The sequence below is a fragment of the Jaculus jaculus genome, chromosome 1 (genome assembly GCF_020740685.1).
Source record: "Jaculus jaculus isolate mJacJac1 chromosome 1, mJacJac1.mat.Y.cur, whole genome shotgun sequence".
NCBI classification, from domain to species: domain Eukaryota; kingdom Metazoa; phylum Chordata; class Mammalia; order Rodentia; family Dipodidae; genus Jaculus; species Jaculus jaculus.
In genome coordinates, this window is record NC_059102.1 from 169,935,836 (window position 1) to 170,007,924 (window position 72,089).

The 72,089-nt window shown below is 40.3% G+C and overlaps 1 protein-coding gene and 1 non-coding gene across 3 annotated transcripts; one reads left to right on the forward strand and one right to left on the reverse strand.

The window, feature by feature from the left end:
• Positions 1 to 13,503: 13,503 nt before the first annotated feature.
• On the reverse strand, positions 13,504 to 13,610 carry LOC123458139. Its single transcript, XR_006635437.1, has one exon. It is a non-coding gene; the product is annotated as a U6 spliceosomal RNA (small nuclear RNA).
• Positions 13,611 to 29,346: 15,736 nt separating this feature from the next.
• On the forward strand, positions 29,347 to 55,301 carry LOC101617355 (glycine N-acyltransferase-like protein Keg1). Of its 2 annotated transcripts, XR_006635131.1 has the most exons (7): positions 29,347 to 29,514; positions 35,605 to 35,694; positions 40,696 to 40,803; positions 44,126 to 44,252; positions 47,064 to 47,241; positions 53,079 to 53,565; positions 55,283 to 55,301. XR_006635131.1 is itself a non-coding variant. In XM_045142206.1 (6 exons), the coding sequence occupies exons 2-6, from the start codon at positions 35,617 to 35,619 to the stop codon at positions 53,479 to 53,481; spliced, it is 894 nt and encodes a 297-aa protein (XP_044998141.1). In that variant the 5' UTR covers positions 29,347 to 29,514; positions 35,605 to 35,616; the 3' UTR covers positions 53,482 to 53,922. The 2 variants fall into 2 exon arrangements, 1 of the variants encoding a protein (XP_044998141.1); XM_045142206.1 differs by lacking the exon at positions 55,283 to 55,301 and having other exon boundaries at positions 53,079 to 53,922.
• Positions 55,302 to 72,089: the final 16,788 nt, after the last annotated feature.

Here is a 72,089-nt window from a genome sequence, read left to right on the forward strand (position 1 = left end):
CCTATATATGATTGGTGTGAACACAAACAAACGGAAGTAGAAAATTATCCAGAGGTAAATGAAACAGTACTAATGTTGAATTAAAATAAGTTAAATAAATAACTAGAGTATTAGAATATCAATTCATGACGATTAGGTTTTCTTTAGTCAAATAACTTCTAAATGATATAGTATTAGATACATATTCTCAGATTCTTGGTGTATGTTATTGAGAGATATAGAGGTAAAGTATCATAAATGAATTAAGTTTTCTATCTTGATCAAGTCATTTTATAGAAATTTTATTTTTTGACACTGTGCATTTCAAAAGAATAAGCAGGCAGAGTATCATAAAAGGCATGGAAATAAAAACATTTTAATTTATTAATAAATGACTGCCAATATTCAATTATATTAAAAGTGTCTGATATTTGATAATGTTCTGTTTCTCTCTGTGATGGCTAATGTTGCTCATTCACTATTAATTTGGCCACAGCCTGTCTTGTTACTCCCACAGTCTTTCATCTTACTTCATTTGCACTGACCTCCTTAGTGTTTCCTCACAACTCCAATATGCCTCCATATCCAGGCACTTGGGCTCCCTGTTGCCTCTGTGTGGAAATTTCCTTCACTACAGCCAGAAGCAGATGTTTACACAAATGTTAACTGATCAAGAAAACTTTCCCTGGCCACCTTGTTAAATAGTCGCTTTCCCTTTAGCGGTATTCACCTTGCCCTTCAATCTGCCCTATTCTTCACAGTGCTTACCAGCACCCCATAGAAACAGCGGCTCTTTCTGTTTTGTTTACACGATCCTGCTGTGTATGGAAATAGAAGTTTGTTCTATTGGAGACACTTAATAATTAGTTGTTAAATGAAAAAATAAAATAATTAAGTTTTGAGCCAACTGAATCAATATGATAAATCTTTGGAACATTGTTGATACAGTGATCTTCCATAATATAAATATTCACGAAAGATTTTCATACATTCCAAGAGGCCAAGCACATTTTCTGAATTGCTGAAACATTTTTTGTTTGCATCTCACTCTGCAATTTTAGACTCCTTGAATTGCTTTAAAAAAAATCCCATTTCAAGTGGATCATCTTATCATTTTTCTTTTGTTTGTTTGCTTTTTTTGGCTTATTTTAGTATATTTATTTGAAAGAGATAGAAAGAAGGAAAGAGAGAGAATGGGCTCACCAGGGCTTTCAGCCACTGTAAATGAATTCCAGATGCATGTGCCACCTTATACATCTGGCTTACATGGGTCCTGGGGAATCGAACCTGGCTTGGCAGGCAAATGCCCTAATCACTAAGCCATCTCTCCAACTCCTCATTTTTCATTTTGTATTTATGTGGTGCTCATGTGCATGTGTGTGTGTGTGTGTGTGTGTGTGTGTACATGCACACATGCACATATGTGTGTGTATGTGGAGGATAACTTCAGGTATCAAGCTTACTCTATTTAAAGAACATATGACTATTGCTTATCTCTACTGAATGATAAATAGTTGTTTGGTTCTGCCAATTGGCAGATGGACATCATCTTTATTTCATATGAAAGGGTTGTATAGGAAATTTTGTATATTTATGCATATATATATAGAAATAGCTATGCTTATTTATTTGTTAATATTTTATTTATTTGAGAGAGAGAATTGGTATACCAGGGCCTCTAGCCACTGCAAATAAATTCCAGATACATGTGCCACTTTATGCATCTGGCTTCATGTGGGTACTGAGGAATCAAACTTGTGTCCTTTGGCTTTTTAGGCAAGCACCTTAATCACAGCCATTTCTCCAGCAACAGCTATACTTATTTCTATATCTTAATATCATGCCATTAAACATGTTCGTTCAAGCTAATATCTCTGATTATAAACCAGTTTTTCAATGAATTACCCCTTTCTCTCTCTCTCTTTTTAGTTTTTTTTTTTTTTTTTTGCAAGTTTAAGGTCTCACTCTAGTCCAGACAGACCTGAAACTCACTCTGTAGTCCCACACTGGCCTCAAACTCATAGAAATCCTCCTACCTCTGCTTCCCAAGTGCTGGGGTTAAAGTCATGAGCCACTATGCTTGGCCTAATTACCTCGTCCTTTATTGAAAATTCCACCTCTTATTATAAACTTAGAAATTATCCCCTAATCTACAGATTTATTTATTTGATTCTAGTACAAATAAAGAGGTTCTATAGCTGTTCATCAGTGTCTTGATGATAAACTACTTTATCAATAAAAGTATTTTTATGCCAAGCTGTTTTATTTTATGTTTTAAGTTTCTGGTAACTACAGTGTTTTTCTCCCTTTAATTTATTTCTAATATACGTGGTTCATCTTATTATAGTTTATAAAAAGATGTGGCGTATTTCAATTCAATCATGGGATATTTAAAAACATTTGCATAGAAGCTTATGGGAACATATAGCATCAGTTTATATTTAGCATTTATTTATGCCTTTGCACATAAATGCACAATTGTTGCAACAGCTTGTTTAGAACATTTTATTTCAGTTCATTTGTGCCATAGAAACTCCTTGCCTCATAGTTCTGCAGGCTGTAAATTCCAAGGTTAAAAAGCCAGAATCTGGAGACAACCTTTATGCTATATCCTCCATGGCAGAAGGGCAAAGACAGGACAAGAGATATCCAATGACTTGAACACAGCTGTGTCAGACTATTGGCTTTGCTCACCCAGCAGCTTGCATAGCACATTTTGGTACAAAGAAATGTAGCTGACAGAGAAGAAGTTTACAGCCCAGCTCTAGCAGAAACCAAAATATTTTAAAAATTAAAACAATTCCAGACTTAGGGGGAAAATTTTGTTTAAGGAATTATTGAAAGGGGGAAAGGAAGGGTATTGCAATAGAGAAAGAGGAGACTATTACAATAAATTTTTCAGATTTTTCAGACCATATTATCTACAAACACTTGAAAAACTGGGAATAAAAAGAGGAGTAGACAAGTTCAAGCTTTTCATTGTGGAAAGGAGCCTTTTTCTGTGTGTCAGTGTTGGCTTCGGCTGAGTGAGTCAAAGTTCAGCTGGATTTGTTTGGTCAAGTTAGTTAACAAAAGCCTTTCTTTGATCACTGAAGTTGGACCATACAGTTAATCATTCATGAGGGGTGTAATGGAAGTACGAACAGTACATTACACGAATCTTTACCTGAACTTTAGCCTGTTCTTGGAAGATAAAGAGATGTGACATGCTGAGTCATCCTGAGTGGAAAGAAAATTGAGCAAATACTTGTTAATAAGCATTTTCATCTTATGCATCATTGAGAATTGCCAGTTGATTTTGTTGTTTATGTGTTCTGTCTTGCCCTTGCTAAGCACAAAGTCACTGGAGGGATATCTAAATTACATGAGGGTAGGTTGACCCTTGCAATAGGCAATTTCCAGAGCACAGAAGTGGGTGAAAGATTTATTTAACTATAAAATTTTGCTGAATCATAGTTTCTGGGTATAGGTCAACATTGTCATGTCTTGAACTATACTTTTGCCATCCTTAAGAATTTAAGCTGAGAAATCCTGCTGGAACTGAGCTGATAACCTCCTCCATGTAGACCAGCTGACAGAAAGCTGGAAGAAGCCATTCTACATGTAGTTCAATGGGAGAGATACCACCAGTGAAGATACTCAAAAGTGGACACTGCAAGCCTTATAATTGGCCAGCCACCCCAAATGAGCCAACGGGTACAATAGTGGCATGTCTGTCATGGTGGAAACCAACTGCCCTCCAATTAGACTGGAGGCCTGCTCCATGGGGGGAAATACATCCCTGATACTGAAAACTTAAAACAGGGGTAGTCATGAGCTCTGGGGGTGTAACATCTGCTGATGTCTGGAAAAAATGTATATACTATGCTTATCAAACTGCTCAGTAAGCACTTCTTTTAATATTTATATCCTTATATTAATGCTACTCTCACTTTGGGTAGAGAATATTCTCTTTTCAGATGGCAGTGACCTTGGGATGACTCAGAAGGTATCATAATGCTGGAAAGAAGTGACTGGAGTACTGAGTAACATCTTGATCACACCTTCCAAGGCTCAGGGTCTAATGCGGAAGAGGTGGCAGAAAGAATGTAAATGCCAAAGGAAGGGTGGGACTCCATACAACGTGCTCTCTCCAGACATAAAATGGCCTGGATATCCATGACCTCATAGTGCCTGACACTACCTACACAAGACCATCATAAGAAGAGGAAAAGACCATGACATCAAAATAAAAGAGAGACTGATTGAGATGTGGAGGGGATATGATGGAGAATGTAGTTTCAAAGGGGAAAGGGGGAGAAGGAAGGGTATTACCATAGGATACATTTTATAATCATGGAAAATGTTAATAAAAATTGAGAAAAAATAAAATGAAAAAAGAATTTAAGCTAATTCTTATGCATCTTCATGCATACTGATTTAAAGAGTACTATTGAGGATTGTGTCTATAGTATCAATGATTCCTGAGTATGAGCAGATAGGAAAATCATCTGCACCTGGGTTGAAGATAAGGTAGAACAAACGGGGCTCATACATTGCAATGTGGATGTAAAATGAGCAGTTGGCAAGAAGTTAGTTTCTTATCAACAACGCTGGGAAATGTAAACCCAAAGAAAATGAAAACACATCCCCACACAGACTTGCATTTCACTGCTAGTAGCAACTTTATTCATAATCATTTAAATCTATAAACAACCCAAGTGTCCAGCAATAGTAATAAAGAGAGTCAAATATCCATGCACCGAAATTCTAGTCAACAATAAAAAGAATGCACTATGCTTACACAATCTGTATTTGCTTGTGTGACTTTTCCTAGGGAGATGTAAACATCTAGTTACACCAGGTAGGGCACTGATGACAGAGGACAGAAATTATTCCACCCAGTCCCAGTTACTGAAGCAGCTACATTTTGAGGCTGCTTACAGGAGTATGGATTAGGTATTATTTACAGGAACATGGGTGCAGTTACATCAGCCCAGCATGGGTGACTACTTATGAAAGCTGTATCCTTGGAGCTTTGTACGATTTGCAGATAGCTCAGTTTATCAGATTATCCTCTCTGCAGCAAACTAGTGTCATTCTAGCATGGCTGTGAAAGCTTTTAATCCTAATTCTAAAAACAGTGAGGCAAGTAGATCACCATGAATAGGAGGCCACTAAGGGCTTCATAGTGAGACTATTCCACAAAAAGAAAGAAGGAGCAAAAGAAAGAAAAAAAAGTCTCAAAATGTTATGTACTAAATCATTGCATTTGTGATGGAAAGAGGGCTTAGCAGTTAAGGTGCTTGCCTGCAAAGCCAAAGGACCCAGGTTCAATTTCCCCAGTACCCACATGAAGCCAGATACAAAAAGTGGCACATGCATTTGGAGTTCATTTGCTAGGGCTAAAGGCCCTGACACACACATTGTCTCTTCCTTTCTCTCACCTTCCCAAATAATTAAATAATACAATTTAATTGATTGCATTTATTTGACATTTGTCATAAGAAAATTATAGAGCCAGACATCAAAATAGTGGTTGCTTGGAGCTGGGAGTCTGAAGGAAGTAAGATGGGAAATGAATACAAGGAAACCTTTTCTTTTGATTTATTTTTATTTTTATTTTTATTTTTATTTTTTTATTTATTCATTTTAGTTTTCTATTCAGCAATTACCAGCAGTTTGGTATCATTATTAGGCTCATCCATGACCAACCCCCTCCCCATTGGCTCCTCCTTGTTGAGGTATATGGGTCATGCTTTGTGGAGTTAGCCCACAGTTATTGGTACGATAAATGTTTCTGCATATCCCGACCCAACATGTGTCTCTGACATTCTTTCCATCCCCTCTTCTGCAAAATTTCCCTGAGCCATTTGGGGTTCATTTTTGGTCTGCCTCAGTGATGAGGCGGGGTCTTACTCGAGCCCAGGCTGACCTGGAATTCACTATGTAGTCTCAGGGTGGCCTCAAACTCATGGTGATCCACCTACCTCTGCCTCCCAAATGCTGGGATTAAAGGCGTACACCACCACACCCAGCTTAGGGAAACTTTTTGAAAGTGTAGGAAATGGCCCACATCATTGTTATGATACTGATTATACAAATATATGCTCATCAATATAAAATTTTTTTTACTTATGTTAATTACTATGAGATGGCTTAACAATATCCTCTTGTATGCTTCCAAGAACTGGGATATATTAAACTGTAAGCTAACTGCCCACTACAAGATGTGGCACCACTACCACATTTGCCAGGGCCCTAGAGAAACTGCAGAGGAAGCAGCAGTAAGAATACTACTCTTACTGCTGTCCTGACAACCTGCTCCAGGGTGATGATGGTGACAGATAAGGTAGCCAATCAAAACCCACCAAAGCAGAAATCCAGAGGCTAAAATGAATGCAACACTAAGTCAGATTACCAACAGGACTGCCATGGCTCAGAAAACATTGTGTAAGAGGGGGTGGAAAGATTGTAAGAGCCAAAGAGTGGGTAGGAATACATTGAGGCATGGTCCCCTTGTTACCACACAGGGATTGACTGAGGACTTCACGACTCCACAGCGAATACCTTAACCCCACTTAGGAGGGTCCTTAGGGCAATGGGAGTGGGGCAAGGGGTAAAAGAGTATAACCTGCCCCCCCCATATATATATATATATATATATATATATATATATATATGGATGGATGTATACACACACATATGTATATGTGTGTATATGTTATATATGTTTATATACATTAAATATAATAAAATCATATATGACTATGTTTAGCAGTATTGAACTCATGTTATTCATTCTGTGACAAGCATAGATTTCTAAAGATCACTGAGGAGGAATATACAACTCAAGCTGTCCTCTATCCATTAGAGGAAATGATTTTGAAATTTAAAACTTTTCAACTAAGAAAATTCACCCAGATGTTTCCAGTGGCTATTTATACAACGTATACAAGGAAGAAATACTACTAACTGTACACAGATTAATTTATTAGACCAAATTTACACTGACTGCAAAACCAAAATAGATTTTATAAGAAAACTGTAGGAATGTATCTGACATTAACAAAGATACATACATAGAAACTCAACAAAATATCCTTAAGTCAAAAATACATCAAAATCAAGAGCTTTTTATCTTGAGTACTCGAGACAGATTATTGTTCAGGTATCAGTCAGTGTAATTGCGCTCCTACAACTGTACTTGTTGTAGTTACTGAAATAGTACTAGGAAAGAACACCCAACCAGAAGCAGCTGGGTGAAGGAAGGGGTTTATTTTGACTTAAATCTGTAGAGGAATCTCAGTGACAGGAGGAAGAATCATAGCACGAGCAGAGGGTAGGCATCACCTCGCCCCCAGCAGGCAGAGAACAGCAGCAGGAGACTGTGACGAACACTTGCACAGGGAACGGGCTATAACACTCCTAAGGTCAACCCAACAACACACCTCCCTCATCAAGGCTCCACCTCCCAAACTGCCATCAGCTGGGGACCACAAATTTAGAATATCTGAGTTTATGGTGAAATCTACAATATTCTGACCCTGGCTCCCATAAACTCACCACCATCCATGATGTAAAATCCAATGCTTTCAGTCCAAATTAAAAAGCCCCCATAGTTTTTGTCAATCCCAGCATTGTTCAAAACATCCCCATAGTCCAAGGTTTCTTAACTGTGAGCCTATGAAACAAAAAACACATAATGGAACAGAGTAAACAGTCACACTGCAAAAGATGGCAATGGGTATAAGGAAAGACTGAACTAATACAAGATCTTAAATAAACAGAGCAATCATCAAATCCTATGGCTCCAAGTCTGGGATCTGTAACCAGTGACAAATTCTCTGCAGTTCCAAATTGGTCTCTCTAGCTGGGCTGCTTACAGCATGAGGAAAAATCCATCCCAAGCCAACAGCTCTCGTTGGCAGCTGTCCCACAGTCCTGGTTTTGTACAAATTCCTGGGGTCTCTACTGCAATCCATGGCTCATCCTCATGGCTCCATTGGGTCTCCACACTGGAACTCCAACAACCCTACCTCATATTTCCCAGTGGCCATTTCTAAAATAAAACTGCATTGTAAATCCAATGACCCTTCTTTCCTGCATGTGTTATACCCCCATAGTACCAAGTAGGCTACAAATTTGTTAGCAAAGTGGGGAATAAGACCAACTTTGAACAGCATAGAACTCCCTCAACATTCAGGGCCCCTACTTTCAAAAGAGTCAGCATTCTTAGCTGGGCATGGTATCGCATGCCTTTAATCCCAGCACTTGGGAGGCAGAGGTATGAGGATCACCATGAGTTTGAGGCCACCTTGAGACTATATAGTGAATTCCAGGTCGCTTGAGCTAGAGTGAGACCCTACCTTGAACCACCACCCCCCAAAATAATAATAATAAATAAATAAAAAGAGTCAGCATTATTTCTACTGTTCCAATGCAGAACAGCTGGCCCATCCTCAGTGGTGGTGATCTCTCAATGCAGAACAGGCTGCTGTCTTATCCAAAACTTTCATTTTTTTTCTGTGCCATATCATTCTACTCATATCAGTCCATTTCTTTTAAATTCAACCCTGTTCAAGTTCTCAGGGCCCAGGATAAGCAAACAAGTCCCTCATACAAACTTTTTCTAGCACAGTCTAGACATAGTTCTTTGTTCCCCTCATAAGACAAGTTTCACAGTCCACAGGTTGTTTTTGTTTTTTGCATTTAGGTCTTTTAACTCTGACTCCACTCCACTGGTATCAGTTTTGTGTTGTAGTTACCTTCTCATTTCTTGGACAAACACCCTCACTGAAAGCATCTTTCAGGAGGAAAGGGATTATTTCTGTCTTAACCTTCCCAGGGGACGCTTTATTCTGGTGCAACAGAGAGAACAATAAGCACCACTGACTCTGAACACACACAGGCAGGGCTGCACTTCACCCCGAGGTTCACACTGAGGACAACTTCCTTCAGCAGGGCTCCACCCCCCACAGACTACTACGTAAGGTCACAACCACCTGAGACTATGGAAACATTTCATATTCAACCCACCTTTCTAAATAGGTGCTGAAAGTGCAGATAGAATATGTAAGGTTAGCAAGTAGAGTCACTAGGTTGTGATAGTTAATCTTCATTTTTCACTTGGCTAGAATTGTAATCTTCTAGAAGGCACACTTCTAGACAGACTTAGAGGTGTATTTTTAGAGAAGGTTTTCTGATACACCATTCATGAGCTAGGGTCCAGACTGAATAAAGAGGAAGAACAAGAAGAACCCAGAAGAACACCAGAATTCTGTGTTCTTTGCTTCCTGTATTTTCAGATGCAAGAAGATCCAGGCCCATATGAACTGCCCCATGCCTTCCCTTCATGATAGCATGCACCTTTTTAAGATGTAAGCCAAAATAAACTCATCTTCTCTCCCTCCCTCCCTTACTCCTTTCCTTCCCTTCTTCCTTCCTTACTTCCTTAAGTTGTTTTGGTCAGGCATTTCCAGTGCAATAAGAAAAGTAACTAATACAGAAAATTGGTACCAAGGAGTGGGAATGTTGCTATATATTAAAACTGATCATGGAGTTCATAGGTCTTTTGAACTGGATAGCAGGAAAAATGTGGAAGGGTTTGAAGCTTATGGCTATTGAAGCCCTAGAAGGCTATAAATTATTTGGATAGGCATGAGGAAGTCCAGAATTTTGAGAAAAAATGTAGACATTAGAGATCCAACTCATTAGCTTTTGCCCCGGCCAGTGGGGAGTTGAACAAGGAAACGAGGGGAAAATTAACCTGAATGAAAGAAGGCAAACAGACACAAGAAGGAGACCATGCTAGATGTTTGTCAAGGCCTCAAGAGTTTATTCTTACATGTAGGTTTACATAGGCTTGTAGGGGGAAGGGGACATGGTCAGGGCAAGGAGTTGTAGGGGGAAGGGGACGTGGCCAGGGCAAGGAGCTGTCAGGAAACCTAGAGGGGATGTAATTAGGTGTTCATCTAATCTTGCCTCACTGGCTTAACATCCTGACTGCACCAGGCTTCATATTCATAAACTGGCCTTTTGCAAAAGATAAGATTCTGTAAGCAGTCTGCTGACCGGTTCCAGAAGTACCTAATAGAAAGCTGGATGGACCAGCTTTCTGAGTAATGAGTCAGCTTATGAGCAGGCCCAGGCAAAATGGAGAGGCTTTTGCTCTATGGCTCCTGACAAGCTTTCAGAGGGGAATAAGGACTCTACTGGAATCTGTGTTAAAGGCCATCCAACTTCCATTCTGGCAATGAATCTGGCTGCTTTCTGCTGATGTACTGAAAATCTGAGTCAAGTTGAATTCAAAATTAAGTCATTTGACCGAGGAAAACTCAAGACAGTATAACACTCAGGACATTGCTCTTATGCAGACCTATGAGGAGAGAGAACAGAATGATATGAAAAACATACAGTTGACAAGGAATGGAGTGTGAGTTTATAGATGCAGACAAATATAGCATGGATACAGCAGCTATAATAATTTATGAACATTATAGAGAAAGCTTGTGCATTATACTCAGACAATAAGGAAAGTCTGTTAATGTCAAGACCTTATCCATTGAAGGCTCCACCTGGTTAAAAAAAAAAAAAAAAAAGGAACTTGATTTGAAAGAAGAGAACCTGAGCTGTGAAAGCCTCTGAAGGAGTTCTTTCCTTGAAAACAACCACATAAGGAAGCATGTTTCTGTCTTCATGCTAAGGCACACAGAGGACACTATAGCTGTGAGAGAAGGAGACCAGACTACATTTCCTGCTGTTATCAAAAGTTGTCAGTGTCATCCACGTATTGGTGGTTTTGAAGGTATGCAAAATTCAAGGATGTGGGGAATCATAAAAATTTGTACCAAAGTTCTAGAAAGCTTCAGAGGCCTGCCACATGGCAGGATCGTATTTCTTATAAACAGGCCTTGAGAGACCACTGCATGAAACTCTCATGATGAAGCCCAAGTTTAAATGAAGACTCCAAGATGTTAAGGTAACCAGATCTATTCTTCAAGAAAAAGTGCAGGCATGGAGTGGAGCTGAGCCAAGAGCAAGCTCACATGTGCTGCAGGTGGTGGAGATCGAGAAGCAAAACTATTTAAGGCTGTTGTAGCTCAGATTGCACCACAAGCTCCAGATGCTGGACATGGAGTTGCATGATTTTCTGCTTGACTTTCGAGATTTTTATCTTTTTTTGTTTGTTTTTTTTTTTTGTTTTTTTGAGGTAGGGTCTCACTCTAGCCCAAGCTGACCTGGAATTCACTATGGAGTCTCAGGGTGGCCTTGAACTCACGGCGATCCTTCTACCTCCGCCTCCTGAGTGCTGGGATTAAAGGCGTGCGCCACCACACCCGGCTGAGATTTTTATCTTGCTTGGATTTGCTCTTTCCTTCTTAGGCCCCCATTCTTCCTTTTTGCAACAGGAATATTTATCCTGTACAATTGTATAATGGAAATATGTAAATGTATAAAAAATTGCATGTCTCACAGCTAAGAGATTGCCTGAATCTCAGGAAAGACTCTGCACTTAGACTTTTGAACAATGCTGGGACTATTGAGACTGTTGGGACTCTTACAAATAGACAAAATACATTTTGCATTATGAGATAGCCATGAGCCTTTGAGGACCAGGAGTGAAATGTAATGGTTAAAAGTGATGTGTTGGTTCCTACCAAATCAGAAAGCCAGAGACCCAGAGGCCCCCAACATCTCATCACTGAAGCAGACCAAAAATGAACCCAACATGGCTCAGGGAAATTTTGTGGAAGAGGGGGTAGAAAGAATGTCAGAGCCACATGTTGGGTCATGATATGCAGAGACATTTATCTCACCATAACTGTGGACTAACTCCACAATGCACGACCCATATACCTCAACAAGGAGGAGCCAAGGGGAGGGGGTAGGTCACGGATGAGCCTACTAATGGTACCAAACTGAGTGTGTTCGCTGAATACAAAACTAATTAATAAAAAAATATTAAAGTGGGATGTAGAGAAGTAGGAACACTCATCCATTGTTGGTGGGAATGTAGGATGGTGCAAAACCACTTTGGAAAGCAGTATGGAGACTCCTGAAAAGGCTGACTACTGACTATAGAGATACCAACAGACCCAATTATTCCCTTACTGGGCATCTACCCTAAAACTGTTAAACCACAGTCCAGAGAGGTTTTCTCAGCCATGTTTGTAGAGGCTCAATTTGTAATAGCTAAGAGATGGAATCAACCCAGATGTCCATCACTAGAAGAATAGATAACAAAGATGTGGTATATCTACACAATGGAATTTTATAGAGCAGTAAGAAAAAAAAAATGACACAATGAAATTTGAGGAAAAATGGTTGAACCTGGAACAGATCATTCTCAGTGAACTCACCCAATCACAGAAAAAAATAGCCACATAGTCTCACTCATCTACAGCACTTAACCTGAATCTACCCAAGATACCTTACATATCTAGCAAGCATCTCGTGGACTAGACACTAGGATGGATAGGGAGGGAGGGGAGAGCATCTAAGGGGTGGGAAAGACAAATCTAGACCCAAACAGCAATAGTACCATAAAATTCTACTCCCTAAAAGGCAGACCAAATGGCTAAAGCTTCACCAGGCCCTTACAGGGAACACCTGAACCACAAGACACTGGAGAGGGTAGGACCAAGGCTAACCTTAATCTTCTACATCTTCCCTCTCTCCCTCTCCCTCTCCCTTTCTCTCTCTCTCATGAGCTTTCAGAGGGGAATAAGGACTCTACTGGAATCTGTGTTAAAGGCCATCCAACTTCCATTCTGGCAAAGAATCACTAGATCCTAAGGAGAGAGCCACCTCATCACACCTCAAAAGGGCCCTGGCTGAAACTAAGAACAATTGGCGAAACAAGCAAGGGCAGCAAGGGTGCTGTTTTCCTGATGAACCCCATACCAGCACAAGGGGGAAGGAGACCAACACAGAGAAAAATCATCTCCTACCAAATCAGAGAGCCAGAGCCTCAGAGGCCCCCAACACCTTATCACTGAAGCAGACCAAAAATGAACCCAACATGGGTCATGGAAATTTTGCGGAAGAGGGAGCAGAAAGAATGTCAGAGCCACATGTTGGGTCATGATATGCAGAGACATTTATCTTACCCATAACTGTGGGCTAACTCCACAATGCACGACCCATATACCTCAACAAGGAGGGGACAATGGGGAGGGGGTAGGTCACGGATGAGCCTAATAATGGTACCAAACTAACTGTATTTGCGGAATAAAAAACTAATTAATAAAAAAAATTAAAGTGATGTGTTGGAATATCAAGTTGATAAAGGGTGGACTTTATTTTTTTTTATTTATTTGAGAGCAACAGAGAGAGAAATAGGCATACATATATATATATATATATATGGAGAGAGAGAGAGAGAGAATGGGCTCACCAGGGCCTCCAGCCACTGCAAACAAACTCCAGACGCGTGCACCCCCTTGTGCCTCTGGGGAATCGAGCCTCCAACTGGGCTCCTCAGGCTTCACAGGCAAGCGCTTAACCACTAAGCCATCTCTCCAGCCCCAAGGGTGGACTTTAAAAAAAATGGAATGCTTCATGAAGTTGCATGTCATCCTTGCGCAGGGACAATGCTAATCTTCTCTGTATTGTTCCAATTTTAGCATATGTGCTGACAAAGTGAGCACAAAGGGTGGACTTTTGATCAGTATTTTTCATTTTCAATTTGACTTGATTGGAAATCATTTAGACAGTATTCCTCTGGTCCTGACTGTGAGGGTGACACTTAAATGACAAAGGAAGAACTTGAATGCAGGTGGGACCATCCCATAGGCTTAGGTCCCATACTGAATAAAAAGGTGAAAAATAGCAATCCAGCTGGGCATTAGCACCCATACTGTCTGTGTCATAGCCTGCTTATATGTGAGTCGTGCTGCTCACATGTTCCTACCACGTCTTTCCCACCACAGGAGACTTTACTCTCCCAAGTGTGAGCCAAACAAAACCCTTCTTTTCTTTTTTTTTTTCTTTTTTTGGTTTTTCGAGGTAGGGTCTCACTGTAGCCCAGGCTGACCTGGAATTCACTATGGAGTCTCAGGGTGGCCTCGAACTCACAGTGATCCTCCTACCTCAGCCTCCTGAGTGCTGGGATTAAAGGCGTGCGCCACCCTTCTTTTCTTAAGTAACTTTTGTTAGATGTTTTGACATAGCACCAAGAACTCATAGATATGCCTCCGGGTGGGTCATGAGGGCATTTACAGGAAGGACTAACTGAGATCAGGGAAGATCCTCCACTAGAATGGGTGACACTGCCCCAAGTCAACCCAAATGTAATGAAGTCTGAGGAAAAAGCAGAACTACTCATTCCTCTGCCTTTGCTTCTTCCTGGTAAGCACATCTATTCCATTACTGTTGCTGCCACCAGTTTTCATTGGCATTAACGCCCAGCTTCTTCAGTCTTCTATTATGGACTGAATACTAGTAGCTCTTCAGGAATCTTCCAGAAATTCAGTGCCAAATTGGATGAGAAATTGAGGCCTCTAGCCTTGTGGACTAAGGAACTATCAGGTTCTCAGCCTCCGGGTGGAGACAGCATTGTTGTACTACCCAGCTGGTACCCTGTAAGCCAGTTTAGTAAATCCTCTTTTGCAATGTACATTCATTGTATCAGCTCTGTTCCTCTAGAGAACACAGACTACTATAGGTTGTGATACCAGGAGTGGTTCTGGAAAAACAGAATTTTAAGAATGAATTTCTCTAGTAGGTTTGATGGTATCTGGAGAAGCTTTCCACAATGAAACTACAGTTTACTAAAGTCACTCCTGGTAGTAAAAAAGCCACTGATAATCCACAGTGTGAAATATTTAAAGAACTATGCAAGATAAACTCATTTGGTAATTTGGATTGACCCCTTGTGAGGAGCAAGGGCTACAGTGATTCTCTGTGTAAAGCTTTTGAATATCTGTGGGAAAGCAAGGGATACAATAATGTTGGCTGATTGCTTCTAGCAACCAAGGAAAAGAATGAGCTCAGAGATTAAAATTTCCCCGATGCACAATTTAAAGATTTCCCAATGTACACCTGAACAGAATTGTCTTTCCAGTAACCATAGGGTTCAAGTTGGCAAAAACTCAAGCCCTGATCATAATATTGACTGGCAAAGCAAGTTTAAATCCTAGCTTTGAAAGGTGTCAGCAGGAGGTGTGGACTGATTATAAAAGAATAGGATCTGATAACTTGGGATGGAGATGTGTGGGAAGACTCTGGCAAGGCTGAGGGTATTAAACTCACAGATTCTGAGGGTTTACTTTGACTGTGGAATTAATCTCTCCTTATTTAGCAGCATATATATTCCCCCTCTCACTCCATATAGTATTTTTCTCTCCCCTGTTGACTCGGAAAGTTAATCCTGCATTGTCTAAAGAACAGGCAATGACTTTCCCTGAAGAAGATGCCAAGAAAGACAATTTTGATGTCTCTTAGTACCCATCTTCACCTCTAGGTCTATACCAGATCAAGGCTTAGCAGGGCCCTAGGTAAAATGTACACAACATGACTCATTGGAGTAGGTGTGCTACATCCTGGAAAAACAAAATTTCCTGGGTTTTCTAATTTATGCAAGCAGAAGTCTAGGAAACAATTGCCTGGTCCCTATGTGGGCTGTGGAAGCATGCCTTTTGCTCTGGTTTCCTCATTGACTAGCCTCTTGGTAACCAAATCCCTCTTACCCTGAGCCAGAGGGTGGGTGCACAGGGGCCAATGTAGGAGCTGGCCTCTTGCCTCTCACCATCCATGTTCCTGGATCCTATTTCCCCAACCCCTGATATATGTGTTGAAGAGTATGTGCAAGCGGGGTGAGTAGGCCAGACCTCCCAGATCCCCAGCTCCCATTTCTCCAGGTACCTTTGATGTACCTGCAGTCTCCACAATCTGCATATCTGTGGTTATAACCCCAAAATGGATAGCGTAGTTGTGGTTCATTTACAGAATGGAATTCTACTCAGCATTAAGAAAAAACAATACAATGAAATTTTTAGAAAAATGCACAAACTTGGAACAAATCATACTTAGTGAACTCACACAAGCACAGAAAGACAAATGCCACATGGTCTCACTTATCTGTGGTTCCTAACCTGGACCTGCTTGAGTTGCTGACATACCAGATAGGCAACTCAAGGCCCAAACAATAGGGATGGAAAGGTTTTGGGGGAGGGGAAGAAGAGGGAGGTGGAAAACAAACATGAAACTAAATCCAAAATGAACTGGCACCATAGAAACCTTTATCCTTGGAGATAGACTAAAAGATATAACCCTCAAAAGGAGTAAGGGGGAAGCACCTGAAAAGAAGAGGCCTGGAGAGAGCAGGATGAAGCCTAAGCTTAAAAGAAATTGTTTTTTGTCTCTAAACTTCCATTAGCAGAAATTGGTTGCTACCCACATTGAGCTGTTGATCTGAGAGAGCTATAAGGTACCCAATTCAATAAAGGTTTCTGTCAAAGTATTTGATTACCTACCTGATGCGAAAGGTAATCTTGCCTGAAGACACCATATGCTGCCGACACGGAGCATAGAGAGACCTCGATAAAATCTGGAAGAAAGCCAGTCCCCAGACAGCCCATCTAGTGCTGAAAAGTGCTAAATGAGCTACTGGGGGAAAATGGCCAACAACAGTCTGAGCAAGCAGAGGTCTAAGCAAACACTCTGATAGGATGTACATGCCGGTGCAATAGTGGCTCACATCCTTGGTGGAAAACTAATAGCTTTCTGATTGGCTAAGAGATCTGTTCAGTATAAAGAAACACATATCTGGAATTGGGAGCTGGAGCAGAATCCTACACAGACAAAGATTATGCTCTCCAGTGTCAAGCTCTCACTAGTCTTTGGCTAAAAGAAGGCTTACATATGTCACATTCTCCCTAAATTAATAATGCTTGTCCCATTTAAACTATGCTGAATTCACTCTCCACTGGAGTATCTGTTCTTTTTCAAAGGGGAGTGAGACCTGAGAAGATAAACTACCCCTTTCACTTCAGCCAACCTACAGCTGAAACCACAGAGGAATTGGGGAGACAAGAAAGAGTGCTGCTTCCATGCCAAACCTGATAATCAGCACCTACCAAAGCAGAAATCAACATCTAACAAAGTAGAAATACAGAGGCTCTAAAACTCATCCACCTCAGCTCAGAGAATTTTGTGGAAAAGAGAGCAGAAAGATTATAAGAGCCAAAGGTTGAGACATCATGCCCAGAGGTATTCCCTCCCTCCAAAATTAATTGACTGATGCTCCCACAATGCATAACCCACAACCCTATAGGGAATATGAGAGAGAGAGAGGGAATGAATGGGTGTTCCAGGGCTTCCAGCCACTGCAACCATGCCACCCTGTGCATCTGGCTTACATGGATCCTGGGGAATTGAACTGAGGTCCTTTGGCTTTGCAGGCAAGTGCTTTAACTGCTAAGTCATCTCTCCAGCCTGGAAGTTTATATCTTTAAGTGCTTATATTAAAAAACTTAAGCCAGGTGTGGTGGCATGTGCTTTTAATCCCAGCATTCAGGAGGCAGAGGTAGGAGGATTGCTGTGAGTTTAAGCATTCTTCCATGAGGAGGATGAAATCAGGGAATCATTCACATTCACAATTAATTGTCTCAAAAATAAATAAACAAATAAAGTACCTTAGAATAAACCTAACCAAGGAAGTGAAGGATCTCTACAATGAAAACTATTAGACACTCATGAAAGAAATTGCAGAAGACACTAGAAAATGGAAAGGCATCCCATGTTCTTGGATTGGAAGAATCAATATTGTGAACATGTCAATCTTACCAAAAGCAATCTATACATTTAACACAATTCTCATCAAATCTCCAATGGCATTCTACATGAAAATAGAAAAACAATCCTAAAATTCATTTGGAAGTACAAAAACCTGCAAATCCCCACATTAATTTTGAGCCACAAAAATAAGGCTGGTGGTATTACCATATTTGGCTTTAACCTATATTACAGAGCCATAGTAACAAAAACAGCATGGTACTGACACAAAAACAGACTCATAGATCAATGGAACAATATAGAGGACCCATATATAAGTCCAGGCAGCTACAGCCACCTGATTTTCCACAAAAATGCCAAAAATACCCATTGGAGAAAAGACAGCCTCTTCAAAAAATGTTGCTGGGTAAAATGGATATCTATATATTGAAGAATCCTTATCTCTCTCCATATGCAAGTATTATGTCCCAATGGATCTAAGACATTAATATCAGACCTATAACTCTGAAACCTAAAGAGAAAAAAGTAGGGGAAAACCTTCAACATATTGGCATAGGGAAAGACTTTTTAAATATAACCCCAGTTACTCAGCAAATAAAACCACTAACCAACCACTGAGACCTTATGAACTTACAAAGCTTTTGTACAGCAAAGGACACTGTGAATAAAGTAAAAAGGAAACCTACAGAATGGGAGAAAATATTTTCCAGTTATACATCCAATAGAGCATTAATATCCAGGATATACAGTGAACTCAAAAAAACTAAATAATAAGAAATCAAACAACCCAATTAAAAAGTGGGGCTATGGAACTAAATAGAGAATTCTCAAAAAAATATAGATGGCATATAAACATCTAAAAAATGTTATGCAGCCTTAGCCATCAGGGAAATGCAAACTAAAACAACTTTGAGATTCCATCTCACTCCTGTCAGAATGGCTACATTAAGAAATCAGATGATGGGCTGGAGGGATGGCTTAGCAGTTAAGGTGTTTGCCTGTAAAGCCAAAGGACACAGGTTCACTGATTCTGTGCCACCAGAACCATGCCCCCGAGTCCACAACATCTAATTGTCCCCTACCTGCCACCAACCACCAGACCACTGTATCCCATAACCCCCCACAACCCACCAATGGATTAGCATCATCCTATACCCCTGCCTTCTGATGCTGGGCTCCTCCCCAGCAGGTTGGTAGTGCTGAGGAGGGACCAGGCCTGCTGGTTCCTCCCAAGGGGTTGAGGAAGAGGGATGAACATCAGACAACTCAGAACCTCTCCTAGTCACAGGAGAAAACCACAGTGAGTTGGGAGTCTTGTCAAAGCAGGAACTCGCTTTATTGCTACAGGCAGTTGCCTATATAATATTGGGAACGAAGGCGGGGATTCTAGGATGAGGGGAGAGGTAAGGGCCAATAGTAACCCACGACCTTTGAGATGATTGGCCCCAAGCATGTGTGCACAGGAATTCCAACTCCCATGTGGAAGTAGCAGGCCAGAAGCCATTAGGCGTAGCTGGCCCAAGGCAGATCACCAAACTTTAGCTAGGCTCAGGAAGTTCCACTAGGCCTCATGCCCAGGCCTCTCCAGACCAAACATCTCCCCCTTTTGTTTTTTTTTGAGTATTAGTCACCATGGCCCCTGTCTTAGGTTGTCCCCCTCTGGGGACCTTACCCATCATTGGTCACATGGACGGAAGTGGGTCATCTGAGGAACTTAATTCTTGAGTTGCCAGCCTGTGGTAATGTATCTCAGCCTGATGGAGTTTTATTGTCTCTAGCTGCTGGTGAATGAATTGTGTAATTTTGGTAATTACACAAGACCTGACAGTGATGATAAAGAGGAGGGGAAGGAAGGGCCTAAGTAGAGGGAGGAGGTAGGGTAAGAAGCCATGTAAGCCTGTTCACAGTGGGCTTTCCTAGAGGTCTTGCCAACTCCTCTCTAAGTCTTCCTGGAGCCTCTTAATCTTGTCCTGGATGATTCCCAATTTACTGGCATAAAAGCAGCATTTTTCCTGTAAAAACAAGCATATGCCTCCATTTTTGGCCATTTGTAGGTCTAGTCCCCTCCTGTTTTGTAGGACTACCTCATCCAGGGAATCTAGCTGTTGTTGGAGATAAGTCTCCCTCCGATATAATCAAAAGAGGGCATAAGGAGGGCTTCATTTCCAGGAATGATATCTACATCTGGGATTAAGGTGGCTGGGACACAAAGGCCCATCCAATTGGTGGGCAGAAAGTCATAGGCCATCCTGCCTCCATAAACATAAACCATTTCAGAAGGCAGGCAGCATTGAGCACTGAGCTCAGTTGTGTTAAAAGTACAGAAGGAAGGATGAATATATCCCACATCTATACTGGAATTATTAGGGGAAGGCAGGGCCCAAATGCAAGTTCCAGAGGAAACATTGGGAAAAGCTAGACAGGGGTGGGGAAGGTGGCTGAGCAATTTTTTAAGGCTGTTTATCTTCTTTAGAAAAATTTAAAATATTTAGGGTAAATAATGTCTTTTTTAGTTGGTCGTGTGGGGGTAAGGATTCCCCCTTTTGTTTTTGTAATTGAGACTTGAGAATCTGATTATCCTATCTTTAAAATTTTAGTTGTACTATGGTAGTGTAAGCCTTATATATGAGGTATAGAAAGTAGACATATCTCATATTTTAAATATCTAATATTTATAAATATCTCACATTTTAAATATTTTACATTTATAAACACAGGCAGAACCTGTCACCAGTCTTGCAAACAGTACCAATTGATTTATAGACTAACTCATTTAACCTAGAAATTTTTAGCACCTGTGTTTGAAAACATCTCTGATTAGTTTAGGTACCTGTGTTGGTACAAATTACCCAGAGAACATCGGAAACAAAACCATATAGTTTAATAATTTTTTAAAACCAAAACAGCTAGCTAAATTTTGATATAACCCTTGATAAATCTTTTTGAAAGAAAAAACATTATTTGACCACCCATGATTTTGGCTTAAGCTTGATAGTTATTGATTTTATGTACCACAGAAACTTTTATTAACATAAAACAATTTTATGTTTTACTCATGACTTAAATTTGATAAAGCTTAAGCAAGCTATCCTAACATATTCCAGGAAGATGAAAGTTATCATTACTGAACTTAAATCACTTAAACCTAAGTGATTAAACCTAGCTATGACCATTCAATAGAATTAGCATAAATAAGATAGAAGCTATTTTTAAAGTTACAATGTCTTTAGGTATGAGTACTTCACCTTTGGAAAATAACCACTTTTATGTGAGCCTTTATCTTAAGAATAGTTAAAACCTTGATGAAAAGAGGAACTTAATTTACTTTACTGAGAGAGTCTTAAAGCCAGTTTTATAATCCTTAAATCATAACAAATTAGCATAGTACTTCAGGGAATTCTCCACATAGAAGAGTCAAACAACCTATCTCAAGAGTCTACAAGAAGCAGACCACAATAACCAAACTTAGAGAAGGCTCAGAAAACTACAAAGTCCAAGAAAACATCAGGCCCCATAAAGCACCACAATATGTCAGGGATTAAATCAAACCGCACAGTTATTACCCTAAACATTAATGGCTTTAATTCACCCATCAAGAGATACAAGTTAACAGGGTGAATCAGAAAAATGTACCCCTCAATCTGCTGACTTCAAGAAACCCACCTCACCACTAAAGAGAGACACCTCCTCAGGGTAAAAGGATGTAAAATGATATTCCAAGCTAATGGAAATAAGAAGCAGGCATTACTATGCTAATATTGGATAAAATAGACTCCAAACCAAAAGTAATAGAAAATGACAAAGAAGTCCACTTCTTACTCATCAAGGGAATGATCCAACAATAGAATATCATAATCATCGATCTTTATGCCCTAAACATACATGGACTACAATTCATAAAACAAAACCTACTTGACAACAAAACAGAAATAAACACAAACACCATCATAGTTGGGAACTTCAGTACTCCACTATCAGCAATAAATAGATCATCCTAACAGAAAATCAACAGGGAAGTAAGAGAGCTCAACAACACCATAGATCAACTAGACCTAATGTACATCTACAGAACATTCAACCCAAAATCTACAGGATATACAGTCTTCTCAGCAGCTCATGGAACCTTCTCCAAAATATATCATATACTAGGCCATCGAGCCTGTCTCTATATACTTAGGAAAATTAACATAACCTAACCATCATTTAAAGGCACTGGAGAAACAAGAAGAATCCAACCCAAAAAGCTCTAGACAGAAAGATTCAAGATTTCACCAGAAATTAATGAATTGGAAACTAAGAAAATAAGAAAATTAATGAAAAAGAGAGCTGGTTCTTTGAAAATAATAAACAAGGTTGATAAACCCCTGGCCAATTTGATCAAGCAAAAAAGAGAAATACTTCAAATAACAAAATTAGAAATGAAAGGAGAGATCACAACAGACATAAGTGAAATTGGAAGAATCATTAGGACTTACTTCCAAAACCTCTACTCTATAAAACTGGATAATCTGGCAGAAATGGATAAATTCCTGGACACATACTACATGCCAAAACTCATGTCAGAGCAGATTAATCTTCTAAAGAAATGTGTCACACCCATTGAGATTGAAAAGATAATCAAAAATCTCCCCCAAAAGAAGAGTCCAGGACTAGAATGCATTTCAGCAAAATTCTATCAAATCTTCATGGAAGAACTGAAATCAACTGTTCCACATAATCAGAGAATAGGGAAAGCTCCCCCACTCCTTTTATGAAGCTACTATCGCCCTAATACCAAAACCAGAGATACAAGAAAAGAAACCTATAAGTCTATATCTCTGATGAACTTATATGCAAACATCCTGAACAATATCCTTGAAAACCTTATTCAACAACAAATCAAAAGCATTATCCACCTTGATCATTAGGGTTTATCCCAGGAACATAAGGTTGGTTCAACATATGGAAATCTGTCAGTGTAATATACTGCATAAATAAGCTTACTTTCAAAAACCACATGATCATTTCAATAGATGAAGAAAAGGCTGTAGACAAAATACAACATCACTTCATGATCAAAACATTGGAAAGAATAGGCATGGACGGTTTATATCTCAACATAATAAAGGCTATATGTAAAGCACCTAAGCCCAAATAATACTTAATAGAGAAAGACTCAAGGAATTCCTGTTGACATCAGGAGCAAGACAGGGATGCTCACTCTCACCTCTGATCTTCAACATAGTTGTGCATTGATTTTGTATCCCACTATTTTGCTGAAGGAATTAATCACCTTTAAGAGTTTTGAGATGGAGGCTCTGGGGTCACTTATGTATAGAATCATGTCAATTTGACCCAGTTATTCAGAGATATTTGCTCAACCATGTTTATTACTGCTCAATTCATAATAGCTAAGAACTGGAATCAACCCAGGTGTCCATTAAGTTCGATAATTCTAACCAGCAACAAGTTTCTAGCATTCCAATTCCACCCCTTCAGCTATGCTACTCACAGTCCTAGAAAACTTCATCAGGGCCGGCAGCTCTCCTTAGCAGCCATCTTGTGGTCCCAGAATCTCCACTGTGTTTCTACTGTAATTCATGGTTCATCCTCATGGCCCCATGGGGTCTCTATGCAGGCATCCAGCAAACCCGCTTCACACTGCCCATGGCCATTTCCAAAACACAAAACTCAATGACCCTCTCTTTCCTGCATTTCTTATATTCCACAATACCAGGTAGGGTGCCAATTTGTTAATCTAGGAGAGAATAAAGCAGACTTTGAAGAACAGGACACTCCTTCAGCACTCAGACCCCTTCAGAAGCATCTAGATTCTTCTTGTTGCCCCAGTGAAGGCCTGCTGGCCCAATCTCAAAGGTTGTAATTTCTCAATTGCAGCTGAACAGGCAGAAGTTCATCCATTTTTTTTTTTTCTGCCAAATCCATCTGCTCACACCAGTTCATTTCTATGCAAAGCAACCCTGCACAACTTCTCAGGACATGGGCATAACAGCAAGCTTTTCACACAAACTGCTAGCCCAGTCCAAGCAAAGCTCTTTTTCACCCTCATGAGCCAAACTTCACAGTCCATAGGTTTTCATGCATTCATATCTTTCAACTCTGACCAGAATAGTCCATCAAGTTGTACTTATAGCTCTGCAAGGCATCTCTTAGACCAGGGTTGCAAATCCTTTCACATTCCTCTTGGAAATCAGCTCCAAAAGCCCAAAGCCACATAGTCAGGTGTCTAGCAGCAATCCCACTTCTCAGTACCACTTTACTGTTGCACTCAGGTTCACATTTCTGGTAGAGCAACCAAGAGCAGCTTGTGGGAAAAAGAGGTTTATTGTGGCTTACAGGCTTGAGGGGAAGCTCCAGGATAGCAGGGGAAAATGATGGCATGAGCAGACTGTGGGCATTACCCCCTGGCCAACATAAGGTGGACAATAGCCACAGGAGGGTGTGCCAAACATTGACAAGGGGAAACTGGCCATAACACCCATAAGCCCACCTCCAACAACACACTCCCTCCTGTAGGCATTAATTCCAAAATATCCATCAGCTGGGAACCTAGCATTCAGAACATCTAAGTTTATAGGGGACATCTGAATCAAACCATGACAACCATAAAATCCTATATCCTAAAAGACAGATTAAAAGGTTGAATCCTCATCAAGGGTAATAGTGGCACACAGCCATGTTGGATAACCAACTGCTCTTGGTTTGGCTAACAGATTCATTCCATGGAAAGGAACCCATATCTGGAACTGGGAAACAAGTCACAATCATATCCAGATAGTTTGCTTGCCAGTATCAATCTTCCACTAATCTTGGGCTACAAGAGAGCCTACACCCATTAAATTCTCTCTAAACTGATAATAGTTATCCCACTTAACCAGTGATGACTTCATTCTTCCTTGGAGAATCTACTTCTCTTTTTCAGATGGAAGTGGGACCTGAGGAGAGAAATGACCCATTGTACTTCACCAGGACCAGGGTCCCAGCCAAAACCATAAGGAATTGGGTAAATGAGGAAGAGTGCTGCTTTCTCGGTGAACCTGATGTCAACACTAGGGTGAAAGGAGATATACACTGAGGACATTCAATACCTACCAAAGCAGAGATCTGGAGACTCCTAAGAGCCAAACACTGAAGTAGACTTAAAATGAACCCAACATGGCTCAGGAATTTTGTGGAAGATGGAGCAGAAAGATTGTTAGAGCCACAAGTTGGGACATTATGTACAGAGACATTGCCTCTTCCCTATGACTGATGGCTGCCCCCACAATGCATGACCCACAATCCCCATGGGCATGACCAGCATCCCCAGTGAGAAGGGTCCCTTTTTAGGAGGAGGAGTACAGGGATAATGGAAAGGATGGCACCAACATGTGTTGTTTACATACTGAGTGTGACCATCACTATTAAAATAAATAAATGAATAATACAATAAAAGAGAGACTAAATGAGAAGGGGAAGGGATATGATGGAGATTAGAGTTGCATACAGGAAAGTTGGGGGGGCAGGGAATTACCATGGTTTAGTGTCTATAATTATGGAAATTGTCAATACAAATTTTTAAAGAAATATGTTTAACAATAATAATAATAAAAATAAAAACTAGATCAGGCTAAGTTTATCAATAAGTGCCCACTGAGCAGAGACTCTGGACTCAATGTTGCAGTTCACACAGTATAAAAACAAAAAGGTACCAAAAGCTTATTTAATTGCTGCTGCTATCAGCAGGGCAGGAACATATTTCAGGTCTCTTGACACCCAGGGTCCAAAGCAGCCTGTATCTGGTCATATTTTCCAGGTCCCACGTTAACCAAGTCCTACTGTGCTACTTAGAAAAAGAGTGACCCCATCACACGTGTCTTCATTTTTCTACCTTGGTCAAATATCATAGGTCACATATTAACGAGACCTGCTTGCCCTCAGTGCAAGACCTCCCACCTACCTATTTCCATCTAGGGACCTTGAAAAAGACACCTTGCTTCATCTGGCAGAATTGAACCTTCTTACTTTAGAACTCTGCCAGCCAGCATTAATAAAGCTCTTGCCTAAAGGAAGGTTTTACTCAGCTTCTTTCTCTCCAACCTCTGACCTTCCCTCTTCTCCTCCTGAATCCTTAAAATCTAATGCTAAATGAGTAAGAGATGATCAATATCCCTTAATTTAATGTTATTTGAAGAGATTTGAAGGCTCAGGGAAATTGGAATGTTGGAATGGATTTGCTATGTATAACCTAATCCCCCAAAATGAGAGGGTCTAGAAGACTGTGCTTCTCCCTAAGGCTAGAAGAAAGGGCTGGAGAGATGGCTTAGCCATTAAGGCACTTGCTGGCACAGCCAAAGGACCCAAATTTGATTTCCCAGTACCCATGTAAAACCAGAAGATGCACAAGGTGGCACATGTGTCTGGAGTTCATTTGCAGTGGTTGGAGGCCCTGGCATGTACATTCTTTCTCTCACTGCATCTCCCTCTCCCTCTCTCAAGTACATAAATTTTTTTTTTTTTTAAATAATGACTAGAAGAAATGGTGTTGTTAAAGAAGCACCCACACATTTGAAGAGCTCTTTCATTGTTTTCCTCTGTGTGTCAGTCAGGTATTAGTATGGGAGTTGTGGCTGCTCACTTGGATAATTTAATTGGATCCTTTCACAGTGGCAGTACAAAATGAGGTGAGCACTCTTACTACAAAGGACAGCATAACAAAGCAGCATTCACAGTGGTCTGCTTTATAAATGAATGAAAGCCTTCCTTGAATCACAGTAACAGAGTCACAACTGCTCAACCAATTTCCATTTGAGCCAAAACTGTGAGTTATGGACCCAGAATGCTTTGAGTGAAGGAGAGGTCAGGTCCACTTGAGGAAGGACCCTGCTACAGTTGAAAAAAAATGTTTTTCTATTAATCTTTCTCCCAGGTGTCCCCAAAGGGATCCATAGCTTTTACGAGGATAATTGTACATTTGGGTAAAAGGAAATAATTGGACATTTCACGGTATACTAGATACTCTGAGTTGCTGTTTATTCCAGGTGAACCCCAACAGAATTTTGCCCCTGTAGTTAAAATAGGGGCTGTGGCAGGCAGGTAATCCATGGAGTTTCAGCCTAATTCCAACTCATAGAAGGTAACTTAGTAAAGTCACCCTGTGGTTATTTCCTCATCCCAGATAAATATACTTAGAAGCTGGCAGAATCCCCACACTGATTTCCTAATTTGTAGAGTGAGGGGGATTATGGTTAAAAGGTTGAATGGAAGCCACTAGAGCTGCCTCCACCTGGAAAAACAGTGAACCAAAACACATTCCTGGAAGGATTAGAGAGATTACTGTCATTCTTAAGGACTGGAGAGAACCAGGGTGGGGTTCTCATCCTTAGTAGGGGCAATATAAATGTAACTTCTTCTGAGAAATTCAATATCACACTAGTACTAGTAGTAACCACTATTCACCCAAACTATATCTGTGAAAGCTGAGGCACAGGTAGATATTGTCAGGTCTGATTCTGATGGCAATAATTTGGCCTGAAAGTTCATGCTCAAGTACTCTCTGCTGAGCTACCTCTGTGAATAAGAACTTGTATTCTACAGGGGAAAAAAAGCCTCTTGTAAGACCCTGTTGGTGTCTGAAATGAAAGAATGATATATATTCTACTTTCATAATTTCATTTTCATACATAGGAAAAAATACTCATAGAATCAAAACATCTAGGAATAGGAAAGAACATGAAAGGCCTAGACATTGTTCAGCACAACAATCTCTTTCCACCGATTGAGAGCCACCTAGGAGAAATTAGATGACTGTCCAACACAAAGGAGAACTAGAGAGGGCTAGAGAGATGGCTTATTGGTTGAGGTGATTGCCTGCAAAGACAAAAGACCCAGGTTCGATTCCCCAGGACCCACATAAGCCAGTTACACAGGGTTCCTCATATGACTAGAATGTGTTTGTAGCAACTGAAGGTTCTGGTATGCCAATTCTCATTCTCTCTCTCTTTCTCTCCCTATCTGCCTCTTCATCTCTCTCTTTCTCTCTCTCTCTCTTAAATAAATAAATAAATACAAATTTTATTTTTTTTTATTTAATGAGAGAGATAAACAGGCAGAGAGAGAGAAAGAAAAAGAGAGAGAGAGAGAGAGAGGTTGGGCGCACCAGGGCCTTCAGCCACTGCAAACAAACTACAGATGCATGTGCACCTTGTACATCTGACTTATGTGGATCCTGGGGAATTGAACCTGGGTCCTTTGGCTTTGCAGGCAAGTGCCTTAACCACTAAGCCATCTCTCCAGTGCTAAATACAAATTTTTTAAAAAGGAGAACTAGAGACATCTGAATCAAAGTTCTTGTTTTGTAAACCCAGGGAGTGTTCTTCATTTTATGATCTGGGTATAAGAGAACCTTAACATGTTGCACAGAAAGAGCCCTTTATGTAACAGTTTCTTAATCAAGGGACAGAAAGTATAGTGGCAAGACTGTCTCAATGTCCTTACAGAAAGGGTCATGATTAATCTGTAACAACAATTAAACTACATGAGGTGAGATGAGAGTTACAGCTTTACAGAAGGGCTGGACAGATGACTTTTTTTTTTGGCAGTAGGGTCTCACTCTAGCTCAGGCTGACCTGAAATTCACTCTGTAGTCTCAGGGTGGCCTCGAACTCACTGTAATCCTCCTACCTCTGCTTCTCAAATGCTGGGATTAAAGGTGTGCACCACCACGCCAGGCTGGACAGATGATTTTTAAAGAATCAATTGGCAAATACTTTATTCATACATCAACCTACCTCTGAGAAGCAGCCATAGAGAATGTGTGAATACATGCCATAGGCATTCCAAGAAACTTCTACCTACAGAAATGCATTGTGCTTGGGGTGCTTAGGACTCAAGAGAAAACTTTTTAGAAAACTGTAACTGTCTATTTTAGATAGACACGGTTGAATCCCTGTTCTTCAAATTAAATATCTTTTATCTATCATGAAATTATTAGTTAATATGAACTAAACAACTTGGACACATCCAAAAATCTAGTGGTAACCCTTCTTGGTTACCTTACACAAATATATTAGGACAAAATATACACTCTTTTGTTAACCCATGCATTCAAGGTAGAGTGAGAATGAGTATAAGTAATGCTCTAAATGGCAGCCTCTGAGAGGAAGTTGCCTTCCCACTTAGTAATTTATGTGCACAACATGGAGATATTTAGCTTTTCTAAGGTAAAACTTCTTTAACTATGCTTAGCACACATCACTTTGGTGATGTATACCTGAAGTTCACATAGGCATGAGAGTATGGGGGAAACTTTAGCCACTCCAGACAGCAGGATTCCTGTTCTCTGTATGTATAAGGGAAGAACTCCCATTTTTTGCAGAGCTAATTGCACCTAATACTTCTGGCTTCCAACTTGCTACTGCAACAAGTGACTAGAAAGGGAAGAATGGGGAAAGATTAATTTTCATCATGTCTCTATACAGTTCTTGACTTGCAAATTTTGTGCAGGCAGAACAAACAGCAAACTGATGATGTAAGAAAGGCTGGGAGAACACACATGTCTCAAATTTGCATAAGTAATTCCCTGAACAACTGGCTTGGGGGAGGAGCTTATGTCACCTGACTGAATCCCAAGGTAGCCAGCTTTTTGTTTTTCATGCTGTAATTGAAAGCAAGGTCCACAAAAACACCATTAGCCTAAAGATTTCTGTAAACAAGTAAGGACCAAAACACTGTGCACCCTGCTTGCCTGTGCCAGGATAAAGAGAAATCATATTCTGGAAAAATCTGCTGCTTGTTATTTGTTGCCAGAAGCCTCTCTGCGCAGATACGGACTGACAGGTCAGTATTTATAAAATAGATACAGGGCCTTGTGATTCCCTATCCTTTCTCTTACAACAAGGTGGTACACATCACATGATGCTCTTGGGTTTACATAGGTAGTATTGAGCTATTTAGCACATGCCCATGCTATAAGAAAGGGAGTTTATTCAATTTGAGAAGCATGTGTACCACTAGTACATACCATGAGAAATATATTATTGGGAGATCTATGGCAAGCTTCCATTCTGAACACGTAAGTACTATGGAGAGGTTTTGGAAGAGAGTTGTGTATAGAGTTAGCACCATTTGAAAAGAAATGTGCTGCCCTAGGGAACATTATTTAGAATTACTGCACAGATGGTATTCCCTTTACTCTTCTAGGAAACACTGAGAAAGGCAACTCTTTCATTGGATAAATCTTAACCTGAAAGGTGAAACATAGTGTACGATGGTCTACCTGTGATTGTATTTTCTATATTTTCTGCTTTTATTGTAGTACTCTTCCATGGGTATATGCATATCATAATTTTATATTAATATTTTAAGAGTTATGACAGAGTATAAACTCATAATTTCACAATTTTTTCCTAGTGCTACACATAGGAGTTGGATAATGGTTTACTCTGTTAAATGCTCTTATAAATTTCTTTTTGGGACTCATTTTCTCTGAATTGTTCCATCTGGATACATTTCCAATAATGGAAAAACTGAGCCAGAAGAGCCCAAAGACCAAAATGGACAGAAAGTGTAAAAGACACCATGCTCACTAACAGTGCTAAGACCCCACAAATTTAAGTTTCAGTCTATCCTATTCATTGGAAATCATTGAACAAATGTGGCATTTATTTACTTGTGTTTGTTTGTATACTTACTATGCTTATGTGTACCTGAGTGTCTCCTGTTATACAGTTTGTAGATGATACAGTAATACCTGAAATTTGGCATTAGATTCACTTTGCCCCATATGCTCTTGTCACATCCTAGGGATGTTAGACTTCCAACATTTTGAGACTCTCAAGAACATGGAACACATCTGGAGACATTTTTGGTTTCACACTGAGAGAAGATGTTGCCACTGGCATCTACTAAAGAGTGTATTGGGATTTTGCTGTATGATATACAATTCAAAGGATAGCTTCCTACAGCAAAGAATTATTTGGGCTAAAATATAATAAAGCTCAATTTAAGTAACTGTTCTGAGCTGATCAAGAAATGAAAAGAGAGGATGGAGAGATGACTCAGCAGTTAAAGGCACTTGTTTGCAAAGTCTGCCAGACCAGGTTTGTTTCCCCAGTACCCATATAAAATCACACAAAGTGGTGCATGCACCTTGAGATCATTTGCAGTGGCAGGAGGCCCTGGCACACCCATTTATTTTCTCTCTCTTTTAAATAAACATTTAATGATAAAAAGAAATAAAATAGATACAATAGTACCAAAAATAAGAGAGGGGCACTACTACAGACACCACAATTCTTTGGTAGTAAGAAAATAACATGAATAACTTTGCACCAAATTTTAACAACTTAGATGATATGCATAGATTCTTCTAAAGACTCAATAACTACAAGTTATCAAATGAAAATATCTGAAAAGGTATATATTACTAAAGAAACTTAAGTTTTAATCATAAAATTTTCAGTAGAGAAATCCAATGGTATGTGAAAGTACTTCCATGGGGAAATGTTAGTCTAGCCACACAAAGCTGCAAATGTACACAAATCAATCAAATTTAAAGATCTGTACAGATGAGGACTATTAATAATATTGTGTGTTGGAAAGAATTACTAGCCAAATAGATGCTGGCTGCACATATCACAAAATGTGAGTGATTGTGTGAGACAATGGATTTTCACCCAGTACCAAACACTACGCTGGACACATCAAGTATGTGCCAGATAAAGAACATACATGGAGACACACTATTATTAAGTTGCTGAAAAAAGTGAAACACAAAAAGCCAGACCTGGTGGTTTGCAGTACCTGGGAGGCTGAGGCAGGAGGCTCATCATGACATGGAGGCCCGCCTGGGCTACACAATGAATATGAGCTTCATGCTAGACCACATTCTAAGGTACACATCTATAAATAAATAAATAAATCCAAGAAACCCACCGAGAATTGTGAAAACAGAAAAGGCAACGTACCAGGAAGTCCTTATAAAATCATCCCAGTGCTTGGAATGATGCGGCAAGATGGTCACGAGTCTCAGGCCCTGTCTCATGTGAGCAAGTCAGAATGAATGACAGATAATGATATTTTTAAACACTTGATGAGCAACTCTGAGTATTTGAGTACTAGAGCTCATGTCAAATCAGAAGCTGTGTCATCCCAATGCACCTACACTGAGAACAGGGGCAGAGACAGGAGAAGTTGCTGGAAGCTCGTGAACGGAGCAGTGAGCAGCCTTGCCTCAGAATGTGGTAAAGGCGAGGAGCAATCAGAAAGCTGCACTCTGACCTTCTCAAGTGGTCTGTGGCATGCACAGCCCCACACACATGAATACCCGCATACACATACACACACACATGAACACCCGCATACACACAGACCCACACACATGAACACCTGCATGCACACACACACACATGAACGCCTGCATACACATATACACACACACACATGAACGCCCACATACACACATACACACACATGAACTCCCACATACACACATACACACACATGAATGCCCACATACACACAGACCCACACACATGAACGCCCGCATACACACAGATCCACACACATGAATGCCCGCATACACACAGATCCACACACATGAATACCCGCATACACATACACACACACATGAACACCCGCATACACACAGACCCACACACATGAACACCTGCATACACACACACACACACACATGAACGCCTGCATACACATATACACACACACATGAACGCCCGCATACACATATACACACACATGAACTCCCACATACACACATACACACACATGAATGCCCGCATACACACAGACCCACACACATGAACGCCCGCATACACACAGATCCACACACATGAATGCCCGCATACACACAGATCCACACACATGAACGCCCGCATACACACAAACCCACACACATGAACACCCGCATACACATATACACACATACATGAACACCCGCATACACACAGACCCACACACATGAACGCCCACATACACACATACACACACACATATGAACACCCGCATACACATATACACACACATGAACACCTGCATACACATACACACACACTAAATAAGTGCATTTTGTGCTACAGCATGCATACACTGACTCACACATCAACACCCACATATACACCCTAAATAAACACATTTTTAAAGATAATTTCAGAAAAAAAAAGCATTTAAGAATTCCATTCCTGGGCCGGAGAGATGGCCTAATGGTTAAGCACTTGCCTGTGAAGCTTAAGGACCCCGGTTCAAGGCTCGATTCCCCAGGACCCACGTTAGCCAGATGCACAAGGGGGTGCACGTGTCTGGAGTTCGTCTGCAGTGGCTAGAAGCCATGGAGCACCCACTCTCCTCTCTCTCTCTCTCTCTCTGTGCCTCTTTCTCTCTCTCTGTCTGTCGCTCTCAAATAAATAAATAAAAATAACAAATAAAAAAAGAATTCCATTCCTGTTAGATGTCCTTACAGTTAGTAATGAAAAAAGTTATTAAAGTTGAAATAAAAAAGATTATAATCATTCCAAATATATTTTGGATCACATTGGAAATAAAACTAGAATCAATAATCTAAAGAAAATGGGTGATTATACAAATATAGGTACTCTAAGCAACATATTTAAATCTAGCAAAAAATAAATTCAAAGCAAAATTTAAGAATTTCTTAAAGAAAAATGAAAATAACAGACTAAAACTTATGAAATGTAATAATAACAACACAAAGAGGAAAATTCTAGCAATAGGTATTTACATTAAAAAAATGATAACTGGGCTGGAGAGACAGCTCAGCAGTTAAGGCATTTGCCAGCACATGCCTAAGAACCACAGTTTGATTCCCCAGTACCTAACATAAAGCCAGATGCACAAGGTGGCACATGTCTCTGGAGTGCATTTGCAATGGCTAAAGCACTGGTACATCCAGTTTCACTCTATCTTCCTCTTTCTCAAATAAATAAATATTTTTAAAAAGGGAGAACTACACCAGACGTGGTGGTGCACACCTTTAATCCTAGCACTCGGGAGGCAGAGGTAGGAGGATTGCCATGTTTGAGGCCACCCTGAGATGACATAGTGAATTCCAGGTCGGCCTGGGGTAGAGCGAGACCCTACTTTGAAGAAAAAAAGGGTGGGGGGAGAGAGAACTAGGGCTGCAGACAGGGCTTAGTGGTTAAGGTGCTTGCCTGCAAAGCCAAAGGACCCAGGTTCGATTCCCTAGGACTCACATAAGCCAGATGCACAACGTGGTACATGTTATCTGTAGTTCCTTTGTAGTAGGTGGAGTCCCTGGTGTGCCCATTCTTTCTTTATCCGCCTCTTCCTCTCTCTCAAATAAATAAATAAATGAGAATTCTCAAAAAAACACCCCACACTCACATAAGACTGTCTCAAAAATAAAGCAAAAGTTCTCATTTTACATCTACCACCTCTGAGTAAGACAGCTGACCGTGTATGAACTGGTTAAAGAAAAAAGTCAGGATAAGAGGGAAATGAATCTATTCCAGAGAAAGAGGAAGAAAGTCAGGAATTCACTTAGGTAGAGGTAGGATAGAACAACTGAAAAGTAATGATGAACCAAAAAGAGATAAACCAATCTGGACAAGGTTCCAGTGTTCAGCTCTCCCTCACAGGGTGTAAGAAGAAGCCTCTATCTGAAAAGTAAGCCAAGAGGCATTATGAGGAGACAGGAAGTCCTCCATTCTTGACCTGACAGGTCCGTATCTCAGTGATTTCATGCAGCAGCACCGCAGGCAGCTGTGGAAAGTGAGAGAGCCAAAACGAGCAGCGGCTGAAAGCCTGGCCTTGACTGTAAAGTGCACAGGGAAAGGTAGCTCTGCCCTAGGCAGCCAGGAGCATATTTCATTTACTGATAAAAACCCTGGAGTTTGGTAATTTTGAACCGGAGGTCATGGGTGAAGCCCAGTGTCTTCTATTTGCTGCTATAGAATCTGAAACCTCTGAAGCTTCGGTGGAATACTTGACATCCACAGTAACATCTGTCATGAAGAGAGAGAAGCATTCAGGGAGGCTAGAATTTAGGAAAGTAAGTCCACAAATCATGTGGCTGTGGCTGCTTACCATACCCCATGCTGCACTTGGGCGACCACCCAAACTAGACTAGTAGGCGCCCCAGGGGTCCAAGCCGGCAGTCTTAGGTAGATGAGAGAATCCATCCAGTCCACAGGTTGCAAAACTATATGTGGTCAGCAGAAGTTCCTGGTGCAGAAAGGAAGTTATTAGGATGCAAACAGCCCCGATGAATGTCACACTTCAGATACAAGCTCAACACCAGCATAAAACATTGGAAAGACAGGAGTCCCCAACTTTGGTTGCCCCTACCCCACACCACCATATATGTAAACAGTCTTCAACTTTCCAAGGACCCAGAAAAAAGCTATTCTAACACTTCATCTCCTTTCAGTCCTCTGTGCTTCTCTTGTTACTGCACATTTAGAACTAGTTTCACTTTATTATGCTTTTATTGTTTGTGTTTTGAGGTAGGGTCTTGCTCTAGCCCAGGCTGACCTGAAATTCACTATGTAGTCTCAGGGTGGCCTCAAACTTATGGCAATCCTCCTACCTCTGCCTCCCAAGTGCTGGGATTAAAGATCTGTGGCCCCATGCCTGGCTTTTATCCTATTTTTAACCATGTATATACATATATAAATAACCATATATATATATAGTTTATTCCTTTCACAGTCAGAAGACACAGCTACATGGGCCCAATCTCACCCTAAAAAAGCAGACCTTTACGAAACATAGATATACCACCTCACTGATCATGAGCTTCCTAGGCTCCAGAACTATAAGAAATAGATTCTTGCTCTTTGTAAGCAATTCAGTTATTGTCTTCTATTATATCAGTCCAAACGCACAATGGAAAGCCTCCCCTCAGTGCTGATTTTTGTTGTTTTTCTCTTTAAGGCATCTGCAAATATGTTCTGCTTGCAGAGTTCTCAGATGCTGAAAACTCTGGAGAAATCCTTGAAGAAACACCTCCCTGAGTCCTTAAAGGTGAGAGGTGAACAGTCTCAGGGAAATTAAGGCCTGCATCTGGCAATGACAGGAGGACAAGCAAATGAGATGCCACTGAAGACTGACGCTGCAGCAGAAGCTCGCTTGTAGATTGCACCTCACTGAGCTCACATCAGTGCTTTGAGGGGAAGCATGTCACATTAATGTTCTCAGAAAAGAAACAGTTCTCAGTAATATCACTTGCCCATTATGTAAAAATAGAAAACTATTGCTCTCCACTAACTAGAAGATCTCAATGGCTATGTTGTAGAAATTCTCTGGAAATATAACTCCAATGCCAACATGAGTAAACACGAGTAGAGGGCATTATTACCTGGGCTCCAAAGAGCTTGTGGTGGCCCTCCAAAGAAGCTCTGCCCCAAGCTGAGATTTCATTTCCACTTATAGTTTTCATAGTCAAGGGGAGGGGTAAATGAACAAACAGGATGTGGCAATTTGCATATCAATCATTTCTGTAACGAGGCCGTCCTAACAATGAACTTCATTTTACTGTTTTAGCCTAAAGTGTCTTTCTTATTGTCTCTTTGGACCCTTTCTGGACAGTTCCTCCTCTGGGATTTTTCCATCTTCTAATAAAGATAAGGTTTAGCTCCTTAGCAATTAACTCTTACAGTAGTTAAGTGAATCAGTTAAACTTTTAGCTTCTTTTCTACCACATTCCCTCCTACTTATCATTATAACACCTTACTATATTGTATGTAATGGCTGGTACACCTCGTGTATCACCTATATTTTTAATTATTTCCATCCTAGATAGGATGAAACTTCTTCCATTGTCCTCAAAAGGCTCTTATAAAAGAATAGACCAGACTTGACTCATACTACTTACTCAGAATATACATATAGATTTTATCATTTGTTGATTTTTGGAACCTCTTTTATCAGATTTCTGAAACACATTTAAAAAATATGAAAGCATATTAGAACATTATTAGAAGTTTTAGAAATTTTCTGACAAACTCACTATTGAGTACTTCTCAACCTAAATGCAAACCTTGGGGCTGTTGTCTGTTAGAAGTTCCACTGAAGCATAGAAAAATAAAGTAAACTTAAAACAGTTACAAATTTCTTATAGGTCCGTACCTGTCCACAGAAATTTGGGACTCACCCATCATCATGTTGGGACCAGGACCCTGAGATTCCCTGTGCTCGTAGCTCCCCGGGCTCTACAAGGCAGAGAAGCCAAGAAAGAAGAGCCATCAAGGATTTCCCTGGGGTGGCATAAGCTCACAGAGGTCTATGCCTTGTCTCCCTGTCCAATGATGAGAGTTGTGTGTCAGGTTCCTCCTCCAACTTCAAGGCCACCTCACCACCATGTAGATCAAGCCCTGCAGTGGAAGTACTAAGTGACACATTGCAGTTGCAGACACCTGCTCCTGTGCAGCCCCCCATTTTGTTCTTGCCTTGGAGAGCTGCCCCAGCCACAGCATGTGAGAGCAAGACAGATGAGTTTCCCCAGGTTTCTATCATTTGCCTGAGATTGGACCCAGAATTTAGCTATTCCTGATTGAACTTTGCCCCTGGGGAACACAGTGGGACAGGATAACCCTTCTCTGCCAGTGTGGAGGGGCTCTCCCTCCTCTTCTGGTAGGAATGTGGTTGTGTTTAGGACTTGAGTAACTTTTATCACACTCATTTTAACTCAGAAGCATTTGTAAAACCTTGCAGTGGGACTTTTATCTTGAGTTGCCTTTTCCATCATTTAACCTCTTCCTCAGCAACAGGCCCTGGAGTGGTGGAATTCCCCAGTAGCCCAGACATTATCTCCCTTTACTTCCCTTTCCGTGGCCTTGGGTTTTGACAATTTTAAGTTCTGCCAGCCAGTACCTCACTGCTGGAGAGTGTGTTAGGAGGCAGCTGTGTGGGAGTGATCTCTGGCCTTGAAGCTTCTGGTCTGACTCTAGATGAGCTGTTTTCTTGTTTTGCCCAGGGACAGTTTTGAATTTCTCTCAGGGGTACAGGGCAGCTCCCTGATCTTGCCATTTTATAACTATTAAAAGTAGAACAAGCTTGCATTTTTCCTTGTCTATAACCTTAGTTACTTTTAGTGTTTCCTCTGAGGGTCATTCAACATTAGAAGCTGGCCTTCCTAATTTTCCTGGTGTCATCTTAGTGTTATAATCTCCTGACTATTCCCTTTTGAAGTATGGTTTGTTTATGACCATGCAGTTGAGGACAGTGGGCTTGGTGGAGGAGTTCCCCACAGTGAATTTCCTAATGTGTTAATGTTACAGAACGGACACCATGACAAAGCCTACCTGAGCATGCACTGCTCAGGGCAGAAATCATTCTGCAGCCTTGGGGCTTTGAGCCATGTATATACTTGTACCCATGTATTCAAAACAAGTGCACTTTTCATGCAGACTCCAGATGGCCATCTTCCCTTCACATATTCATTCATTCAGAGTTTAAACAATTTTTCTTACTAATACCATTCATAACCCTGATTTAGCTAGTTACAGAGTCTGGAGCAACACTGGTCCTTATCTAGCTAGTTACTGATCCATCTGGATGGGAAGAGGGCTGCCACCTTGGAATTCCATCAAGACTTGGGGATTCCTCTTTCAGGGACCAGTCTGCACCAGCTCCTCCAGGCCTGACTAGTTACAATCCCAACTTCCAGTTACCCTGGAGAATCTTAACAAGGTCTGGATGTGTGATCCGGCCTCATTTCCTTCCACGCAGGAACTCTGTAATTGATTTTTTTAAAGTCTATTTTCTAACTAAAAATAGAAATTGGACTTATGCAGGGCAGTCCAATAAGAGTGCCAGTGGTGATCTCAGGACTAGAAAAACCATGATTAAGGTCAATAAAATTTAAATACTTAATTTAAGCAGGCAAGAAAATATAGAGCTTATGTCCTTAAGAAATCCAGCCACGAACTCCATAATGCATGACCCATATTCCTCAACAAGGAGGGGTAGGGGGAGGTGGTAGGACATGGATGAGCCTAATAATGATACCAAATTGACTGTATTCACTGAGTACAAAAATAATTAATAATAATAAAAAAAAGAAGTCAAGCCAAAACACAGTTAAACAAACTGGCCGACTAAATGAATAAGGCAAGAAGGACACTTAGTGTTTTGTCTTAGCATATTATTGCATCAATTCTGATTATAATTTTAATCTTCTGGTAGCATACAAAGGAGCATTAGAATTCAAGGAATTAAAGTTGTTAATTAACAGGTTGTATAAGTTACTTTCTCATTGCTGTGAAGAAATACTTGACCAGAAGCAATTTAAGGAAGGGAAAGGTTTATTTTCAGCTTAGAGTTTCAAGGGGGAGCTTTATAGTGGGGAAGGTATGGTGGCAGGAGAAAGCACAGAGCTAGTCTTATTTCAGACAGGAGACAGAGAAGGAATAGCAGTGGGCCAGATTACAAAAACTGAAGGTCTACCCCCAGTGGCCCACTTCCTCCAGAAAGACTCCACCTTCTAAAGGTTACACTACCTTACCAAACAGTACCTTCAGCTGGGGACACATGAGCCCATGAGGGACATTCTACATTCAAACCACAACACAGCCCAGCTTCAAGAGTAGAGCAAAAGAAGCGTGTACTGCTTGGGTACACTTACAAGGCTTTCTTTAGCTGTGGTGTGTGCTGTGGCCACAGTTCACAAGAATAGGCAGTTATAGGCATCACTTGGACTCTTGGTTCCTGTTTCCTCTTTACTGTGGCATGACAAATCCAGGGAGCCATATAATGATGAAAATTTGAAAGAAGGAAATATTTTCCCATCTCCTAAATTTTAATTGCTGACAACCAGGACATAGAGTTCTTCCAGTGTTCAGACATCCTCTGAGGCTTTTTATATCCAAGTGTCCCTACTAGTGTCCCCTTCAAGACGGAGACTTCTAATTTCCTCACCCATAGCACCATCCTGGACAGAAGTGTTCTTTCATCTCTACAGACCTCAGGACCAAGATATGTGCCCCCTCTGACAACTGCAACTCTGCAACCTTCTGTGATGACTGATAATTCTTGTGCTTTATATTGGTTTATAAACTGCTAGTGAGGGTAGCTTCAAGGTCTTTCCCCCAAGGACAGTTCTCCTCACTGTGTCTCAGGTTCACCCTCCACATTCATGGAATGAACACAGGGGAACTCAAGACATTGGGTACAAAACCTCTTTTGTGGATCTTTCTAGATATAGTCCCCCTGACCTAGAAATGAGATAGAGGGCTTCTGTTTTTGCTGATGAATGTCCTAAAAGGTGCCTGTGACACTTCAGTTTTAGTTTGGATAGAATGAGTTTATCTTATCTTTGGCAAGTGAATGGTCAGGTAATCTTGGGATTTCTATACTAAGACAGACAAGGTTATAATCATCAGGAGAAAGAGACAGAAAAATGCAAAAAGGCAAATTTAGAAAACAAAGGAATCACAGGGAAAAAAAGACTAAGTTCTAGAAACAAGTGTTTTGAAGAGGTTCTAAAACAATAAAAGTTATCCCATCTTAGCAACTCCAGATAAATCAAGGAGTGCTAACCAAGTCTGTGGAGGCCCCAACTACAGGGGGGGTTAGCCAGCATCCACCTGTGGAGGCAGCCTAGTCAGTGGCACAAGGGGGCTATGCCAGTACCTGGTGTCAGGCCAAAAATGCACCGAGGCAGAGGAAACATAGTCACAATGCTTTAAGAGAGTGGACTACATAGTTGTAAAATTAACTTTAGGCGACTTAGAAGTAAGAAATTTAGCATCTTTCAGTAATAATCTCAGAATATTTATGGTTCATAAGATAGTCCATAAGAAATATTTCCACAGTTCTTTCCCATACTTCATCTCTATATTTTATTCTTATAGTTCTTTTCCAAAGTTTCTTCTTGTAGCTTATACCCACACTTAGTCTTGTGAAATTTCAAAAGATATTTTTATTGAGCAAACAAGTAGAGCCTAAAAATCATTCCTTCCACCCATAAAAATTCCATGATGTTTTGTAATGTGCTGAGCCTGCCTCCTTGCTGAAATGTTACAGGTTTATGGGACAGTCTTCCATATGAACCAGGGAAATCCATTCAAGCTAAAGGCCCTGGTGGACAAGTGGCCTGATTTCAACACTGTGGTTATTCGTCCTCAGGAACAGGTAAGTTGCCAGATGTGGAATGAGTATGGCTGTGCATTCATGTTTTCTGTGTGCCTACTATATGTCTGGCAATATGTAAGTCACCACCAACAATGCTCATGTCATATGAGATGGAAACAAATCATAGGAAATGCCAGTAATACCCTGTCCTCAGGAAGTGCACATTTATGAAGAGCATATAGACAATAAAATAAATAATTACAGAAATGTTTGAAGTGTGCATGAAGAGAAATACAAACAAGGTATAGTGGCCCAAGGACAAATTTGATTAAAAGTATAAAATGGTAGTTTGATATTCATTCGTTATTTCATTTTGCTGTCAACATCATCCCCCAACCAGCATTGACTGATTTTGAATAGTAAGCATACTTTACCATTTATGGAATCTTGTTTGGGAATTGTAGGCAACCAATGGACATATTTAAGATTATGCTGAAACACAAAGAAGGGTCTGACCTTGGGTCTGGGGAGATGACTAAGTGAGTAAGAACACTTCCATGTTGAAAGCATGAGGACCTGAGTTTGAATCCCGTGCACCCACATAAAAATCTGGGCTTGTCTGTGCCTGCTTGTAACCCAAGTCCTGAGGAAGGTAGAGATAGAAGAATTGCTGGGCCTCACTGGAAAGACAGTCTGACCAAAAACTAGAGCTTTAGGCTTAATGAAAGCCTCAGTCTCAAGGAAATAAACTACAACAGCAATAGAGGAGGACACCTCCAGCCTCCACAGGCAAACACATGGTACACATGTATCTACACATACACACATACACACTCTCAAATAAAATGATTTTCAAAGGGGAATCTGATCTTTTTCTTTTCGTGTGTGTGTGTGTGTGTGTGTGTGTGTGTATAAGAAAAGTGGAGGGCTGGAGAGATGGCTTAGCGGTTAAGCGCTTGCCTGTGAAGCCTAAGGACCCCGGTTCGAGGCTCGGTTCCCCAGGTCCCACGTTAGCCAGATGCACAAGGGGGCGCACGCGTCTGCAGTTCGTTTGCAGAGGCTGGAAGCCCTGGCGCGCCCATTCTCTCTCTCTCCCTCTATCTGTCTTTCTCTCTGTGTCTGTCGCTCTCAAATAAATAAAAAATAAAAAAAAAAGAAAGAAAAGTGGAGGAGGAAAGAAGCACAGTGGACTTTATCTCAACTGAGACTGTTCACTAAAGCACAGTGAGGGGCCACAGTCTTCCCATGGGAGGGAGGCAGAATCACCTAGCTGGGGAAAGGGCTCAGCTTATAAAGGTGCTGTTAGAGGAAATAGAAAGCAGACAGGAGCCAGGCGTGGTGGCGCACGCCTTTAATCCCAGCACTCAAGAGGCAGAGATAGGAGAATTGCTGTGAGTTTGAGGCCACCCTTGAGACTACATGGTGAATTCTGAGTTTCCTGGGCTAGAGTGCGACCCTACCTGGAAAAAACCATAGACAGGAATCAGGTGCAGTCTGGAGGGTAGACAAGTAACTGAGTAACAGCAACATGTTTGGTTTGTTGGATCTTTCATCATGAATCAGAGGAAGTGCCTTAGGGGTTTTCTGCAGGATGTGATGTCTCAAAGTGTTTCAGTTCCTCAGAGCTTTCTGTGTTAATGAAAGTTTACCACTCTCTCATGAAGAAAGTCTGTCAGTCCTGCAATATATGTTTCCACAATGCTGGGATGAGCATACAAACACAGTTTTATGGGAGCAAGAAATTTATTTCAAGCTTATAGATCAAAGTGGAAATTCTATCAGTGGCAGGAGAAGCTGGCTCGAATTCATAAATCCAACCAAAGTGGGAAACCACCATCAGCCAATACCATAAAGCAGCAAGCAACAGGGACCCCACCAGAGCTCATGTTCCTCTACACGCCTTTGGGCTGGATCTCAGGATTGACCCTCAGTGACACCTCCTCCAGCCAGACATCTGGAAACCCAAGTTAAAAGCTTGAGTTAAACACCTGAGTTTATGTGGGCATACATTCACACTATTGTTTGCTTTATGGAATTGCAATTCACCTAACAATGGGAAGCTATTTTTATACAAGAATATCTGGTTCATCATCTTTAACTTTGGTTTCCCAATATTAGATGAATAATCTCATCCTGTTACCTGTAAGGATTTTAATAACCAAAGTGTTTATAGTTTAGAGCAAGACTTACTCTTCTGGCTAAATTTTTATTTTTAATTGCTATTTGTACCATTTCTATATTAATTTTATAAGGATATATAAAAAGACTTTAAATGAATTAGCTTTGGAATCCAAACCATTAATAACTGAGTTAGGATAGTATTTTGGGAACACTTTTTTTTGAGGTAGAGATTTTCTATAGCCCAGGCTGACCTAAAATTCACTATGTAGTCTCAGGGTGGCCTGGAATTCACAGCAAACCTCCTACCTCTGCCTCCCAAGGGGGAGGATTAAAAGCATAAGCCACTCCCAGACATTTTTCACTTTTAATTAAACAAGAGAGCCCTTTACTTCACATCACATGATAAATAATCAATATATAAATACTCATAGCAACTGTTACTTTTGATTCTTAAAATATCAGGTTGGGGAGATGGCTCAGTGGCTAAAGGCACTTGCCTAAAAAGCCTGCTAACCCAGACTTAATTCCGAAGTCACCTATGTGAATCACATACAAAAAGTGGTCCAAGCACATGGTGTTCATTTGCACTGGCAAGATGCTCTATTGGGGGGATAGAGAGATGGCTTAGTGGTTAAGTGCTTGCCTGTGAAGCCTAAGGACCCTGGTTCAAGGCTCAATTCCCCAGGAACCACGTTAGCCAGATGCACAAGTGGGTGCACATGTCTGGAGTTTGTTTGCAGTGGCTGGAGGCCCTGGTGTGCCCATTCTCTGTCTCTCTCTATCTGCCTCTTTCTCTCTCTCTCTCTGTCTGTCTTTCGCTCTCAAATAAATAAATAAAACCAAAAAAATTTTTAATTAAAAAAAGAGGGGCTGGAGAGATGGCTTAGTGGTTAAGTGCTTGCCTATGAAGCCTAAGGACCTTGGTTCAAGGTACGATTCCCCAGGACCCACTTTAGCCAGATGCACAAGGGGGTGCACGATCTGGAGTTTGTTTGCAGTGGCTGGAGGCCCTGGTGTGCCCATTCTCTGTCTCTCTCTATCTGCCTCTTTCTCTCTCTGTCTGTCGTTCTCAAATTAATAAATAAAAATAAACAAACAAAAAAAAGAGGCTCTGGTGGTGCACGTGCATGCACACACAAATATAAATAAAATTTTTTAAATATATATTTTAAAATATCATACTGTAACAAAATACTGAAAGTCAGCATAGCACTCACCACCTTCAAACACTGGTTGATTCATCTTTTCAAATCCCAAACAGGACATGACAGATGATTTTGATCACTATACCAACACTTACCTGATATATTCCAAGGATCCCAAGAAATGTCAAGGGTTCCTTGGCTTACCAGAAGTCATCAACTGGAAACAACATTTGCAGATTCAAAGTAAGAGAAATCAGATGTGTGCTGGCTAATGGGATCTCCTGTGTAGGGTGGGAGAGGGGCACATTTGCTTTTCAGTTTGAATACCTAATACTCCATGAATGTTTACTTCAAGCACCAGGTGCTCAGCTTGCTATTGTCTCTTCCTTATTTCAGTAGGAACCACCTCCAAAGTAGAAATGTAAGGACGGTAGTATGTTACACTTACATAGGACAGAGCAGTGTAATACATTACTGCCTACAGATGTGGGATTTAATCCTTGTCATGTCCAGGAATTATTAATGAACATAAATAAGGGAGTGATATTCCCATTACTGCAATGAAGTCATATCACATTGTTCCATCCACAGAGGAGCATTTTAGTAAATAAGAATGTGTGCTTAGAGTCGCATGATAAAGACTGAAACTTTACTAGGCTAGTTATTAGCTGTGTGATCAAGGGCACGACAGTCTATTAAACTAATACTTGAGGTCATTTAACCCAAAAGTATGCTAGCTGTGTCTTTAGAAGATCTCCAGAGAAGGAAAGGAAGTTGACCCTTGGGGTCATTTAAACCAAGGGTGAACCTACTGCATCTGCCACTGCTGCTGCTCGGATGTACTGTGACTGTAGCTGCCACTCAGAGGCACTCATTTGGAATTTTAATTGAAAAAACAAAAATTAAACATTGCATAATTATAGGGTAAGAAACTTTTGACTTTATCCTTAAATAATTTATTAAATATTTATCCTTAAATATTTGTTAAAGGAAGAAAATTAAGAGAATGGCCTGTTACACTCTGCTGATCCAGAACACACACACATACACACACTATATTCACAAATGCAATCACACTAAGCTCACCTGTTGTCTTCAACAGATTTGTAGTAGCTCTTCTGTGGGCAATTCATTACTGATTAGTTGTCTTCAGTGATAGTCTGTTCTTCTTGTGAATGTACACTTATTCTGGTTCAAGATTGCAAGAAGGCCACTAAGAAGTAGAATAAAGAGCACAGCTCAAGCTCAGTCAGCATCTCTAAACATTTCTTGTCAATATTGGCCATCTATGCTGATCATGCCATTAGTATACCAAAGCAGAGGAAACCTTATCACAGTGCTTTAAGCATGTGGAGTACATAATATATTAAATTTAGGGCAAGCTAAAAGTTGGAAATTTAACAAGTATCTCACAGTGGTATTCTTAGAAAAGTTACTTGTGAGGCCCATAAGAAATAGTCTCATAATTCATTCGTATGTTTCATTCTTATTTTATTTTATTTATTTGCAAGCAGAGAGAGATAGAGATACGAGAGAGAGAGAGAGAGAGAGAGAGAGAGAGAGAGAGAGAGAGAAAATAGGCACAGCAGGGCATCCAGCTACTATAAATGAATTCTAGACATGTGCCCCAGTTTGTGTATCTGAATTTCCGTGGGTACTGGGGAATCAAATGTGGGTCCTTGTGCTTTGCAGGCAAGCATCTTAACCACAAAGCCACCTCGCCAGCAACTATGTTTCATTCTTGCATTTCATTCCCACAGTTTTTTTTTTTTTATCATAGCTCTTTCTCACAGGGATCAGTTTTCTTTTAAGTAAAATTTACTGCATATGGTACCCCAAACATATAGTCCTTAAAGAAAAGACTAAGTGGAATATTGAATGAGAAATTCTTAGTAATATCCTGAGTTTTCAGATTTCCAAGCTTTCTCAAGTAGCAATTCAACGTAACAATCACTTGTTAGTTCACACATGTGTGTGATGGTAATTTTGACTAGGCTCAGCAAGATAATTCTTCTGCCAGTCTCACCTAGATGCACACATGAGCTCAATCACCTGGGACTTGTCTATGAGGTCGTAGGGCTTGGCTTACCGTGATCCCAAGCCTGACTATGATAATAGCCTTGTACTAGCTCTTAACTATTGAGATGGAGGTGGATCTCACAACAGGTAAACATCCCAAGAATTTCAGGAGCTGAAATGAAAGGCAAACCCCAGACTACACTTTGAAACACATTCATTGAACCACAGTTATGCTATTGACAAAAGACAGTTATCTGTTTAGTCCCAGAGTCAATTCAGAACAGAAAATCATATCACTGAGAAAGGAAGGAACTGGGACTCTTGTAGCAGCAACCTAGCAGCTCAGTGCATAGAAACTATACAATAATTTTTACTTATTCCATATATACCTGTTTTTCTTTGATAGTTATAATTATATTCTGATGTAGTCAAATTATACTCTTATGTCATCAGAGTATAATTACATAGTTCTTTCAAAGCTTTAAATTAAAAGAAACTGTAGGGGCTTGGGAGATGGCTTAGTGGATAAAATGCTCACTGCACAATCATGAGTACCTGAGTTTGGATCCCTAGAATTCACAAAAAGTCCATATGTTGTAGGTGGCATCTGTAATTCCAGCATTCCCATGGCAAGATGTGAGGTAACCACAGGAGAATCTCCTAGAAGTGTGTAGGCCAGCTATCCTGACAAACACATTGATAAACAACAAGAGACCTTACATAAAATAAGGTGGAAGGCCAGTAGCAACATCTGAGGTTGTCCTATGATGTCCACATGTACACCATGACATGCACACACCCACAGTTACACACACACACACACACACACACACACACATGTGCGCATGCATGCACGCACACACACGCACAAATATGTAAGGGTTATAGCTTTTACTATAGAAAGCTTATATCATGACTTAACATAAAGTGTGATGATTTTATGTCCCCATACCATCTACCTCCCTTGAGCAGACTTTCCAAAATGCTAAAATAAATAATAATATCTCATTTGTTTCCTTATTTTTCCCCATCAAGGTTCACAGTCAAGCCTGGATAATGTGATAGAAAATCTTACAGCTAGTAATTTGGGCAAGGTCAAGCATACACAGTGTTTTCTCTACATGATTTTTGAAACAGCAAAGAAATTGGCTCCATTCCTGCTGGATGCAAAGAATTTATCACCCAACAACAGTGACAACATCTCCCTGTCTATGTAAGTGTGAGAAAAGCCACTCTGCAGCATTCACACCTCACATTAATGATGTTGCCTACTGAATTAGATTTCAAACACTGTCGCAAAAAGGTAACCACAAGATAGAGGGCTAAAATCAATGGAGAGTTAAACTCTCACAATTTTGAAGTCTAGGCATCCAAGGTCAAGGGCATTCAAGGCCATACACATTTCCTGTGAAGCACACAGGGTTAATTCTCCTAGCCTCTTCCATCTTCTCATGCCTTCCTAGGTGTTCCTTTTAGGTGCATCACTCTAATCTCTAAGAACACCTCATATGACTTTATCCTTTGTGTATGTCTTTTTCCTCGTTTCTTTGATACAAGGACAACTCTCACCAAAATTAAAACCCACAAAATAATGAGGATGATGCTGAACATGGTGATGTACACTTTTAATTCCAGCACTTGGGAGGTAGAGGTTGTAGGATCACTGCGAGTTCAAGGCCATCCTGAGACTACATAATGAATACCAGGTCAGTCAGGGCTAGAGTGAAACCCTACCCCAGAAAAAAAAAAAAGAAAAAAGAAAAAAAAAAAACATGAGGATTACTTTATGTTGAGATTCTGAACTTAATTTGTGAAGATCCTTTTTCTTTATTTTCTTTTATTATTATTAATAATCATTACTATTAACAACATATTTGTATGATATATCATGTGTTGATACCCTCTTTCCTTCACTCTTGCCCCTATTCCACTGGGAACCCTCTTCAGTGGGGTTGTAGGTATTCCCCATAGGATTGTGGGTTATGCATGTGGGAGCAGCAGTCAGTTAAAGGGGGGGGTGGTAAGGGAATGCCTCTGAGGATGATGTCTTAACCTGTGGCTCTTACAATCTTTCCCCCCCCTCTTCTGCAAAATATCCTGAGCCATCAGTGATGATCTCTTAGGAGCCTATGGATCTCTATTTTGGTAGGGGTTGAGTCTCCTCATAGTCTGTCTCCTGCACCCTGGCACTGATTATCAGGTTCACCATGGAAGCAGCACTCTTATTCATCTCCCCAGTTCCCCTGAGATTTAAGATGTAGCTTGGCTGAAGCACAAGGGGTAGTTTATCTCATCCCGTCTTGCTACCCTCTGAAAAAGAACACATTATCCAATGGAGAGTGGAGTCAGCATAGGTTAAATGGGATAAGCATTATTAGCTTAGGAAAAATCTGATATATGCAACCCCTCTTTTAGCTAAAGACTAGTGAGAGCTTGACACTAGATAACATAATCTTTGTCTCCATAGGATTCTGATATGGTACCTGATTCCAGATATGGGTTCTTTTACACTGAGCAGATCTCGTAGCCCATCAGAAAGCTATTGGTTACCCACCAAGGCTATGTGCCATTATTGCACTAGCATGTACATCCTATCAGGGTAATTGCTTCTAAGTAGCTTAGACCTCTGGTTTTTCAGAACATTGTTGGCCACTTTTCCCCGGTAGCTCATGTAGCACTTTCCAGCACCAGATGGGCTAACTGTCTGGAGACCATATATGAAATTGGGGACCTATGGTGACAAAAATTTTGTTCTCCAGTGTTAGCTTCTCACTAGTTTTTTGGCTAAAAGAGGGGTTACCTACCCCAATTCTCCCCAAATTAATAATGCTTATTTCATTTAAACTATGCTGACTTCACTCTCCATTACAGAATCTGTCCTTTTTCAGAAGGTAGCAAGACCCAAGGAGATAAACTACCCCTCACACTTCAGCCAAGCCACAGCTGAAACCACAGAGGAACTGAGGAGATGAGTAAGAGTGCTGCTTCCATGCTATTCCTGATAATCAGCACCAGGGTGTAGGAGACAGATGCTGAGGACACTCAACGCTTACCAAAGCAGAGATCCAGAGGCTTCTAAGAGCTCATCACTGAAGTAGACTTAAAACTCACCCACCACAGCTCAGGGAATTTTGCAGAAGAGGGGGTAGAAAGATTGTAAAAGTCACAGGTTGAGACATCATGCCCAGAGCCATTCCCTCACCCCCAAAATAACTGACTACTTCTCCCACAATCATAAACCACAACCCCATTGGGAATACCTGCAACCCCACTGAGGAGCATCCCCAATGGAATGGGGGCAGGGATAAGGAAAAAGAAGGTACCATCACTTAATGTATCCATACTAAATATGTTATTAATGATAATAAACATTTTAAAAAATAAAGTAAACCAAGGGTGGTGGAGTAAGCCTTTAATCTCAGCACTTGGGAGGCAGAGGTAGGAGGATAACCATGAATTCAAGACCACCCTGAGACTACTGAATGAATTCCATGTCAGTCTTGGCTACAGAGAGACCCTACCTTGAAAAACAAACAAACAGAAAATAAATAAAGTAAAAACAAAAAATGAGGTAAGAGACAAGAATGTAGAATGCCAGAGCAGGAGAGAAGGGGGAACTCTGAACTTAGAGGAGAAGACAGAGAGAGATAGAGGGAGTGGGAGAGGAATGATGGGGAAGTAAAGGTGAGTGAGAGGGAAGGAGGGAGAAAGAAGAACAACAGAAGAGAAGAGGAGGAGGTTGACATGCCCCTTAGGATAGGAAAAGACAAGGAGAGCTGGAGGGAGCACAGGAGACATAAGGCTTATATGCCCTTTGGAGGGTATAGGGAGATTCTGTGAGATTCTTCAATGGGCTTGAAGTTACCATGATGGCTGGACCACCTATGGAGAAGCAAGACCTGTGAAGTCTCAACAGTTAGAGCAGGTAGCCCCAGAGTCACAGGGCCAGCTTTTCCAGATGGTAGGGGATAAACACAAGTTACATACTTTCAACACATAATGGCACAGAGTAAACATTCCCATTATAAAAATAAAGCATAATAAGGAGGAACTGGACCAATGCAAGATCCAGGACCAGCAGGCAAACATCAAACATGTGCAGTTTCAAGTCCAACATCTTTAACCAATGACAGTCTCTGGGTTTCCAATCCCACCTTCCCATCAGGGCTGCTTAAAGCCTGGGGAAAATGCCATCCCAAGATGGCAGCTAAACTTGGCAGTGGTGGTATGATCCTAGCAACCCTATATTCTTTTTTTAATTTTAATTTTTGTTGTTTTTGTTTATTTATTTGCAATGATGGAGAGAGAATGAATGGACATGTCAGGGTCTCTAGCCACTGTAAATGAATCCCATATGCATGTCTCACTTTGTGCGTCTGACTTTACGTGGGCACTGGGGAGTAGAATGCAGACTTTGCAAGCAACCTCCATTTAACCACTGAACCATCTCTACAGCCCACAGGCCATCTTTTTTGTTTGTGTTTTGAGGCAGTGTGGTAATTTGGAAATGATAATGTAAGTGTATGGCCCCTTGTACTCAGGTGTTTCACTAAAATTGAATTTAAAACTTCAACCCCTAAAAGTCAAATTCCTGCTACAGGAGGCATGTCACTGGGTGGTGGATCTGATTTTAGCCCAAAGATGTGTGAAGACCAGATGGAGCTCTGATTTGCTTGCTTGTGGGGCTGGCTTGTTGATGGTTTCTCTCTGCTTGGATCTGTGAATGGGAGGCCGCTTCTTCCACCACTGATGGAACTTCCCCTGGATCTTTAAGCTTAAAATATTTCCTCCTATAAAGTGTATCTGATTTGGATGATCATCTCAGCAATGTAGAGCTAATGACAATAATCAGGGTCTCACTCTAACCCAGGCTGACATGGAACTCACTTTGTCTCAAACTCATGGCATCTCTACCTCAGTCTTCCAAGTGCTGGGATTGAAGACATGTACCACCATGCCCAGCTCTGGGAACATCTAATTCAAACCACAACACTCCTTCACCAATATTTCTTCAAAGCACCTGTTTTCAAAAGAATTTGCAGTCTTACTAGCTTGAGCCTTCCATGGGTTGGGTTTTCATCCTCAGGGCATCATTTCCATTGTTCCAATGCAAAACAGTTGACCCACCATTAATGGTGGCAATCTCCTTAACAATTTTATTTTAAGTGGCCTAAAACCAGTCTCTGTGCCTGTAACTTCAAATTTATTTCTGTTCCAAACTTTTTATCTTTAAAATCTTTCTGTTCAATACTTTTTTTTTCCACCAAGCATACCATACTATTACTTTTAAATTCAATTTTGTTTAAATTTTCAGGACATGGGAGAACATACCCAGCTTGTCTACCAGTAATACAGTTCTTCATAAGCCAAGCCATCACAGTCCACAATTCTTTCTACATTTATCATTTTCAAATTCTCACCAGCGTAGCCCATCAAAGTCTGCTTACCACACTGCAAGCCTTCTCCAGTGCAAAGTTCCAAACCCATCCACATTCCTCTCACCCACAAGTTCCAAAAGACCAATAGCCACATGGTCAGATTCATACAGTAACAATCCCACTTCTTGTTTCAGTTACTTTCTTGTTGCTAAAAGAAACATCTGACCAGAAGCAGCTTATGGAAGGAAAGGGCTTGTCTCGGCCTTACAGATTCCAGGGGAAGCTTCATTATGGTAGGGAATGCTGGTTCATTCATCATCCATCCACAGCATAGAATGAGAGAGAGATAACAGTCAGAGCTCACACTCACTCAGAACACACCTCAAGGCTGACCTCAAATGCCATCTACAATGACACACTTCTTCCAACAGGGCTCTACCTCCCAATTGTTCCAAACAAAGGACTAAGTAGGAAACTTAAGTACAAACACCTGAAGCTATTAGTGCATTTTACATTCAAACCACCATAGGCAGTAAAGCCTAGTAGCAGGAGACTGTGGCAGATGGATGCTCTTAGTACACAGTGAAGAAGCAGAGAGCAATGTATGCAGCTTGCTTTTTCCTTGTTATATAGCCCAGGAGCACTGACATTGGAATGATGCATACCAAAGTCAAGGCAGGTCTTCTCACTTCAATTAACCAAATCAAGGTAATCCCTCACATGTCCAGAGGTTCATTTCCTAGGTGATTTTAGACACTGTGAAGTTGCTTATCATTATAAAGCATCATACCCCCATTATGTTTAATGTAATAGTGAGTAGGATTGAAAGCTCATAGTGAGGATTTGATTGTCAGATGCTCAACCACCCTGCCTTCTGTGTGTTTTTGTGCTCAGAAGAATTTATTACCCACAAAAAGTGCATTATAACGTGGAAAGCACATCCCCATATGGAATCTCATTGAGTCCTCATGTCCCTCTATGAGATAGACAGGACAAGGGACATCATCTCCCCTTTCCAGACAGAAGGTTTCTGATAATGGAGTGGCTTTCTCACCACACAGATTGTGGAAACTGTAATTGAAGATTGAAATAGATCTTCTAGTCCAGCAACTGGGGCTTATTTCAGTATGTCTCTGGAAACCCCATTACTCCATTGTAGGTGTCCTCAGACTTCAGGTATGTAATAGAGGGCCATCTTCATTCCACATTGCTGCCCCTCTCTGCACTTTGCTGTTCACTTGTTCAGACCCTAAGACATCACATTCTGTGACTGTGCTTCTACAGACTTTTCTGCTTCCTGTATCTGTCTGAAGACTTATTTATTATCTGTGGAGCTTTGTTCTTCTATATAAAGTGAGACTGATCCTATGTGAGCTCTCTAAATTGAAAGATTATGGCCATGGCCAAATAAAAACCATATCTATTTTCTATAATATGTTTACTTCCTTCCAGACACTGATTCTAATCTCTTACATGGTGAGGAAATGCAGAAAGTAAAGTCAGCTGTCCCACAAGTAGTGTCAGTGGGAATATCCAGGCAGCCAGGCTGTGATGCACACATTCTTAGATACTTTTTTTTTTATGACTGGCAGGAAGCTTTGGTGGAAAACAGACACAATACTTCACAATATGCATGATAATAAGGATTGTTCTTTTCTCTTGTTCTTCATAGTGATCAAGAGATGTTTAAACTGGCTTCCCTGGATGTTACACATGCTGCCTTAGTGAATAAAGTCTGGAATTTTGGTGGAAATGAGAGAAGCCAGAAGTTCATTGAGCGCTGTATCCGTACCTTCCCCAGCTTCTGTCTACTTGGGCCAGAGGGGACTCCAGTGTCCTGGGCTCTGATGGACCATACTGGAGAACTGCGAATGGCAGCAACCATGCCTGAGTACAGGGGCCAGCATCTCATTTACCATATTGCCCAGAGCCAGATAAAGGCTTTAGGAAAACTTGGCTTTCCTATGTATTCCCATACAGATAAGTTCAACTATCCCATACACAAAATGGCTGCCTTCCTGAATCATGTCCACCTTCCCTGTTACTGGAACCAGTGGAATTATGTGCCTCTGTAAACCTGGAACTTCATAAGCTAGTGATGAGGGAACTGTGCACATAGATGGAAAAATGGATGAGTGATCAGAGAGAAAGAATAAATTGTAAGTAAGTTTACGTCTATCTCTAGGAAGCAGGGATGCATCATAAGCAGGACATGCTGGATCCCTGCCCTCCAACAGTGCATGCACCTTTCTTCATTCCTTCACTGTGCCCTAGGTCAAGTTCTCCTGCTTCTAGTCTAGTAGAGTTCTCATAGTCTCAGGGTCCATGTAACATGTTTTACTGAGTTGTATTCTTTCCTGCTTTGCTCTCCTAGCTCATTGACCCTGACCATTTGCCAGAAGTTATAGTTCATGATTTATACCCCTCCTCTGGCTTTCTACAGCTTTTTGTTTAGTTCGTTGGAGGGTGGCCTGCCTTCTTCTGAAAAAAAAAAAAAAAAAAACCTATCCCAAATCATTTTTTTTTCAAGTCAACTTCTAGGTGTTATGTTGCTATCAAGTGAAATATATTTTACATATATATATAAAGTGAACAAAATGTTATATTTCTTACATTTCTTTATATCTCTCTTAGAGAAAAATAGAAGTCACTTCCTTGTAGGAGCTCATAAAAGAATGAAATGAAACATTTGCTTAAGCAGATGGGGATAGTAGATAAATAGGAGGCTCTGCTGGTCTGAACTTCCTGGGGCCTGCAAACTCCTTACGATGAGTAGGACTCCTGGTCACAGGCCTACCTCGCACCCCCCAAGCACTTCCTGTAACTGACCAACAGACCTATTTACAAGTTCCTTGTTTTTACTTTTATGGCTGTATCTGTCACGTGTGAATTGTGATTTATGGCTTAACTCCCATCCTGTTTCTTTTTCTATAAAACTGACACTCCAAACAGTTCAGGGCTGCCCCCTGAGATTACCTCTTGGGTGTAGACCTGATATACCAGACTTTCTTCTTTTTTACCCAATAAAACTTTGCCTCACATTCCATAAGTCAATGGTTTTACTTGTGTGACACTGGAACCCATAACATATACACATGGACAATGTGCATGATGCAATGATGAGACTGGTAAAAAAAAAAAAAAAAAAGACTAAATGATGACATGCCTGCATCTGTTGTTAATAAATTTTGCTATCACTTTTGATGCACATTCCAGGAAAGAGAAACTACCTTTGCTTCTAAAAATCCAGATCTTTCATTCCACTCCAGTCTTAATAAATAAAATAATAACAAATAATAAACCCAGTCTTTATTTTAAACTCCATACCTGTGAAGGCAATTGAATGTAGGAAGAGGAGGAAGTGGGAGCACTTAAACCCAGGGAAGTGGACATTTACTGTGAAGGGCTCACTCCAGGTAGAACGGGGGAAGAAAGGAAGAAGAGAGAATAGAAATCTCATAAAAATCTCAGGTTGAAAAAAAACCCTCAGATCTCAGGTTGTACTTCTTTGGATAATGATACACCTAGAAGCCATAGATTGCTACTAGAAAAATGTCAGTGCCAGGGATGGGATACCTTCCAATGATTTATTGGCCAGTGAGGTAACTGATGCCCCCAAAACATTATATGCCATTGCCAAGACACTTTGTTTCCCCACCTGACCTAGATGGTAAGACCCTATTGCTGAAAACTGTACATAATTGGGCTGCAAGTCACTGAGAAAAGAAGCTGGAGCTGAGCTGAAAACCTCTTCCCCGTGATCAGCTGACAGAAAGCTAGAAAAAGTTATGCTGCATGCAGCCCTAAGGGAGAGAGAAGTGATCAATGGTGATTAAACCACAGTGCATATTACAAGCCTTAATATTGGTCATCCAGGGCTGGAGAGATGGCTTAGTGGTTAAGTGCTTGCCTGTGAAGCCTAAGGACCCCGGTTCAAGGCTCGATTCCCCAGGTCCCACTTTAGCAAGAGTCACAAGGGAGCGCATGCATCTGGAATTCGTCTGCAGTGGCTGGAGGCCCTGGCACGCCCATTCTCTCTCTCTCTCTCTCTCTCTCTCTCTCTGCCTCTTTCTTTGTCTGTCACTCTCAAATAAGTAAATAAAAATAAACCAAAAAAAATTTAAAAAATGATTGGTCAAATGAGTCAGCTAGTGCACTAGTGGCATGTCTGTTATGGGGAAACCAACCTCTCTCTAATTGGACTGGAGGCCTGCTCAATGGGAGTGTACTACAAACCTGGTCAAAAGCCTATGGCAGGGGAGGTTATGAGCCCTAAGGGATTAGTAACACCTGCTATTGTCTCCTTATGGGGAGTCAGTGGCAAAATATAGTGGTTTGAATGTAAAATCTTCATGAGTCTGAACTTTATTCTTGGTGGCACTGTTTGGAAAGGTTGTGCCTTGATTGTTATAGCCCAGGTCTATGTCCAGTCCATTCTGCTTGCTGTACTGCAGTGTAAGGCCAATTCCTGCTCCTACCATGCCCTTCCAACCATGATGGAACTACCCTAAAAACTGTAAACCAAATTGAGCCCTTTTCCTGCCATATGCTGCTTTGGGATGGGTGTTTTGTCTCAGCAAAGTAACTGATACAGCATTAAAGTGCCTTTGATGCTCCCCAAAACACCCCAAAATACCCTTGTTATTTGTTCAGGTCTAATGTTAAAAATATTTGTGTTTAAAAAATTGCATTCCAGGGCTGGAGAGATGGCTTAGTGGTTAAGCACTTGCCTGTGAAGCCTAAGGACCCCGGTTCGAGGCTCGGTTCCCCAGGTCCCACGTTAGCCAGATGCACAAGGGGGCGCACGCGTCTGGAGTTCGTTTGCAGAGGCTGGAAGCCCTGGCGCGCCAATTCTCTCTCTCTCTCCCTCTATCTGTCTTTCTCTCTGTGTCTGTCTCTCTCAAATAAATAAATAAATAAAAATTAAAAAAAATAATAAAAAAAATTGCATTCTGTTTCTTTCATAATTTCTCTTTCCAATATCAGTCTGTGACCATGAAGAATCATGTAGAGGAAGTGTCTCTCTGTCCAGTTTATAAATGCTTCACATGACTGAAGATTGCTGTATTAGTAATAGTTATGATTGCTTAATTAATACATGCCCCATCCATTTTCCTGGGCATTTTCCTTAGATTGTCTAATTAAATTTTTATATGCATTCAATGGATCATATATGACTATTTACAATGAACAGGGCTCAGAAGCATTATTTTGCTTATAATCATATGACTAGTAAATAATCCCACATCCATCCAATCTTATGATCATTCTGGTTTACCATTCTACCATACTCATCTAGTTTGTTAGAAAGGTAGGGGAGGGGTATGGGAGGAATGTTAGTAGAAATAATAAGTTCCAAAGTGGCTTATTCTTGGAAATGTAAAGTACACAAAAATTGGTTTGTCTCATGCAGACCAACTTGCCTGCCCGCATGCTTATGAACTGATGGGATTTAGGGTGCCTTTTAGTACACTGGCTTCTAACTATAACACAGGCAGCACAAAAGATCAATGGGTCACTTTTGGGGTCTGAATCAAGGCTCCACCAGTTATTTATAATCAATTTATAAGTTCTCCATATCTCAGTTTCCTGTTTCATAAAATAGGAATAACAATGTTATAATAATACTAACATACACATTAAAACAAGCATTTAAAGTTAAACTGTCACATGCCAAGAACTCTATAAACATTATCTGTTATCACACATTTTACTCAAGGTGGTGACCGAACCAATTCAAAAGCCAGGCCTTTTGCACCTAAACCTGGTGCTTTTATGCATGGAGTTGGGTTGGGGCCAGGAGCTGTAGGCTGATCAGCATGGATTTCAAAAGCCTTTTGCTGACTGAAAACTGTTTGGGGTAATGCTAAGGTTTGTAAGTTCCATACTTCTGGGCAATAGTTTGAAGTTCAATTTTCTGCATATTGTACATTTTTCATGAGGCTCTTATTTCCTTCCCATAACCTGAATAATATTCATGAAAATTCTCCCACAACCAATACTCATATGCACATAGATCCGATAGCTGAATTTCTCAAGGCCGCAGAGGTTTTTGACCCCTCCCTTCCTTCTAGAAGCTGGAATTCCTGTCTCAGAACCTCATCCAAGGACTTTTTCAGACTCAGGAAGGCTTTTTCCAGGAGCAGAGCATCTGGAGACTATAGACAGAGGGCATCATGGTTGTCTTGAACTTTGAAGAGACCTAGAAGAGCAAGGAACACTTTGGAAGCTTTCTGTTGAAGAACAAGAAGGAATAGGATAATTTATAGTCACTGGCCATCAACTTGTTTTAAATATCTATTTTCCTCCTGGTAGCTTCTAATCTGATGAGACAGCAGGGGCAGCTCTCAAGCTGGGCAAAGGCTGTAGTTAGCCTACTTAGAGCAAGGCAATGCACATGAAGAAATCTCTGCCAGCCTTTCTAGGAAGAGGAGAAGGCATTGTGTAATCTTGACAAATGCTGTAAGCCATAACATAACACTTCATTTCTGAGGCAGGAAAATTGTCTCATCAGTACAGCTTCTGCTGAGTTCCTTTTTACTAAGAACTATTCTTAGGATGAAGGTGTTGCTCTGTCTGGTTTATAAATGCTAACATCAAGGCCAGGCATGGTGGCCTATGCCTTTAATCTCAGCACTTGATAGAGGCAGAAGTAGGAGTATTGCTGTGATTTTGAAGCCAGCCTGGGACTAGAGAGTGAGTTCCTGGTCAGCCTGAGCTAGAGTGAGACCACACCATGAAAACAAAAAAAAAGAAAAAACCCCATAAATGTGAACACCAGATCGTTTGCTTGTTCACCTCATGATCTCAACATTGGCTTTTCTCAGTACATGAGACCATACTGGGGAAGATAGGGACCTAAATAGAAGGGGAAGAAGGAAATAAGTGAGGAGAATAGGAGTAGGAAAAAATATATTGCATGTTCTCTTTCATACGTGAAGCTTACGCACACATATGACATAAAAGCAGAAGGACTACTGGAATGGAGAAAAGGACCCAGTGGGAGGTGGGGAGAGAAGAAGAGAATGTGATGGAGATGTGAATGTGAGTCAAGTATGATATACATGTATAGAAATGTCATAAAGAAACCTCTTATATCATTTCTTTAAAAAATTAAGTATTACATTAGAAAGATAAGCTTCTTATCTTTATTTATTTATGACAGACAGAAAGACAGAGAAGAATGGGCACAACAGAACCTGAAGCCATTGCAACTGAACTCTAGATGCATGTGTCATCTTTTGCATCTGGTTTTACATGGGTACTGGGGATTGAACCTGGGTCCTTTGGCTTTGCAGGCAAGCACCTTAACTACTAAGCCACAGGATGTGCTTTTTTAAGCAGGCCTATTGTCTGTCGTAGGCTCTAAAGACTTGAGGTGCTACAGTCAACTCACTGCTTTTAACCTTCCTGCTTCTTTGGGAACCCCTCCCATTGTCACATGAGCATACAGAGACTCAATGAAGGCGTACCTCCAACGCACATATCCACGGCCTTCAGACAGGGCAAAGTCATACATTCCAAAACAAGCCTGTACAGAAGTGCCATAAGCAAGGCAACAGTACCCTGTGGAACTATGTCAGGGATCTTTACTGAGACTCTGCCAATGTGGGGAGGAGACAGTGCCTTTAGGGTCAGTTACGCATATGATGTTCCACCTTTGAACACTCCTTTGTGATGGCTGGCATTTCAGACTATTTTTTCTTTTTAACTGAGACCCAGTGGCCTTAAATAGAAGGTAGAATTTCCATGCAAGAACTATATGGCCCAAGTTTTTAGAGAAATATAAACATGGAATACTCTACTGACAAACAGGAGTCTGGTGGCCTCTTCCTGAGAATAGGGCACTTTTTTGACTAGTCCTTTCTCTTTTATTGATGGATTTGTGTCTTGTCCCTATGTGTTGGTTTGGATCATAAATGTCCTCTTAAGACCATATACTATGGGCTTGATCACCAGCTTGTGCTGTTTGGAGGTGGTGAAATCTTTAGGAGGTAGGGCCTAGTGGAAGGTTATTGAAGGCATCTCATTGAAGGATACATTAAGACACCTATCTCCCCTCTCTTCTTCCCCTCCTGTCTCTATGTATCTATTTATCAATGTATCTATATATCTATGTATCTATGTATCTATCTATCTATCCATCTATCGTCTTTCCATCTACTATGAGGTAAGCACTTTTCCTCTTTCACATATTCTTCTCATGATGCACTATGCTATCCCCAGGCCAAAACATGCGGTCAAGCAACCAGGACTGAAACCTCTGAAACCACGAGGGAAGATAAATATTTCTTCAATTGAAGGTGAGTTTTCCTGGTATTATGCTAGAGTGATGGAAAGCTGGCTGATACACTGTGTCTTCTAGAATTCTTGTGGTAGAGATAGAAGCAAACAGAAATCAAGCTTCAAGTTTCAGAGGCAACTCCCCCATTCATAATTATTCTGGGATGAATATACAATGGAACTTGTACACTCATTTAGGTGTGGAGCTCTGGAGACATTTGTTGAATAGTCATCAGTTGTCAGATATAAATGATGCTGTTAAATATGTCTTAGAAATAGTTTCTAAGAACTACCAACAGACCCAGTTATTTTCTTACTGGGCATTTACCCTAAATGACCCACATTTCACTACAGAGATATTTGTTCAACTATGTTTATAGCTGCTCAATTCATAATAACTAAGAACTGAAATCAACCCAGATGCCCATCATTGGACAAATGGATAACAAAGTTGTGGTACATGCACACAAGGGAATTCTATTCAGCAGTAAGAAATAATGATAAAATGAAATTTGTAGGAAAATGAATGAATTTAGAACAGATCATGCTCAACAAACACAATCACAGAGAGAACAATTGCCGCATGGTCTCACTCATCTACAGTTCCTAATCTTAAATTGCTGGCATACCAGATAGGCAACTTGAGGCCCAGACAACAGGGATAGAAGGGTGTGGGGAGGAGGGGGTGGGTGGAAATAAACACAAAACTAAACCCAAAAATAAACTGGTACCATAGAAACCTTTCTCTTTGAAGGTAGATTAAGATATAACCCTCAACAGGAGTATAGGGGGATTGGCCCAAAAGAAGGGCCTTGGAGAAGGTGGACTGAAGCTTAATCTTTAAAAACTTTGGCTCTGACATGTAACTCACAGTACCAGAAATGGGTGCTATGCACATCGAGCTGTTGATCAGAGAGACCTACAAGGTCCCCCCAAACAAGACAAGCTTCTGACGAATCACTTGATTACCTGCCTGAGGTAAAAGGTTAAGACCTTATTGCTGAAGACACCCTATACTGCCAGCAGAGAACATGGAAACACCTGGCTGAAATCTGAAAGATAGCCCATCTAGTGCTGGAAAACACTATATGAACTGCTGGGTGAAGGTGGCCAACAATGGTGTGAGCAAGCAGAGGTCTAAGCTGCTCAGAAGCAACCAGCCTGACAAGAAGTGCATGCCAATTCAATGGTGGCACACAGCCTTGGTGGGTAACCAATATCTTTCTGATTGACTAGCAGATCTGCTCAGTGGAAAGAAATCCATATCTCGAATTTGGAACCAGGTCAGAATCCTGTGTAGACAAAGATTATGCTCTCCAATGTCAAATTCTCACTAGTCTTTGGCTAAAAGAGGGACTACATCCATCAGACTCTCCCTAAATTAATAATGTGTATCCAACTTAACCTATGCTGACTTTACTCTCCATTGGAAAACAGGTTTTTCTTTTTCATGAGGTAATGAGACCAGATGAGATAAAATACCCCTCATACTTCAGCCAAGCCACAGATGAAACCACAGAGGAATTGGGGAGATGAGCAAGAGTGCTGCTTCCATGGTGAGCCTCACAAGTAGTACCAGGCTGATGGAGACAGACACTAAGGAAAGTCAACACATACCAAAGCAGAAATCCAGAGGCTCCTAAGAGCTCATCACTGAAGTAAACTTAAAACACACCCACCAAGGCTCTAGGAATTTTGCAGAAGAGAGGACAAAAAGGTTGAAAGAGTTACAGGTTGGGATGTCATGCCCAGAGGCACTGCCTCCCCCAATAACTGACTGCTGCTCCCACAACTGAAAACACATAACCAGAAACCCCATAGAGAAGGATCCCATGAAGAATGGGGGCAGTGAGGAGAGAAAATATTGTACCAACATATGAAGCATCCATACAAAATATGTTCTTAACAATAGTAAAAAAAAAAAAAAAAAAAGTAGTTTCTAAAGAAAATATGTGATTTCAAACTAGTCAGAAGGTTGAAATGAGTCCTTAGATCCTAGGCTGGGCTAGTGTTTGCATCTATCATCAATGACTTTTAACAATGAGCATAGAGGTAGAAGGATTGCCATGAGTTGGAGGCCATCCTAAGAATACATAGTGAATTCCATTGAGCATGCATTTAATGCACATGACTTGCATGGCTGCTTTAGATTTTCCTGGTAGTTCTCCTGGTCTCTTCTGAACTGAATGTGTATCTAAATTAGGAATGATGCTGTCACTGTAGGCAGTTGATCTGAGATGGCCTTGAAAGGGATAACATGCTATTTGCCTCTGCCAAATAACTCCACCAGAGTTGCCCTGATGCTTTCTTACAGACAGGATAAAGGAGCAAGAGAAGATGTAGAAAGAGAAGTAGAAGATTTTTTAAATATTTTTTCTATTATCATACCTAGTCAAGAAAACCATGTGGAGCTGTCCAAAGTCCAGGGGTGAGAAAATAAATTCCATCTCTTCCTAGATAGGAGTTAAAGAGTCATGAGTAAATGGAATCAATGCAGGGATACCTAAAGAATCAGGGATACTAACTTAAGATAGCTGCAATGGCATCACGGCAGAATAGCTCATAAACGTAATTAAGAAGCTTCCTTTCTGTTTTCAGCAGGATAAAATGAGATAGAACTGTGAGCATAAATTAGGTCCTTTCTTACTTGAAGGAAGAATATATTCACACAACATGTTTTCCAACAATAATGTTCCAGTGGGTAATTTAGCCTGGGGTATGTTCCCAAAACCTCCATAAAAGTTTTAGATCACACCATGCAAGAGTAAAACTCAGTAGTAAAAAAGGAGACAATTCTTGGTCTCTCCAAAATTGTTAGTTCATCCCCTCAATCATTCTCTGCTAATGAGCATTGAGGAAGAATTTGCCATGAGATAAGTCTTATGGGGAACCATAGTAATGAATCAAATTCAGTTTTTGTGTGATCAAGCTATCAAATTAGATTTAATCACCTGCAGTTATTGCTGCTGAGCTCCTTTTGCCCTTGAAAACAGAAGTGATGTTAACACTTCAAGTAATCAGAAATCAATGAAAGCATCAGACCAGTCGATCTATTGAGGTGTGTTATTAAAAAAACATAGAATGCATACATTTTGATAAGTGATGACCTTCCACAGCAGTGAGAATAAAAATGCTGAAATAAAGATACAGAAGTTGCAATATATGAGGGTTTCAGACAAATGTATAGTGCCATTCTCATCTATCCATCATCTATCTATCTATCAACTGTATTTGCCGGGGTCCAGCCCTGGCTTGAATAGGGTCCCCGAAGAGAGGTGTGAAAGGGAGCGGCGAAATAACAACTCGAAGTCAAGTTCTGGTGCAAGCTGACAGGCTAATGCTGAAGGCAGTTGAGTTTTTCCGTCTTTCTCTCTTTTTTTTCTTTCTTTCTCTCTCTCTCTCCCTCTCTCTCTGCCACAGCTCTTAGCCTCAGTCTTTTATTTTCTGATCACGTCATGCAAGAACAAACTTCAAGAAAGGTACAATTTCACAGAATTCATAGAATTCATTTGTTATTCCTTATCATCAAACAATCCCATAATTATTCACCTCAAGTAAAGTCATCAGTCCCTTGTAATGATTAACTGTTTTCACATTTTCCCCATATATGTGTGGTCAAGCACTTGTGATTTCCTGGACTTCTACTTTCAATTACTCTATTAAAGGTGAGAGGCAAAACAACCACAAATGAGGCTTCCCATCATTAATCACTGATCCAGCAGATCCATTTATCCTTTAATGATTTATTTTGAATTTTCCTTTTCACGTCCCTCCAATACTTAGACTTTGGTCCCCCCAATTGAACTATTTCTGACTTTGGTTGTTTTTCTGTAAGGGTTCCTGGTAAAGAGTCAATTGCAATTGCCACCATTTAGAAAAATTAGTCATAGAACAATTTTTACATTGTACCAGGAGGTTCATTGTTTCCTCCTAAGTTTACTGTACTCTATGCCTGACTTTCTTTAAGGCCTTTAAGGAAAACAATTATCTTTGACCCATTTTCTTGTTTTACCAATTCTATGCTAGAGCCTCTTTCAGGTACATTGACCAACACTTTACCGACACCAATTTTTACTGGAAAAGTAAACTTAGAGATTGGGACACCAAGTGAAAGACAGAGAGAGACAAACATTATATAGAAAACCACATATTTCTGTAGCATAGAGAGCCAAGGATTTTTCTATAGAGGGGCCACATTGGACTTCAAGGAAGAGACAGCTGGGCTGGAACTATGTCAAGCAGCTCTTCAGCGCTTGATTCCTCGTGATCCTGAAATGGCATGCTTGCCGTCTCCGGCATGTATTCTTCATCATTTTATGTCCTTCACCTATCTGTTATCATATTTATTTCAAATTTTCACCTTGGATTCCTGAGGGAACAGAAAGGGGAGACAAGGTGAAAAAGAAGTAAAGACTTCTGTCAGAAATTCTCACACTGTTAATAATTTTCAAAATATTTAATCCTTACAGAATTCCTATGAAGTAAATAGGCAAATTAAGTATTCCTTTACAAATATAGAAACTGAACTCAGACAGAGGAGGGGTTTTCTTCAAGATCACACATATACTTGGTGACAGAATAAGCCTTTAAATTAGTCTTGGAAGATCCAAAGTTCACTATTCTTGCAACAAAGCAGCTCATCCTGAGATGCTTCCATGACTTTCTCTTAGGCTCACAGTAAACTTGGAAGGGGCTGTACAATGTGCTGAGGTCAAGGACACAAACCATGTGGTGTGTGGTGGTAAAGATGCTGAAGACATTGGCTCTCTCCTTACTAAGATCAAGCAAGTCAGCTTCCAGAACTGGCTAAACCAAGAAATCATGGGTTGGATAATAAAAATATCCAATAGTCTCTTTACATGTTTGGGGATAGACAGATCAATGTGTGGCTAGTACAATGGAGTTTCTGGAAAGTGCATTTTGAGTTCTAAAGATTTACATTTTAAAGTTAGAGAAATTTTGGTAGGTGACCAGCATCACAAAAGATGAAATAATGAAAATTTTTCAAGAAAGAATCAGGGAGTATGTATTGTAATAGTCTCAAAACCTTCAAAGGATCTCCAGATTGCATTACCTGGGGTGTTCATTCTTTTTTATATCTTTATTTATTTATTTGTAAGGAGAGACAGAGAGGTTGTAGTGCATGTGTGTGTGTGTGTGCGTGTGTGTGTGAGAGAGAGAGAGAGAAGAGAGGTACAGAGAAAGAAAAAAATTAAGTGTAGGTATTCCAGCACCACCTGTCACTGCATATGAACTCCAGATACATGCACCATGTGGTGGTTTGGTTCAAGTGTCCCCATAAACTTAGGTGTTCTGGATGATATTGGAAATTAAAGTCTCCTGGAGGTGGTGCATTGTTGGGGGTGGGCTTATGGGTAGTATAGCCAGTTTCCCCATGCCAGTGTTTGGCACACTCTACTGTTGCTATTGTCCACCTTATGTTGGCCATCAGGTGATGTCCACCCTCTTCTCATGCCATCATTTTACCCTGCCATCATGGAGCTTCCCCCTCAAGCCTGTAAGCCAAAATAAATCTATTATTTTTTTCCCACAAGCTGCTCTTGGTTGGGTGATTTCTGCCAGCAATGCAAATCTGACTGCAACATGTCATTTTGTCCATCTGGCTATATGCAGGTACTGGGGAATTGACCCCAGGCCTTCTGGCATTGCAAGCAAGCACTTTAACTGCCAAGCCATCTCTCCAGCCTGGGTGTTCATTCTTAAAAGAGTGTTGATAGTGTAGCACGGCAAGAACATTGGCAGAAACATTGTTTGTAAAATAAATAAACTACATTTTATGGAATTGGTAAGAAGATAATGTAGATTTATCTAAGTTCAGCAAAAAAAAAAAAATGAACATTTTGCAGAATCAAAAAGATAAAGCATGGTCCAACAAGATGCTTTGGAATGTGCAGTCGCTGCTGAGCCAGCAGAGGGCAGCAGTGGCAGTTTTCTGTAGCTAAAAGAATCCCTTGCATTAGAAGGATGAAAGATGCTGGGTGTTATACATCTGACCAGCAACATCCAGAATATTTAAAGAACTTAAAAACAAACTCAATAAATAAATTAGTGACTTAATATACATCTCTCAAGAAGATGAATGGCCAATAGACGTGAAAAAATGATCAGTATGTTTAACCATCAGGATACAAATTAAAACTACACTGAGATTCTATCTAACCTGTCACAATGGCAGTCATAAAGAAAACAAATAACCAAATTCTAGTGAATATGTGGAAGGAGAGAACCCTTTTAAACCACTATCGAGAATGTAAACTAAGCTAACCGGTATGCAAATGAGTATGAATATTCCTCAAAACACTAAAAAACAAACCTAACATATGACCCAGCTATACCATCTCTGAAGGACTTCAAGTCAACATACCACAGTGATATTAGCAAATCAGTGTTTATTGAAGCACTGCTCACAATAGCTAAGTTATGAATCCTACTTAGGTGTCCATTGACAGAGCCTGTATAAAGAAGATGTGGCTTATAAACACAACAGAATTTTTCAGCCATGAAGAATGAAGCTATGTTGATCACAGGGATATGACAGCAATCATATTAAGTGAGTTAAGTCAGTCTCAGAATGACAAATATCAAGCATTTTATCTCATTTGTGTTCCTAGGCTGTCTACATACATGAAATCCTATATGTACAAATCTCATGATAGTATAATAAAAACTAGCTAAGAGCAGGAGTTGCTATACTAATATCAGATAAAATAAACTTCAAACCAGAAGTAATCAAAACCAACAAAGAAGGCCACTTCTTACTCATCAAGGGAATTATCCAACAAGAGTATATCACAATCATCAATGTGTATACACCAAACACAGCTGCACTGCAATTCATAAAATAAAACCTACTTGACAACAAAACAGAAATAAATACCAATGCCATCATAGTTGGGAACTTCAATACTCCACTATCATCAATAGACAGATCATCCAAAACAACAGGAAAGTAAGAGAGTTCAACAACACCATAGATCAACTAGATATAACAGACATCTACAGAACATTCTACCCAAAATCTACAGAATACATATTCTTCTCACTAGCCCATGGAACTTTCTCCAAAATATATCATATATTAGGCTGTAAAGCCAGCCTCCATATGTTCAAGAAAATCAACATAATTTCCTGCATAATATCAGATCACAATGCTTTAAAGCTAGAAATTAACAACAAGAGATATTCCAGGAACTCCATCAGCTTCTGGAGACTGAACAACAGACTTTTAAACAATAAATGCATAGTGGATGAAATAAAAAAGGAAACCATAAATTTTTTAGAATTGAATGGCAATGAGAACACAATGTACCAAAACTTATGGGACACAATGAAGGCAGTCCTTAGGGGAAAATTCATAGCACTAAATGACTCCATAACAAAGAAACAGAGATCCCAAATCAATAACATAACCATCCATCTAAAGACATTGGAAAAGCAAGAAGAATCCAATCCAAAAAGCTCCAGACAGAAAGACATTATAAAGATCAAAGCATAAATTGATGAATTGGAAACTAAGAAAACAATTAAGAAAATTGATGAAATAAAGAACTAGTTCTTTGAAAAAATAAATAAGATTTATAAACCCTGGCCAATTTGATCAAGTGAAAAGGAAGAGATGCTTCAAATGAACAAAATTAGAAATGAAAAAGGAGAGATCACAACAGGCATAAGTGAAATTGAAAGAATCATCAGAGCATACTTCCAAAACCTCTACTCCACAAAACTGGACAATCTGGAAGGAGTAGATAAATTCCTGGACACATATCACATACTAAAATGAAACTCAGAGCAGATTAATCTCCTAAATAAACCTAGTACACTTATTGAGATTGAAAAGACAATCAAAAACCTGCCCAAAAAGAAGAGTCTAGGACCAGGTGGCTGTTCAGCTGAATTCTATCAAACCTTCATATAAGAACTGAAACCAACTTTCCTGAAAATGTTCCACATAATTGGAGAAGAGAGAAAGTTCCCCAACTCCTTTTATGAAGCCAGCATCACCCTATTACCAAAACCAGACAGAGATTCAACAAGAAAACTATATGCCTATATCCCTGATGAACTTAGACACAAAAATCCTGAACAAATTCCTTGCAAACTGGATTCAACAACACATCAAAATCATTATCCACCTTTATCAAGTAGGGTTTATCATAGGAATGTAGGGTTGGTTTACTATATGGAAATCTGTCACCATAATATACCCTATAAATAAACAATCACAAAAACCACATGATTGTCTCAACAGATGCAGAAAAAGCATTCAACAAAATACAACATCACCTCATTATCAAAACATTGGAGAGAACAGGCATAGACAGTTTATATTTCAACATAACAAAAGCTATATATAAAGCACCAAAAGCCCAAATAATACTTAATGGGAGAAGACCCAAGGAATTCCCATTGAGATCAGTAACAAGACAGGAGTGCCCACTCTAACTTCTGCTCTTCAACACAATACTAGAAGTCCTAGCCCAAGCAATAAGACAAGAGAAAGAAATAAAAGGGATACAAATTAGAAAGGAAGAAGTTAAGTTAGCCCTATTTGCAAATGACTTGACCCTATACATAAGTGACCCAAGAACCTCCATCTCTAAACTCTTAAAGGTGGTTAATTCCTTCAGCAAAGTAGCAGAATACAAAATCAATATACAAAAATCAATGGCCTTTCTATATGCAAAGGACAAAGATACAAAGAAAGGAATTAGTGACAAGGTCCCATTTTCAATAGCAACAATAACAACAACGACAACAAAAATACCTCAGAATAACACTAACCACGGATGTGAAAGACAAATATAATGAAAACATAAAAACACTCAAGAAAGAAATTGAAGAGGACTTGAGAGGATGGAAAACCTCCCATGATCCTGGATAGGCAGAATTAACACTGTGAAAATGGCAATCATACCAAAAGCAATATACAGATTTAATGCAATACCAATAAATATCCAAGCATTATTCTTCACAGAGATAAAAAAAAAAATGATCTCAAAATTCATATGGATTTGAAGAAGGCCTCAGATATCCAAATATATTATCAGCAGAAGAAACACCTCAGGAGGCATCACCATACCTGATATAAAGCTATAGTACAAAGCCATAGTTACAAAAACAGCATGGTACTGGCATAAAAAACAGGAATACAGACCAATGGAACAAAATTGAAGATCCAGACTTTAGGTCAAATAACTGCAGCTACTTCAACTTTGACCAAGGCCCCAACAGTATAGACTGAAGAAAAGACAGTATCTTCAACAAATGTTCCTAAACAAACTTGATAACCATATGCAGAAAAATGAAACTAGACCCATATATCTTGCCATGCACAAAACTCAAGTCCAAATGATTAAAGACCTCAATATAAGACCTGAAAATCCTCTACTCCTGGAAGAACACACAGGAGGAACTCTTCATAATATAGGAGGGGGAAAGCCTTCCTGAACAAAACCCCAGTAACCCAGTAGCCCAGGAAATTAAACAATAACTCAACCACAGGGATCTCAGGAAGCTGAAAAGTTTTTTGCACAAATGTATTATAAGCAGAGCCAATAGATTACCCAAAAGAAAACTTTTTCTGGCTATACAACTGACAGAGGCCTAATATCTAGAATCTACAAAGAACTCAAAATCCTAAACAATAAAAAGTCAAACAACCCACTCACAAAATGAGGCAGAGAATTTACTAGGAGCTCTCAGAGGAAGAAATATAAATGGAAAACATACACTTAAGAAAATGTTCAACTTTCTCTAACCATCAAGGAAATGCAAATTAAAATTACTATGAGATTCCACTTTTTCCCAGTAAGGATAGCAAACATTAAAAACTCAAATGAGGCCGGGTGTGGTGGCGCACACCTTTAATCCCAGCATTCAGGAAGCAGAGGTGGAAGGATTGCTGTGAGTTTGAGGCCACCCTGAGACTACAGAGTGAATTCCAGGTCAGCCTGGGCTAGAGTGAGACCCTACCTTGGAAAACAAAAACAACAACAACAACAACAAAAAAAAAAAATCAAATGAAAATCAATGTTGTGGAGGATTGGAGAAATACGAACCCTCATTCACTGTTAGTGAGGAATGTGTGCTGGTACAACCACTATATTGGAGACTCCCAAAAAGGATGTATATAGAGGTGCCAACAGACCCAGTTATTCCCTTACTAGGCATTTACCCTAAAAGCCCCATGCCTCATTTAAGAGATATTTGCTCAACCATGTTTATAGATGCTCAATTCATAATAGGTAAGAACTGGAATCAACCCAGGTGTCCATTATTGAATGAATGGATAACCAAGATGTGGTATATCTACACGATGAAATTCAACTCATCAGTAAGAAAAAGTAACACAATGAAATTTGTACAAAAATGGTCGAACTTGGAACAGATCATATTAAGTGAACTCACACACTCACAGAAGGACAATCATTGCATGATCTCACTCATCTGTGGTGCCTAACCTGGATCAGCCTGCGTCACTGGCGTATGTGATAGGCATCTTGAGGTCTGGGAAGCAGGGAGGGTGGGGCTTGAGGGGAGAGGAAAGGTGGCAGGGACCCAAATCTGAACCAAATTGAATGGGTACCATAGAAACCTATGTCATGGAAGATAGACTAAATGGTTGAACCGTCAACAGGACCTTAGGGGGAACACCTGAATCAAAGGGCACTGGAAAGGGTGAGATGAAGCCTAACTTTAAATTTCTCTTTTTTTTTTCTTCCTTCCTTCCTTCCTTCCTTCCTTCCTTCCTTCCTTCCTTCCTTCCTTCCTTCCTTCTTTCTCCTCCTTCTCCTTCTTCTTTTCTCTTTCTTTTTCTTTTTCTCTTTTCTTTTCCCTCGGCGCTGTCCTGTAACTCCCAGTTCCAGGTTGCAGTTTATACCCGCAATGACCTGTTGATCAGAGAGACCTACTAGATCTCCCAAAACAAGACAGACTTCTATCAGAGCACTTGATTACCCACCAGAGGTTAATGGTGAGACCCTACTGCTGAAGACAGCATATGCTCTCTGTATGGAACATGGAGAGACCTAGCTAGAATCCGGAAGACAGCCAGTCTCTAGAAAGTTAGCCTGTCTAGTGCTGGCAGGTACGACATGAGCTACAGGGGAAAGTGGCCAACATCTGTCTAAACAACTTGAGCTCTAAGCTGCTCAGAAGCCAACAAACTGATGTGATGCTCACACAAGGGCAATAGTGGCACACAGTTATGGTGGTAACCAGTTGCTCCGGAATTGGCTAACAGATCCACTCAGTGGAAAGGAAGCCCTATCTGGAACTGGGAAACAAGCCAGAATCATATCCAGATAATGATTTTGCTTTCCAATATCAAGCTTCCACTAATCTTGGTCTATAAGATAGTCTACATCCATTAAATTCTCTCTTAATTAATAATGGTTATTCCATTTAACCTGTGATGACTTCACTCTCGGTTGGAGAATCTGCTTATCTTTTTCAGATGGGAGAGGGATATGAGGAGATAAATGAACCATTGTATTTCACTCTAGCTCCAGCTGAAACCACAGAGGAACTGGGAAAATGAGCAAAAGTGAAGCTTTCTCAGTGAACCTGATATCTGCACAAGGGTGAAGGAGATAGACACGGAGGACACTCAACACCTACCAAACCAGAGGTCCAGATGGCTCCAGAGATCCAGATCCTAATGAGCCTATCACTGAAGTAGCCTTAAAACACACCCAACATGGCTCAAGGAATTTGGCGAAAAAGGGGGCAGAGAGATTATTAGAGTCACAGTTGGGACATTATGCCTGGAGACATTGCCTCTCCCTCATAACTGACTGCTACTCCCCAGAATGCATGACTCACAATCCCTATGGGGATGACCTGCATCCCTAATGAGGAAGGCCCCTTTGGTAAAGGGTCAGTGATGAGAGAAAGGATGGTACCAGCATGTGCTGTTTACATACTAAGTATGTCCATAACTAATGAAAATATATTTTAAACAAAGAAATAAGAACAGGTAAAATTAAAGAGGGACTGGGTTGGGGGTTGGGAAGTACAAAGTGTGGAAAAATTGTTCCCACTGGAATAAAATTTTAAACTGCTAATATGCAGTTAGCTCAAAAAAAAAAAAGTCTTTGTGTAGTCATGCATAATAATTTTTTTTAAGGAGAGAAAAGATAATCAGATGCTTCTCAGTATAAATTAGTGAAATTTCAGACAACTTTAATCTATTGCATACTACCCAAGAGCAGATGGTTCTCTTATACTACAGCTTAATATCTGGGGAACTCTGACCTCAGGACACAGTGACCAAAGTCCTTACAAAGGAGAAAATGGTATGTGGAGTAACTTCCCTAAGAAAGAGTTAACTACCTTCCCTAAAGGGCTCCTCCATGCACCACAGGCATCCTAATTTTAT

Coding starts and splice junctions, on each gene's coding strand:
- LOC101617355 (XM_045142206.1), top strand. CDS start 35,617: ATGTTCTGCTTGCAGAGTTCTCAGATGCTGAAAACTCTGGAGAAATCC. Junction 40,804..44,125: donor TTATTCGTCCTCAGGAACAG/GTAAGTTGCCAG, acceptor AATCCCAAACAG/GACATGACAGATGATTTTGA. Junction 47,242..53,078: donor GACAACATCTCCCTGTCTAT/GTAAGTGTGAGA, acceptor TGTTCTTCATAG/TGATCAAGAGATGTTTAAAC.